This window comes from Fimicolochytrium jonesii (assembly GCF_025526975.1).
Source record: "Fimicolochytrium jonesii strain JEL569 chromosome Unknown EV422scaffold_39, whole genome shotgun sequence".
Classification (NCBI taxonomy): Eukaryota; Fungi; Chytridiomycota; class Chytridiomycetes; order Spizellomycetales; family Powellomycetaceae; genus Fimicolochytrium; species Fimicolochytrium jonesii.
This window is the reverse complement of record NW_026515706.1, coordinates 1-67950: the sequence shown is the minus strand read 5'-3', so window position 1 is coordinate 67950 and position 67950 is coordinate 1. Positions and strand designations below refer to the sequence as shown.

The 67950-nt window shown below is 51.1% G+C and overlaps 8 protein-coding genes and 2 pseudogenes across 10 annotated transcripts in view; 7 read left to right on the top strand and 3 right to left on the bottom strand.

The window, feature by feature from the left end:
• The window catches only part of EV422DRAFT_546526 (tumor suppressor, Mitostatin-domain-containing protein), a 3007-nt gene extending 2501 nt beyond the window's left edge, over window positions 1-506 (bottom strand). The window contains exon 1 of the mRNA XM_053071545.1: window positions 146-506. Within this exon, the coding sequence (XP_052921176.1) occupies window positions 146-421 (276 nt within the window). The 5' untranslated portion in view covers window positions 422-506. The remainder of the gene's footprint in view (window positions 1-145) is intronic.
• Window positions 507-1976: 1470 nt separating this feature from the next.
• EV422DRAFT_298380 (uncharacterized protein) lies at window positions 1977-3605 on the top strand. The gene is made up of 4 exons (XM_053066069.1): window positions 1977-2115; window positions 2192-2219; window positions 2292-2847; window positions 3067-3605. The coding sequence occupies exons 1-4, from the start codon at window positions 2102-2104 to the stop codon at window positions 3552-3554; spliced, it is 1086 nt and encodes a 361-aa protein (XP_052921175.1). The 5' UTR covers window positions 1977-2101; the 3' UTR covers window positions 3555-3605.
• A 332-nt stretch (window positions 3606-3937) lies between these two features.
• Window positions 3938-5181, bottom strand: EV422DRAFT_298374 (uncharacterized protein). Its single transcript, XM_053066068.1, has one exon. It carries the CDS (start codon window positions 4790-4792, stop codon window positions 4220-4222), a length of 573 nt encoding a protein of 190 aa, XP_052921174.1. The 5' UTR covers window positions 4793-5181; the 3' UTR covers window positions 3938-4219.
• Window positions 5030-9439, top strand: EV422DRAFT_546519 (WD40-repeat-containing domain protein). The gene is made up of 12 exons (XM_053071544.1): window positions 5030-5809; window positions 5910-6051; window positions 6184-6249; window positions 6340-6617; window positions 6712-6908; window positions 7000-7221; window positions 7303-7430; window positions 7505-7871; window positions 7973-8073; window positions 8150-8309; window positions 8387-8721; window positions 8809-9439. Exons 1-12 carry the CDS (start codon window positions 5442-5444, stop codon window positions 9229-9231), a joined length of 2787 nt encoding a protein of 928 aa, XP_052921173.1. The 5' UTR covers window positions 5030-5441; the 3' UTR covers window positions 9232-9439.
• A 31397-nt stretch (window positions 9440-40836) lies between these two features.
• On the top strand, window positions 40837-41408 carry EV422DRAFT_501472 (uncharacterized protein; the record flags this gene model as incomplete). Its single annotated transcript, XM_053068194.1, has 2 exons — window positions 40837-40988; window positions 41048-41408. Coding segments are annotated over 2 exons (513 nt in total), but the record flags the coding sequence as incomplete, so codon positions are not given.
• A 59-nt stretch (window positions 41409-41467) lies between these two features.
• On the top strand, window positions 41468-48212 carry EV422DRAFT_546457 (uncharacterized protein). The gene is made up of 28 exons (XM_053071543.1): window positions 41468-41903; window positions 41995-42133; window positions 42193-42342; window positions 42409-42568; window positions 42631-42833; window positions 42897-43012; window positions 43073-43172; window positions 43238-43318; window positions 43381-43521; window positions 43582-43730; window positions 43793-43937; window positions 44005-44145; window positions 44217-44405; window positions 44466-44829; window positions 44893-45065; window positions 45135-45246; window positions 45318-45431; window positions 45516-45673; window positions 45749-45904; window positions 45973-46207; window positions 46265-46363; window positions 46423-46730; window positions 46810-46896; window positions 46969-47034; window positions 47114-47233; window positions 47343-47521; window positions 47614-47713; window positions 47849-48212. The coding sequence occupies exons 1-28, from the start codon at window positions 41857-41859 to the stop codon at window positions 48149-48151; spliced, it is 4335 nt and encodes a 1444-aa protein (XP_052921171.1). The 5' UTR covers window positions 41468-41856; the 3' UTR covers window positions 48152-48212.
• On the bottom strand, window positions 48213-50431 carry EV422DRAFT_546449 (uncharacterized protein). The gene is made up of 3 exons (XM_053071542.1): window positions 50012-50431; window positions 49788-49941; window positions 48213-49695 (listed from the first exon to the last, which is right to left on the bottom strand). The coding sequence occupies exons 1-3, from the start codon at window positions 50340-50342 to the stop codon at window positions 48510-48512; spliced, it is 1671 nt and encodes a 556-aa protein (XP_052921170.1). The 5' UTR covers window positions 50343-50431; the 3' UTR covers window positions 48213-48509.
• Window positions 50432-50589: 158 nt separating this feature from the next.
• On the top strand, window positions 50590-52312 carry EV422DRAFT_546445 (rac gtpase). The gene is made up of 5 exons (XM_053071541.1): window positions 50590-50938; window positions 51279-51298; window positions 51367-51418; window positions 51515-51695; window positions 51867-52312. Exons 1-5 carry the CDS (start codon window positions 50904-50906, stop codon window positions 52155-52157), a joined length of 579 nt encoding a protein of 192 aa, XP_052921169.1. The 5' UTR covers window positions 50590-50903; the 3' UTR covers window positions 52158-52312.
• Window positions 52313-64748: 12436 nt separating this feature from the next.
• Window positions 64749-64817, top strand: EV422DRAFT_t156 (annotated as a pseudogene). The gene has a single exon. The product of its transcript is annotated as a tRNA-OTHER (tRNA).
• A 277-nt stretch (window positions 64818-65094) lies between these two features.
• On the top strand, window positions 65095-65163 carry EV422DRAFT_t157 (annotated as a pseudogene). Its single transcript has one exon. The product of its transcript is annotated as a tRNA-OTHER (tRNA).
• The last annotated feature ends 2787 nt before the right edge of the window (window positions 65164-67950 follow it).

Genomic DNA, 67950 nt, shown 5'->3' with positions numbered 1-67950 from the left:
TTCGCCGATAATCAGGACTGCTCTCTGTCGCTCGCACTTCACCCCGTTCCGTCCTTTCTGAAGCTCGGCACACTGGGCTAGGCCTCGTTTCGTTTCCTCGGCGCCTCGTTCGCCCCCCTCGTTCGCCCCCCACTACACCACATACCTCAAGCCTATCCAACTCGTGCCTCCCAACGACAACGGCCTCCCTATAGCCGACCTGCCCCTGGGGCCCGAGATCGACTTTCATATCATCCGGATGGGGTCTGAGGGTCCTAATATTATCCCTTGTGATGACAGTAATATGGGGACCACCGGTGTTTCTACCCGCCGCATTCCTTCCACGCTGGAGAGATTTGAATGTGGGTAGAGCTGAACGCGGTGGCAGGTGATTTGCTGTGGAGACGGAAACGCCTCCACCTGCATTTGAGTGGTATGGCATTACGGATAAGTGGTGGGGAGTGTGCGTGAAGCGACGACAGGAGGAGGACGCAAGCGGAACACGCGGGATATAGCCGAGAAGGAGGTGGTTGCCCCAAATCGGAGTTTGGTTGTGGCGTCTGCGGCCCTGTCAGTTTCCCTGTCAGTTACGCGAGCAGACGCACCCCTTCGAATCGATACTACTACCCATCGATCCTCCATCACTATCATCTCATGGTCGGCAACGAGACTGCTGAGGATGTGCCTGGACTAACCATCAGGGTGGAACTTCGGCAACCTGCAACCGTCAGCACTTCCCTGGCCTCCAGAGGGGGTAAATCAATCAAAGTCGTCACCAATCTGGAGGCTCCGGAAGCCATGGCCTTCCCATCTCGGGCATATTGGGGGGCTCCTTCCCTCTCTGACGTATGCATTTCATACAGCGGCAGAGGACAGCAGGGCCCTTTGGATATACTGCTTCCTTTGAGAAGCTGGTATTTGAGGTATACATCATGTCTTTACTTCCTGCACCTTCACCCTTCCCTTTGCATTCATTGTGGGTGCATCAACAAAATGTTCTGCCTGGTGTCCGCCCCGTGCAAAGATTGCCTGCGACTATGACTAGGATGTACTCCCTCGGGCTAACGAGCCGGGGTCACTCCTGGTCCAATGGTTGCGTGAAGGGCGCATACATGGGCGGGTGCTTTCACATCAAGGAACCGTCCCCCAACCAACCGAAGAGGCACCAGTATCTAGAGTGTTGAGACACGAGATCTGAGTCTAAGTATGAACCAAAGATAAGCGATGAGGTATCTAATATTTTAATGTCAACTAATGAATGGAGCTCTACTTCTCGGACTATCCCGGCCAACTGATAAATCTAGCTCCCTGACCTCTTCGCCCGCTCAAACCGCTGCGCATAAGCTACCGCACCGGCTACATCGGCGGCAACGGCATCAGACGGGAATATGTCGGCGGCGCGAGATGTACTGTACGAGGGAGTGTACGCCGAGGGCGGCATGATAACAGCAAAGACGAGATCAATTTTCTTTTTCCTGTGAATAAGTCCTGGTTACGTGCTTCTCAACGTGCTTCTCAGTTCATTTGGAATTGAGTAATTTCGTGCTCCGCCCAAAAAGTGTTCCCAACCGCTCCCACAACGGCTGCCACACCGGCGTTTTACAGCTGGGTGTGCGCATGATACCCTGGATATTACAAAATACCCTCTGGGACAGGGCGTGGGGCCCGCTTTTAACAGCTGGGCGACCGGCAACCTCTGTATCCACTTGCAACACGAAAAGCCCAAAGGCTCCCACGCCGGCGTTTGAGCGGGGCGTGGGGCTAGCGTTTCACGGCGGAGCTACCGGCAACCTGAGGAGCTTTCCTGTGCTTATAGCAGGTGGGCGAGTTCAAGTGGGGGGGGGGGAGCTTGCCAACCTGCTGGAGTCCTAGGGGTGTCGGCATAGCCAAGTTTGATGTCGGCATATGGTATCACGTGGGCGAGGGTCCTATTTGATTTTGATTAATAAACGGGAGATTGCAATAAGGCTGGACATGGACATCAGCATGGACTTGGGACTCACATGGGCGCTGGGACAGAATTCGCTGCAGTAAAAGCAACCATAACCCTCTCAGAAACCCCAACTGCACTATCGTCATCAGCCTTGCCCGGTGCTTACTCAGAGTAAGCCTTCACTTCAACATGGCTCGTCAAGGGTAAGTGTGTGTGTTTCGCACCGTCTTCCGATTTTGTCACCCGCTAACGAACGCTCCGACTTTCCCACGCTCACAGTTGGGAGGAGTCAGAGTTTCCCATAGTCGTAAGTGCTCGCTATCCTTTGCTTCTCGTTCTCTCCTCTAGATCGTAGCTCACAAAAGCCTCCCCATCCCAGTGCGAGACATGTCTAGGCCCCAACCCATACGTCCGCATGACGAAGCAGGCCCACGGCAAAGAATGCAAGATCTGTCGTCGCCCTTTCACTATATTCCAGTGGTGCCCCGGAACAGGCATGCGCAACAAAAAGACCGAGGTCTGCCAAACTTGCGCGAAAGTCAAGAACGTCTGTCAAACTTGTGTTCTCGACCTTGAATTCGGGCTTCCCGTCCAAGTCAGAGATACCGTCCTCGAATCACAAGACAGTGTGCCCGATTCAGCCGTCAACAAGGAGTTCTTCATCGCTAGCGTCGAAGGAAAATTAGGCAACGACTCGTTAATCAATTACGCAAAGGCGGACAGTGCTGCGCGAGAGCAGTTGAAACGAATGAGCAGACCCGATCCATATTATAAACGAAACAGGCCACACATTTGCTCGTTCTACGTCAAAGGAGACTGCAAAAGAGGCGATGAGTGCCCTTACCGTCATGAGCTGCCAATCAAAAATGATATGTCGCATCAAAATATCAGAGATCGATACTATGGAAAGAATGATCCCGTTGCTGGGAGAATGTGTACGTATTTGCCTGTGATGGATGGCTGTGTGAGTGAGAGCCGGCGAGGGCGTGTGGAAGGAGGGCGAGCGAAGCGAGCTATGGACCTCGGCTCGCAAATCGAGCGAAGCGACCCATCCGCATCTTCGTTTTTGACCGTTTCATGTTTGCTACTCATCCGGTCGCTTCGGCAATTTCACTGATTTGTTCCATCCCGTTCATACTCTTCTACTCCTCTAGTGAACAGAACAGACAAGGCATCGTCATTGCAAACACCGGAGGACAAGACAATCACCTCCCTTTTTCTGACAGGGGTTGACGAATCGCTGACAGAGCAGGACCTCCAATCGCATTTCTACGCTTTCGGGGAGATCAAATCCGTAGTTCTCATCGCCAAATCCAAAGTAGCTTTCATCAACTATGCCACGCGGGCCGCCGCCGAACTCGCCATATCCAAATCATACAACAACTGCAACATCAAGGGCAAAACCATCCGAGTGCAATGGGGCAAAGCTAGACCACAGGGACCGAGGGGCGATACCCAAAGTTCTGCAACTAGCGATGGCGCGCCGTCGCCGTCTCCACAATCGGGGCAGATCACGGTGGATCAGTTGCTCGCTATGCCCCCTCCGCCACCACCCCCCGGTGCCGCGGCGGCCCGCGCGATGTATCCGTCACAGGACCCGAGCTTGTTGGGGACGGCGACGGGGCGGGAGTTCAGGGCTTAGAACTCTGCGGCACGCTTGGGAATTTCGAGTGGGTGGTTTCAGAAGAAGTAAGGGGTTCGGAGGAGTGTCGGCTATCAACCGGCGCGGACGGCCCATATTGAGTCACGACGGCTCTCTCGAGCAAAACGCCGGTGGTTCTTTCGTCATGTCATATGACAATCTTGTACATGTAGAGTCTATGTGGGAATCGGTTAACCACCACCTTTGCGGCTCAGCGCATAGAGGGTACGAGGGAATGGGTACCAAAACCCCACCAAATGCGTATGGCTTCCTCATAAAGCTCTCAAGGGTATCAGGTACTGATGTGCATCGTCGGCGCATGACGGGTCCCGGAAGATGGGAAGGGGCCAGAGTGGCGATGCAAATGCGGAAAGGACAACAGTGGACTGCGTGCAAGGCTCCTACGTACGGCAAGCGTCCTCCCCTCCCGGACAGTCGGGAGAATAGAAAAGCTACGGGTTCTCCTAATTAATGTGTGGCGGATAATACATGGAGCAGCGCGAACTGAAGTCCCCGCGTTTTGACCATGTTTCTGTGTATTATAGCGAGCATTATTTTTACTTAATTTCTGACATCCGATGAAGTGCTACCATCCTTCTCGTTCTTGTTCCGCATCCACCCCTTTTCCTTAATGTCACAAATGCCAGCCAGTATCCCAATGCCTCCTACCCCTTCCTATCCTCAGCTCCAACCTTCCCCTCAGGCCCAGCATCACCACCAGTAACATTCCCTTTCGAGTTCACAATGGCATTTCTGCTCCCGCTTTTTTTCAAATTCCGCTCGCTGCCTATGCCGTTTGCATTCAGCGCCTGCTTGCTTCCGTCACCAGCAGCGATAGCGTCATGAGTGTTGTTGGTATTGACATTGGAGTTCAGCGCACCGGTGGATCGAGATGTGGCGAGGGCGTTGTTCGAGCCCTTTGGGTTCTGCGAGCTACCACCGCCACTAGCAGAAGGAACAGCGTCGTTCAAAGCATCGACGCTCCGGCCCTTCCCCTTCTGAGTCTGGCCATGTTTGTCAGCGTCGTCAGCGGAGATCAATTTCGTCGCACTGGCAGTCGGAATGGCTCCTGTGCCTGGACCGGGGATGGGGACGGTAGTGTCGGTCGCGGGGACTCCGATGGCGGCAGCGGCGGCGGGAAGCGCCGTGGGATCCGTTTGTTGCATCGGCGCCACGCCGGGAACGGCGACCGGGGACATTGCGTAGGGCTGTTTTTGGTGTGAGGCTCCACAACCCATCTTGTCTAGCGAGGCCGACTAGGAAGATTTCGGTTTGTTGCCGTCGAGTTCGGAGGCTGAGTTCGGTGCGCCGGTTATTCGCAGTTACTGTTGCACCGCACAGAGGAGTTTTAAATTCGCGACTTCTGCTCACTTCACCGAAAGCAGTTCCGTGCGGTGATCGACGGATATAATCCACGAGCGGCGATAGCTAAGATATATGGAGGAGAGTGTATACTTGCTGAAAGCAAGAGTAGTGCAGCCCCGCCTGTCGATTTAGAGCGCTTCAAGTAGCGGAGTTGACTCCCTCCCAAAGTTGTGTAAGCGTGGCGCGCAGGTGGCTTTGCTGCTTACGAGAGGGAGAGCGTCCTTCGCTCCCCGTTTGTTCGCCCGGCCTGCAGAGACCCCAAGTTCGAGACATTCCCGTGAGTACTGGCACATGAACAAGCGGGCCGGGCATATATAACTTTCTATTGCATGAACTCCCAAGAGCTCGACGAGTCGGAGATACAGAAACCCCAGGAGGTCCTGCCCTTGGCTATTTCTTTCTTTTGTCGTGAACGAGGGAAGGCCCTACCGCACCCCACCGCCTGTGCTGCCTTGAGAAACCTTCGAACGGTGGAACGACCCTACCCGGAAATTTCGCCTGCATCACGAAGCCTTTACCGAAATGACCCTCAAGCATGTGAAAACAGGGCGCCCAGGGGCCCCCTCTACATCTGACGCCTCGTCAGAGTCAGAGCAAACACCCGTCACTTCTGCCCCTTCCACCCCGGCTCAAAACACTTCGCAACTCCTCGACCCTATCTCCTCCACGAAAAGCTCACCTCAGAGGAAAAAGAAGGGCAAGCGTGGGAAGCGCCTGTACAAACTGGGTGACGGTGCACTTGCCGCTGCTGCAGCCGCTAAATCCGAGCAGATGAAAGCGGGAGAGGAGGAGGAGCCCACTGGGAAGAAGAGGTGTGGCAACTGGCGGCGGGTGTCATTGGCCGGAGGGGCCTTTGTGGACACGCCGGTCGTCTTTTCCCTGGATACGAGGTGCGGGTTCGAGGAAATTGGAACAGATTTTACATTTGGTGATTTCGACCTTCTCGCGGTCTCTCACATTTTCTCCCGTGTGTGCCGTCTCTTTCTACAGTACGTTCTTTTGCATCACTGGTGCTCGTGTGAAGGTTCACAGCGCAAAGACAGGGTTGGCCTTGCGGACGTTGCAGTCGACGTCCGAGTTACCCAATATTAGGTGCACTGCTGTCAATCTCGATCCGGAAAATGGAGACCAGGTATGATTGTGGTTCGCTTGGGTTAAGATGCAGGGGATAGAAGGGAGTCGGTCACGGCTGGGCGGATGGGCCTTCGCCGTCAACACTGTGCGCGAGCTGATTTGCTTTGGTTTTCTTGTAAACGCCTATTAGATCTACTCTGCTGCGACGGACGGCGTTATTTCCCTTTGGAACTTTCGTAGTGGATCGCTGGTGCAGGTAAGGGGTCAAACACAGAGGTTGCTCGCCTGTTCCATCGCTTACAATGAGTGCCACAATCGAACCATCGCCTTCCCGAATGCATCACAGCAATGGAATACAGGCAGCGCAATCCTCGATATGAAGATTTCACCCGCATCCTCACGACACGCCTTCCTGGTCTGCACGCGCAACAAATTCAACCCGAGCACACCCTCTAGACATGTGCTCGCCCGATACAATTTCAAACAGGGAAAGAAAAGTACGATTCTCCAGTTACACCACGAGTTCATCGACATGGATATGGCCCGTGATGGCAGGTTGCTCTCCATCGCGTCGAGAGATACTGCTTGGGTCGTTAGCTGTGAGGAGCCTCACAACGCAACCAAGTGAGTAACGGGATGCAGTACGCACTGTTTTTGGTATTGTAGACCCAGCGACAGCCGAATCACACATGACTGACGCCACCCATTCTCGTATTAGATGCCCCAGTCCCTCGCAAAGAATCCCTCTGTCATCCGTTGCGATGCATCCGAAAGGCGAGTTCATCGCCGTAGGGGACCTCATGGGGCAGATCACGCTCGTGCATGTGCCGTCCATGCTGTCGGGAGAGCATGTTGCAAGATCCGTCTTGCATTGGCATTCGCATCGTGTCAGTGGAATGGTTTTCACGCCTGATGGTAGGTCGATTCGAGGCTACACGCCTTTCACGCCCGGTATTCTCAACTGACTATATGGTCTCCTTGATCACCCTACTTACTCTTTTCGCAGGCGAGTATCTTCTCTCCGGCGGCAACGAAGCTGTCCTCGTCATCTGGCAGCTAAACACACGCGACAAGCAGTTTCTTCCTCGGCTTGGGTCTGCCATCCGCACCGTCGCCGTGAGCGCCGACCAGTCCGTGTACGCCGTCACGCACACTGACAATTCTATGCGCCTTGTGGAAGCAGCGAATTTGAGGCAGAGATTCTTGCTTGCGGGTTTACCTGTCGTTGGTACGTTTTGCCGGGGGAGCTCCATAACTAGTGCTCAATATGTGAGGACTCATCGTGCAGCGGGATTGCGTTCATTTCCAGATGCGGTGGGAGCGCCGGAAAAGGGGTGGAAGATGACAACCGATGCCAATAACAATGCGGTGGTGTTGTACGGACGGAGCGGCAAACTGCACTTCTATGACGTGGACGGGGACAAGCGTATTCAGGAGGTGAGCTCCGACTTCATTAACCGGAAGGGCAAACCAGCGATGGGAGTGGAATCATTTAGATTGCGCATATCCAGATCGAAATCACACCTTCCAACGCCGCCTTGGCGCTTCGAAAGTCCGAAAGCTCGGCCATTGTCGCCAACGTATCACATGTTGCGCTCACCGCCGATAGCACTTGGATGCTGACCGTCGACGAACGGTCCCGCCCGTCAGTCGCGCTTCCCTTCGAGTCGCGCCTCAAGTTCTGGAAATACGACCCCAATGCAGGAACTTATCTCATCTCCACTCGCGTCGACCGCCCTCACGATGGAGAGGTTACTGCTGCAGCCATGGGGCCGAAAAGCCTTCAGCCCCTTAGAGCAGCGACGGCAGGGCGTGATAGATGCTTCAGAGTCTGGAGGCTGAGCAAGGTTGCGGGCGACGAAGAGGCTAGCGAGGAAGGTGCGTTTATGCCGACTTTCGATGTTCCTTAGCACAATGCGTTGAGCGATGCACTGGTGCGCTTCGGACTCGAACTTATTAGCCGTTCTTGTCATGTGCAGATGCTTGGACCTGCCACTTTTCGGGATCGTACCGCAATATGATGCCGACGAGTGTTTCGTTTTCGAGTGACGGATCGTTGATATCCGTGGCTTTTGAGCAGGTGAGGCCGGCTATCCCCCAAGACTCACAGACATTCCTCTTTTCAACTCGGAACTCATAACCCAATCAAATGTCAGACCATCACGTTGTGGGACTGCGCGGGGAGCATCCTCCAGTCAGTCCTCACGTCCCCGTCCCAGTCCCCTCTCTCGCGGGTGGACTTCCTAGCGGGATCAAGCTACCTCCTCACATCTTCGGACACGCATATTCATGTGTGGAATTTATTGACTGGCACATGTGAGTGTTCCTATGTTACTGTGGCATGCCATCTCTCGTAGCATACCAAACAAACTTTGGGCATTCTTTGTCGGCAGTATGGTGGACCGTTTGCATCAACTCGAGCCACATCGCCATCGACACGCAAGACGCGCGTTTCGCGGTTCTCTTCCACACATCTCCATCTCACGACACCACTACTACTCCATTCGCCTCCCACATCGCCCTCTTTGACGCCGACTCGCCGACGCCGCTCGCTACGTTTTCATCAGCCGCGTCGCCCGGCCCTCGCGCGGCAACGTTCTTGCCTCCAGCCGGTAAGGAGCAGGCCTCCAAAGGAAGACGGGGAAAGTCGAGACTGGTGGTTTTGGATGGGGGAGCCGAATTGGAGCTGTTTGCAGAAGAGGAGATGCGTTTGGGTATGGGTGTCAAGGTATGATTGGGCGTGTTTCTTTTTCGCGAGTAGATACCTTGTGGGATACGAATGTAGAAGACCAAACCTTTTTCGCGTGTTTCTCAGGCGCCGAACATGACCGCCGCGCGTGAAAAGAATCTTGCACCCACCGGGAACGCATGGAGCGCGCTTTACGGCACATCAACGTCCGATCTTCACCAAACCCGCTTGGTCCCCACCTCCATTGTCACGACAACGCCGGACGCCCCTCTATCCACCACAACCCCTTCCCATATCCACCCGCCACCCAGCCGCTTTTTCATGTCCGTCATGGAAGCATTTCTGCCGGTGCGTCGGGAAACGGGCATGGACTCTGACCCAGCTGTGGATATGGAGGAACATCCCTTGGAAAGTACAACGAGGAATGCGAAAGATTGGGTTAAGACGGGTGCATGTGATGGGCCGAACAAACACGGCACAGCGGTGCCGCTGGGACGGACGGAGGAGGTAAAAATAGAGGCGGCGTTCAGGCGGCTCTTGGGGGTTTGAAGGTGAATCGCAAGCGAAGTTCTGGCGTGCAAGGAACATGGCTCAACTTGATTTGGGGCCAAAGCATTCTCACTCGCGGCAAAGTGGTACATAGACGAAGGGGCATTCAGCGTGTTGCTGTTCAAATTAGTTGTAGCGCTGTAGAATGACCATATAATTTTATATCTTGCATTATTCATCATTAAAATTTGCCTGAGTTGGTCTTGGAAGGAAGGATCGTTTATGTGGAGTTTTGGCTGATGTGTGTTCATCTGAGGTAGTATGGACATATGTGGGAGTGTGTGTCGAGCTAGATTCAACTTTTTCGAGTTTACGGGCACGTTTCTGACGATGTTGGATCGTTGAACAAGTTTTGGATGTCAAATAATGCGTATCTTGTCGAGTTGAGCACTTTGGCGCGTTTTGGGTCGAAAATTGGTGATTTTGGGACGATATATTGGAGATAGGGCGTAAGTAGCGACCGTAGGGGGGTTTCAGATGTCTTCAATAAGATTAGCAAAGACGGCTTTAGTGATGATAAAGCTCAGGGCTCATGACCTATGGAAACCTCTGCTGATATAGGTGTATCTTGTTGAAGGTATCATTCTCCCGAGTCACTGGATAGGGTTCCTGTAGTTTATTTCCTCACGTGACTTCACTCCTGCTTACGCCATGCTTCCACATAGCAACTTCTCCCTTTTCTTCCTTCCCCGGACCTCACGGTCCTTTGTTCTGTCTTTCGACAAAGAAGTCAGAGAGTGCGCAGGGTTCACAGTCGGTAACAAAGACTTTTGGCGTACCGACATGTTTCCATACACGATCCAAGCAAACTTGAGCTAATTCGCGTCCAGTGATAGTTTTCTTGATCAATGTTAGGACCACACATCTGGAAAGATAATCGATGCAAACAAGACAAGCATCTAGCTCATCTGCACCGATTGTATGCCATCTTCCTAGTGGGATAGGAAGATGTCAAAGAATCCGTATCGACGGTGACCAGGCTTAAATTGTCAACAGGATTTGCAAGTTCCAATGTATTTGAGAATGTTGGAGTGTGATGTAGGCCAGTAGTATTCCGTAAGAATCCTTGCCAGAGTCTTCTCAATACCAAGATGGCCTCCAGGGGCTAGTTCATCATGGAATTGCCGGAAGATCTTCAGGCAAATATCTTCAGGACATCCTTATGTCCTGACGTCCTTCATGTCATACTATTCCAGTTTCAAATGTATAGCAAAGTTCCCTAGAAATCTTCTCGTGTTGAGGCCTTCTAGAAATTTTGTCAAGGTATCCGAATATGGGCCTTTGTGTAGCGGCTTTCTCCATTCTTGTTCTGAGTCAGTAGTTGAGCTTTGAGGATTGTCTGTCATAGCGTTGGAGGAAGTTTCACTGGCAAGCATGTTGTAATGTGTGTTGGGTTGTCCGGTCTTATTGGAGAACGACGCGTCAGTGAAAGACCTATTGCTGTCTAGGTGGAAGGCCTTCCGACCTGTCAGTGAAAGGCCTTTTGACCTGTCAGTGAAAGGCCTTTCCTAAGCACTTGGGCTTACGCCCTTCACGCTCAGGCATACGCCCTTCACGCTCAGACAGTGTTCTCCAGTGGACCCCGACCACATGGGTACTATAACAGTGCTCGTCGCGAGTTCCTATTCACAGAAAAGTAGTTCTTTTACTACATACCGAATAGCAGCGCCGGCGAACACCCAGTCCGTGTACAATACCTTACAGCAAAGTAGTTATTGTATATGAACATCAGTTATACAACCCGTGTGCAAGGTAGTCCACATCACATGGTAGCACCACTCGTTTGAACAAAACGAGCTTCCTAGTAGTAAACACGTCGGCAACTTCAGCATCTCGAAATTGCGGACGTAGTAATCGTCACAGAACGTCGATACAACCCTTCTAGACGATTCAAATAGCCTTCAGGACGTCCAGGACAACGTTCACCGTAACTCCTGAAGCCCCTAGTGCGCTATAGGCGAAAAGCGCCGACCTTTAGGTTATTTACCTATTGGGACGACTGATACGTCGCAACCATCTCGCTTTTTGACCTGGATGGTTAAAAAAACCTCCGTAACTCAGAGTGAGCCATCCATACCTTACTCTTTCGGGATATCAACATCTGGAGAGTATATATTCAACGGTCGACACGTAGTCGACATAAACGCGTGTTTACTAGTAGCCAACTGGTAACCCGTTCACGGATCGGAAATCTACCCCAGTAATTCGATCCACTTCAAACTCGGAAACCTCGTAGAGCACACTGAGCTTGAAGACTTGTGAAAGTTTCAAGGAGATTCGTCCTACGGATACGGAGATATCAAGAAACGCGCTAAATCGTCGCCACTATAACCTCCGTGTAGCAAAACTATCACAGTTTTGACCGCCCCCCGACCCCCAAAAAGGTTCTTCCCAATCCCGAGAATTATCTTGAATTTACCTGAATGTTTTGGGATTTTTGAATCACTGCAAAACGAGTTATCCATCATCGCCTTCGTCGGTAATTCGATACTTAAGCGAAAACGGATGGATAGGAAAAGTCTTTCAGTTTTGGGACAGAGCTAAGCCGTTAGGGTTCTTCTTGATCCTCTCAAAGGCCTCTTTAAACTGACAGCTTCAGATCCTGTCTAGGACCAACGCAGCCAAAACCCGCCAACATCGGACACGGTGGATTTTGGGGATTTTTCGCTCAAAAAGAGGGAAAATCTATGCCCGAATTTTGGTTATTGCATACAGCATATACCTGATTCGAAACCTAGATGTTTGTGTGTATTTGCTGGAGGTACTGACCTATACAACATCAACGGACTACTTATGTCCGCATTCTGGACGTATTCGTCGTTGGTTGAGGTTATTCGACCTGAAAACGAGATTACACGGGCCAGAAGGTCGTCATGAGTACGTCAACGGTGTGGTGCGGTGGGGAGACAGGTCATATTTCCCCAACCCTACCTGTCTGCGGAACCCTAACTCCCGTGACTCACTAGCTAGTTTATATCCCCAGTCACATGTTGTTGTATTTTTCTACTTGTACATATCCGCGCGAGTCGCGGCGGCTTCCTCTTTTCTTCTTTACCCATAATACATCTATATATTCCTGCCTACCTCAACGGGTAGTACAGTTACCAGGAGTGAGGACACTACTCCTGGGGGTACAGCTGTTATTACTGAGATCGTTGAGGAGCCGGAAACGTCGGTTGACGAACCTCATGTTGAAGTTCGCCTTCCTCTTCCTCCTCGAATGTCGGGGATATCTCATCTTTACTTGTATTTCATATTATATGTCCTTACTTCTACTTGATCCGAGACACGGGCTGGCCACCCGAGCTCTCGATGATACATTACATAAGGCGCCAAGCCTCACTGAAGCCACGCATGCCCCACTGGTAGCCCATATATAAAGCTGTCAGTCGAGCGGCCGCTGCGAAGAGCTTCTTACTTTTTTCTTCACTACAATACACTGCTCTCAGCCCTCTCGGAAGGGCCCAATATCTTCTACGTTTCCTCTGACGTTACATGGTAGCACCACCTACCGTTAGCATCACCAAGACATTCCTCGTCAACGTCGCCCCTCTACCGGATGTCGCCCTTGCACTCGTTCACAAGCAAGAATGGACCATTAAACTCAAGCTATCGTTGCGGCTGTCGCAGCTGCTTTCGCTACTCGGGAGCGTGCTGTTACGCAGGACGTCCAACGAGCCGAGCGTTTCAGACTTCTTATGGACACTCGCAAGAACAAGCTCATTGAATACAATGGCGCCAAAGCTGCCAAAACGATCGAAGAGTTCGTTACGTGTCACCACAACTTTCTCGAGTCTCTCACTGTCCTGGCTGTAGCAGCTGGAACAGACGGTACTGGAGCTGCCAATGCCATACCCTTTACTATGGCAGAGTACGCTCCTACGCTCACTACCTACCTCAAGGGTACTGCTCTCGAGTGGTACAATACAACTTACGCCGCTGGACCTCTCGCAAATTGGGCAGCTTTCGAAACGGCTCTTGTCGCTCACTTTCATCCTCGCAACTTGCGTAATACTATTGAGCTCAAGCTTTCTGGCCTCAAGCTCGGCAGCTCTCTTGAGAAATATGTCAAGGAGTTTCAAGACACCAATAATGAGCTCGAAGCTCGATAACACTCAAGGCACCATTCCCCTTATCAATCAAATTCGATACTTCAAGGCCGGTCTTCTCAAGAATACAGTAATCGGTCATTATCTCGCTGGAGCCGTTACGAACTTCGAAGTCTAGGGCACTACCAATATCAACACCCCTATCACTCTCGATCAAGCTATCACCGCAGCTCATTGTGCTCATGTGGCTCACGGGTTCACTGACGGCAACGAAGCCAATACACCTCGTCCGATTGCCTCGGCATCAAGTGCTCGTGGCGGCCGTGGAGCCAGTCGCGGTTGAGGTAGTCGTGGCGGTGGTCGTGGCGGACGATTTGCCCCTTACACCAATCCTTGAATTACGGAATTCGAGCAAGACTTAGATGATACGACCTTTGGGCTCAATGCCCTTGGCACGTCATACTATCCCCCTGGAGTGAGTCGTCTCACTACAGGTCAAGTTCCCTACCAACGTCAACAGCCCTTTTGTCGACGTGGACAATGGCAAGCTACTCACGTTCCTCGTCAACGTCCAACGACTCCTTGTCCCCTTTGTAACAAAATGGGACATTGGAGAGTTGAATGCTGGTCAAATCCCAAAAATCGACAGCAAGGCTCGCAAACCCAGAACCAACGCGGTGGTTTTCGACAGCGCGGTCGTGGCCCTCAAAGTCCGCAGCGCAGTCACCAACCTGATCAACAACAAGGTTCAGCCAATCAGGTTGATGCTGGGTCACGCAGTACGGAAATTCTCGATGACGCCGTCAACTCTGCAAATACTACGAATACTACTACAAATCAATCTTCGAGTTTTTTCCAGGGTCGATAGAGCCCCTCGGTAGCTCTGCTCGGCCTACAACATACGATCCTACCGATAAACCTGCTTTCAAACCACTGTCTGCTGGACTCTGGGTCTCTCATTGTCGCATCGGAAACAAGTTTGCTCGTGTTCTTTTCAATAGCGGCGCAACCGGGTTATTCCTTGATAAGACATTCGTTGAAAAGCACAAATTTCCCAAGAAACGTATCGAACCAAAGCAGATATGGCTGGCTGACAAAGAATCATACATGATTCTCGACATGGTTGTTTCGGAAAAGTTAGATCTATGGGATCTCGAATCTCAGTCACTTTTCTTAGTTGGACAACTTCCCTGGCTAGTCAGTAATCTGGCTTTCGACGCTATTATTGGAATGCCTTTCTGGCGTTTCTTTAATTACGCTGAACAATTCTCGATGAGTACCTTACCTATCCTTCGCTGGACCAATTACGGCCCTATACCAAACGCACCGCAGTCTGTCACCATCAAGTGCGAAAGAACTTCAAGAGACTGGGAAGACGTCGAATATATCCCGAAACACAACAACCCTTACTTCGATGTTCAACGAGATCCGGTGTATGATAAAAGACCCGTTTGACCTGTTCGGATCATTAAACCTGTGGATATTCGTCCTCTACAAGCCGCACCTCATTATGTATCTCGATTCGCCCAAGCCAATGCCCTTCGCAATCCTCAAGTCATAGAAATGACTTCCAAGCGATTCAACAAGGCTTGGCAACGGAACAAGTTTGAAAAAGACACAGTCTGTTGCCTCGCTCTTAAAGAAATACCGGACGCTCTTCAAGTGCTTAAAGGAAATCCAGGACATCTCAAGGATATCCTAAATAAATACGTTAATACGCTCTTCAAGGAACCGGAAGGTCTACCCCCTGATCGCGGAGAAGATAATTTCAAGATCGAATTCACTGAAGGTGCTGAGCCCGTTTGGCAACCTCTTCGGCACATGAACAAAGAAGAACTCGCTGAACTCAAGAAACAAATCACCTCGATGCTCGAGAAAGGATGGATACAACACTCCTCAAGTCCCTGGGGAGCTAGTGTCGTCCTTTGCGAAAAAGGAAAGATGGCGGATTACGCATCTGTTGGGACTACCGAGGTCTCAACTGCCGTCACCAAGGAAGATCGCACTCCTTTACCCAATATTCGTGAGATGAGGGATCGGAATTCAAGGTTGTAAATGGTTTACGCTTAACGATATTCGAGAAGCATACCATCGTCTTCTTATACGAAAACCAGATCGAGAAAAAACGGCGAATACGAACTCGCTTTAGACATTTCGAGTATTTGGTCATGCCGTTCAGGGCTTACCAACGCACCTGCTGCATTTCAACGTCTTATGAATAAGATCTTCAATAAAGATTACGACGAATTCCTCGCTACCTACCTGGACGACATTTTCAGTTTCTCGAAGACCTTAGCCGAACATCGGGAGCACGTCGATCGTATCCTGAAGAAACTTGAAGAACACGCCCTTTTCATTAAGCCTTCAAAGTGCGTATGGGCTAAAGAAGAAGTCGAATGGTGTGGACATATTGTCGGAAGACATGGTGTTCGCATTGCGCCCTCGAAAATCCAAGCTATCAAGGATTGGGCTACTCCAAAGTCAACAAAAGGAGTTCAAAGCTTTCTCGGGTTCACAAACTACTTCCTCGACTTCGTACAAGGTTATTCGGACATCGCTCTGCCCCTATCAAGTATTCAATCTTCGAAAGTCAAATTTTGATGGGGTCCTGAGCAACAAGAGGCATTTCAAAAGTTGAAAGAAGCGTTGATCAATGCGCCTACGCTAGCAACCATCGACGAAACCAGGTCAATTTACGTCTATACCGACTCATCAGGCTACGCTATCGCTGGCTGGATTGGACAACCTTCTGGCGATGAAACGATCCCTACGAATCTGCCTACTCTCGTCGGACAATGGAAGAAGTTACCTCGGCTCCGGCCTGTGGTCTTCTTGTCTAGAAAGATGACGGACGCAGAAACTCGATATCCTACGCACGAACAGGGGTTATTAGCTCTTGTCAAGATGTTGGTCGCCAATCAACCATATCTCATCGGTCGTTATTTTCGATGTTATAGCGATCACAAGGGACTCGAATTCATCCAAACGCAACCCCATTTGAGCAGAAGACAAGCCAATTGGGTGGAGAAGCTACAAGAGTATGATTTCGACATCCAGTATTTACCTGGACGATGGAATCATATCGCCGACATGCTCTCCCGCAATCCAATCTATGCGCCTCGGTGTGTAGATTGTCAACGACGCCTCGACATGCATACGCAGATCAGCAACATGCTTGTCAATGAACCTTCCTCCAATGCTACGACAGACGATCCACAAAACTCACCTACCTGCTCAGAAGAAGAATGGAAAAAAGCGTTACGCGAAGACCCATATTCGGATTATCTCGATGAAATTTCCCGAAAACCTCAACACGAGAAAACCTCGAAAGAACTTCGTTATACGTTCGAAAAGGGATTGGTATGACACGAAGGACGTCTATACGTTCCTGAAGACATTCGCCCGAAGATTTTACGGAAATTCCATGACAAACTTGCCACCGGAGGACATCTCGGTGTTAAGAAGACTCGCGCGAGAATTCTTACGGACTATTACTGGCCTACCGTACGCTCCGACGTCATCAAATACGTTGGAACTTGCAAATCCTGTCGACAATTCAAACCTGGTCATTGTCGATATGGATTTCTTCGACCTCTTCCTATACCTTTTGGAAGATGGCACACAATCGGATTCGACATTTTCAAAGTAGATGAAACAAACTCTTGTCTCGTCTGCATTGATTACCTTTCTGGACGTGTGGTTCTGACACCGATCAGGACGACAATTACTGGACGCGAACTAGCCCAAGTCTTCCTAGATCATGTTTGGAAACATGTCGGTACGCCAAAAGTCTTCGTTACGGATCGCAAACCTCGCGCACTTTCCGACTTCTTCCTCGCATTCGACATTCTCCTCGGTGTAAAACACGAATTCGCTACGGCTCGTCATCAGCAAACCGACGGCAAAGTTGAGCGAGCCATCCAACCCCTGGAAAGGATTTGGAAGCAATACCTCAACTACGACAAAAACAATTGGAAGAAACTATTGCCTTTAATTGAATTCGCATACAATACCGCTCCGAGGAAGGAATATGAAGGTTTATCGCCATTCGAAGTAGATCTCGGACGCTCTCCAATCCTCCCGGGTTGGAGTCCAACACTCAAAGGACAAGAACTCAAACTTCGAGCTGTAGATCGAAACGAAATCAGACTCTTCAAGGAAGGGCAGGAAGACATCGCCCGTATCGTACGCGAAAACCTTCAGAGATCGCAAGATCAATTCGCACGTCAACACGACAAAGGTCGAACGCCAATCGCATACAAAATTGGCGACCTCATCGATCTGACAAGGAATCAACCTAGAAAGAGACGCTCAAAGAGGACTTCGATACTCAGCTACATGGATCGGACCATTTAAAATCATCGCACTAGGAGCACATTTATCATTTATCATTTATTATCATTTATCACCATCGAAGATCAGCGGCATCTGGCCCGTCTTTCACGTCGATATTTTACGACCACATCGCGAAGAGCAATATCCGCACGTGCAGTTCCACAACCTCCTTCACCAGTCGAAGAACGCGGACAACCAGAATGGGTTGTAGAAGACATCATCAACGAGCGACGTGCCGTACGAAATCTTCTAGTCAAATGGCTGGTTATCCTGACCCTACTTGGGAGCCCGAATCTGCACTTCGCTACACGCCTGCCTACAAACAATGGCGAAAAGCTCACCTACAATCTTTTTGGATACGGAGACGAACAGCATAGAGCATCCCAAAACCCATCACACGCGCGATGCTGCAAGAACCGCTCACTATCAATCACACCGCTGGTAACAGCGACGTAAACTACATCACATCACGCGCGGCGACGCAAGAACCGACCTTACACACACATATTACACACGACGTTGTGGTGGTGGCCGGCAGAAGCGAGGGTCTGTCGAATACGGGTTTACGGTCGGGTGTCGGGAAAAATAAGCTGCCGGTCTCTCAATAGCACAAGAAGAGATCTCAGGCGAGAGCGTCGTCTTGCCACCTTAATATCCAGGTGCTTTGAAAGGAGTCCTTCCTGTAATACGGGGTCGGGAATTACGGGTACGGGTACGAAATACGAAATCGGGAATATCTGCGGGGAGGACTACAAAACAAAACAACGGGGTTATCCAGTCTCACTCTCAGCTCCTCTTACGAGATTCCTGAACTATCAAGTCCTCGGCGACGTCAGCAAAGTACAAGTCGCGACACTCGGGGTCGTCTTGTCTAAGCTCTCCGGGTCTATGAGCGCGCCTTGAAAGTCTATCTGAAACCGAAAGAAGTTGTCGGGAGTAGAGAAGTAGAAAGCTCTGTTGTTGATCGGGATCTGTGTTCTGCGTACACAGATCTGGGTTCTGCGTATCGTACAAAGGTCTGGGGAAAACAGGCGGGTTTTTATATGGATTTTCCTAGGCTACGGGATTTTGTCGAAGTCCAAACTCTCTACTAGTCGTCTCTAGAGGATTTAGCTGCGTCGGGGTCTTTTTCTCCTTTCCTGCGGCGGTCTACATATTTTTTCCTTTTTCCATTCGCAATTCTGGCGCTGATACAGTCTTATCGCTAATCTTTTCTCGGGGTTTTCTGCAACGTTCGGCGTATACGGCCACTGGAAATTGGTTTTCTCGTTTCGCACGTGATTTCTTCAGCGTGTCGGGCATCGTGGGAGCTTCTGGTTGGTTGAGAGTCGGGTCGGGGGTGCTTTCATGTGTGAGATCCTCTCGTACTCCTACATTTTTCGCATGTCAGTTGTATCCGAGGACAAAACGTCGTTGTGAAGCAAGGTTTCGGTGAAGGTAGTTGTATTTGGTAATTGTCGGAGTGTCAGGAACGCGAGCGTCTCGATTTATTGTCGGAAGTTTTGACGGTATTTAGACGTTGTTGTATAAAGGTGATTTCATTCGCTCGTCGAAGATTCTAGGCGTCTAATCGGCGTTGAATCATTCTCGATTTCATGCGCAGTTCGAAGCGCAATACTACAATGTCGGCTTAGGGACGCCTTTGCCTCAAACACACACATCACACAGTGCGTCAACACTATAGAATGAACAAGTGCGTCAACACTATAGAATGAACAAGTGCGTCAACACTTTAAAATGAACATGAGCTCTCCCTTTCTTCACATATCCCTCGTAGTTCACCTCGTATTGATTCGGTGCCCTCCTCAGGATCTGAGGGAGGTGTCGGGGATATCTCATCTTCACTTGTATTTCATATTATATCCCTTTACTTTTACTTGATCCGAGACCCGTGCTGGCCACCCGATCTCTCGGTGATACATCACATAAGGCGCCAAGCCTCACTGAAGCCACGCAAGCCCCACTGGTAGCCCATATATAAAGCTGTCAGTCGAGCGGCCGCTGCGAAGAGCTTCTTACTTTTTTCTTCACTACAATACACTGCTCTCAGCCCTCTCGGAAGGGCCCAATATCGTCTACGTTTCCTCTGACGTTACATGGTAGCACCACCTACCGCTAGCATCACCAAGACATCCCTCGTCAACGTCGCCCCTCTACCGGACGTCGCCCTTACACTCGCGCACAAGCAAGAATGGACACAGACTCAAGCTATCGTTGCGGCTGTCGCAGCTGCTTTCGCTACTCAGCAGTGTGCTAGTACGCAAGACACCCAACGAGCCGAACGTTTCAAACTTCTTATGGACGCTCGCAAGAACAAGCTCGTCGAATACGATGGCGCCAAAGCTGCCAAAAAGATTGAAGAGTTCGTTACGTCTCACCACAACTTTCTTGACTCTCTCACTGTCCCGGCTGTACAAGCTGGATCAGACGGTACTGGTCGTTTCGGAAAAGTTAGATCTATGGGATCTCGAATCTCAGTCGCTTTTCTTAGTTGGACAACTTCCTTGGCTAGTCAGTAATCTGGCTTACGACGCTATTATTGGAATGCCTTTCTGGCGTTTCTTTAATTACGCTGAACAATTCCGTAGACATGTCGCGTTGTTCTCCAATCAGACCGGACACTCCACAATACACCCCCCCCCAGATTCTACGACGCAAACCTGCCCAGCAAGCTCAAGCAGAGTAGAACATGAAGGTGTCCGGGATCGCACCCAGCGCAATCCTTACTGGTCCTTGTCGTCGTCAGTCCAAATAACCCTGGTTGTGCAGCGAATAACCATGGTTATGCAGCAAAATAACTATGGTTCTGCAACTGGACGTCGGAACAGTGTGTCATTCAGGAAAGCTTTCCAGAAGACCGTCGTGGGTAGCGACGCTTGCAATCATTCTACTTCAATGATATTTGCCTTCCACGCTGCCTGCTACCGGCAGCGGGCATCCCAGTTGTGAATGCAACGGGTGTGCTGTATCACACGTTGCCTGATACAAGTTGTCGGGCAATGGATGTACGCATCCATTGAGCCAACGAAGCTCTGTTGTTCAGAGTCAACGCCTATGTTTATCTCCGGGCATACACACCACGGAGTCTCCAGGAGTGATCAGTTCCTGCTTACTCATTACGGACGGCAGCCGTAAACGCATTTACCCTATGCGGATGTCGTTTACCATCAAGGGGTCATGTTAACACTCTCTTTGTGTAGCACGTTGCAATCCCTTTCACAGCTTTTGACTTATGTCCAACGATATCGTGAACGTGAGTTGCTCTGCTCGATCACAGTGATATCCAATGTTTTTTATGGACAGAAGGTCCCATCCGGCTACAGATCATTCATGGCCCTCAGCCTACCGTGCACTCTTGCGTCGCAGAGCCTCAATTCCCTTAGAGCGCTTCCGCTTTCGCTTATCTGTAACGGACTCTACTTCACCATGGACCAAGATGAAGTCGTCTAACGCAGCGCAGTCTTTCACTCGCGTTTCCCATGTTGTCTGCTCAGGTGGGTAACCAACCCACTGAACGAGATACTCAGGTTTTCCATGGACCAACCCACGTCCGATAATCTTATCGACATAGTATTCTTCCTCGCCTTGGACTTGGACGGGCCTTGGGTCAGAGTCCTCTACATCGTCAATGCGCAGCGGATCTGAAGTCGGCTTGTGCCAAGGCTTCAAGATATCTGTGTGGAAGACGGGGTAGAGAGCGCCCATCAAAGCTGGCAGCTCTAACTGGTACGTTTCCGGGTGTGGTCCTTCCTTCTTCACGATGAAGGGTCCCAGCCAGCTCTGTCTAAATTTGAGCGGCTTCTTATTGAAAGCAGGGATTGTTATACCGTCGCTGTTCAACAGGACTTTATCTCCTGGACGAAAGCTCTGTACACGACGTCCACGATCGTGATACTTTGCTTGTTTGTCCTGGGCTTCCCGCAGTTTCTGCTGCACTATGAGTTCAGTGGATCGGTATGCCCCAGCACGCTTCTCCATCTGTTTGATGAGCTCACGTCGTGACTTGTGCAAGAATGGGATCGACATATCGTCCATACGTTGCGACACCTTTGCGTCAACTTGCCAATGCATCGGCGCCTGCGGAGTTCTACCAAAATCAACCTCGAAAGGGCAGTATCCGGTGCTGTTCTGCGTACGGTTGTAGGCAAACTCCAACACCGGCAGTTTGTCAACCCAATCGTCTCCCGTTACATTAAGGTACGGTTTAATCATCTTCTTCAAGATAGAGATACACCGTTCGACCTTTCCGTCCGTCTGTTGGTGTCGTGCCGTGCTCAAGCTCTGCTTAGAGCCCAACAACGATTGAAACGCCTTCCAGAAGTCTGCCAGGTAGCGGGGATCTTGATCTGCGACGATCACAGCTGCAGTACCTGTATGGCGCCATACCTCACGGAAGTAAAGCTGGGCAAACTCCTCGGCAGTTAAGTGGATTTCGCAGGTATAAAGTATGCGCGCCCGGACAGATAGTCGATGAAGACAATAATACTGTCGTAAAACGCATCACTATGCACCTTCCCCCCCCACGACCGTGTTATTGGCATCAAGACAGGATCCATACCCATCGTGTGCCAACGTTGGTCGGGAACTGAGAGCAAACGAAGTAAGCCAACGCGCTTATTGTTTGGCGACTTGCACCTTTGGCAAGACCCACAAGTCTTGATGTACCCTCTCACATCTGCATCCATATTGGGCCAGTGAAACTCACGTAGGAGCTTGCCCAATGTACCTTGTACCCCCGTATGCGAGCCAGATAGCAACAAGTCGTGGTACGCCTGCAATACAGTTCCTCGTAAAGCAGCTGGCACATAGAACTTATCGTGGTACAGTAAACGACCATAGTCATCAATCGAAAAACGGCGATCGAATGTAGACTGTCGGTCCTTCGGCTGTGACAACGCCTCTTTCCGCAAAGCGAAGTACTCATCAGCCTCCAAGGTTCGTATCCAATCCTCAAGCGTAACATTTCCCAAAGGAATACACTCGACGGACATCCCCATGGCCGCAGCGATTTCCTCTTGCTTGTTACACTCGGCGCAGCGAGGAGCGTAATAAGGATTACGACTCAACACACCTGCGACGGTGTTGCAACGACCAGGTTGATATTCAATATCAAATTTGAATTGTTGCAGGAATTCAACCCATCGTGATTGGCGATGGCTCAGGAACGGCTGAGTCTGAAGCCATACCAAACTGGCGTGATCCGTGAACGCGCGAAATGGGCGGTCATTAGTCCGATCTTGCAAGTAATGCCTATTCGCCTTGCAAATGCCAACCAGAGCTAATAGCTCTTGTTCGTGCACGGGGTCACGTGTCTCAGCGGGCTGCATCTTCCGCCCAAAGAAAGCTATTGGCTTTAACGGTGGCCGATTCTCAAATCCCTTCACTGAGGTAGGCAACGGTGATGGGTAATGCTCCGATGGATCCGCTGGGTGGGCGAGCCATCCGCCTATCGCAAAACCCGATGCATCTGTGAACACGTATAAATCTCGCTCTGGGTCGTAAGACGCGAGCGTAGGAGCTGTAAGTATATCCTCCTTCAGCTTAACGAAAGCCGTTTCCTCGACATTGCCCCAGTGCCAAGGCCGTGTGCCCGACTGTAGCTCTGTCAATGGATACGCAATGTATGCATAACGATCAACGTATTGACTCAAATAATTTGTTAACCCTAAGAAAGACTGAACCTCTTTCTGTTTTGTAGGACGTGCAAAGTTTCGCACGGCGTCCAGTTTCGAGGGTGCAATGGCCATCGTATCTTCGCCTAATAGATGACCGCAGAATTCAAGCTCCTTCTGCATCCATTTGCACTTGGATGGCTTAACATAGAGTTTGTGCTCAGCGAGAACAGCCAAAACTCTATCCACATGAGCAATATGCTCCTCGGCCGTTTCCGAGAAGATTAAGATATCATCTAGGTAAGATATGACATATGCATCGTACATCTTCCCCAATATCTTATTGGTTAACCGTTGGAATGTGGCTGGCGCATTTGTCAACCCAAATGGCATAACCAAGTACTCAAAATGACCAAACCGCATCCGAAACGCTGTTTTGTCTCTATCAGCCTTGCGAACCAAGAGGCGGTGATACGCATCTTTGATACCCAACAAAGACTTGAACTTCTTTCCACGTAACCGATCCCGCATCTCCGCAAGATTTGGTAACGGCGTACGATCCTTTATTGTTGCTTTATTCAGCCCACGATAGTCGATGCACAGGCGGAGACTGCCATCCTTTTTCTTAGCGAATAACACTGCCGCACCCCACGGGCTCTGCAGTGTTGAATCCAACCGCGCTCGAGCATGAGGGTGACCTTCTCATTCAGCTCTTTGAGTTCCGCTTCGCTCATATGTTGTAAAGGATTAAAGACTGGTTTCGTACCAGGCTCCAGCTCGATATGGAAGTTATCCTCTCCTCTATCGGGCGGCAACTCTGCATGCTCAACAAACAAACTATCCACGTACATCTCTAACGTTGGATAAAGAAGGTGATCCGATGACACGCCCAAATCCACCTTCTGTCCTGTAGCTTCGCACATCTGAACCTCTGGCTCTGGTTCAGCGCGATTGCGCTCATCTGCGGGGACATAAGCTGGTGACGCATTCACTGCAGCTTCTATGTCCATAGCGTACGCTATGTAACACTTCCCATACACCTTTGAGATTGGCGAGTGAACTTCTGATAAGTTACAACTCCTACACTCGAGTCTTCTCGTTCAGGCATCGCTGCCTGGAATCGTTTAGACTTCTTTCTGATGTCAAAGGACCGCAGATCGGCTGCATTACAGGACGACTGGGATTCCCACTTCCTAGTTACTGGTCTGGCAACTAGGGTGTGTTCAACTTCATCTGCACGGAATCGTAGAACAGGAATCTCATCCTCTACGTGCTCGAAACGAACATCGTCAAGCATATGGATCCATGGCAATCCGAGAATAACATCTACCCGCAGAGGAGCAACCACAAATGGAAGCTGTTCTCTGGAATAGTGTCGTCCATCTCCCCACAACTGTAGATCGCCACAAAATAACTTGTTGGCATTGAATGTATGGCCGTCGTCACCCCAGGCGACATCAATTGGCGTTTTGGGGTTTTAGGTTTCAAAACCATGTTTCGACACCCATCCCTGATGTACCATAAGTGTTGCACATCCTGTATCAATCAGAATGCGACAAAACTTGCCATTCAACTTGCCATGAACCACAAATGCACATCGTGCGATCAACGCATCGGATTGCAGTTGCAGTTCTTCAGGCCTCGGAAAAACGGTTTCAGTCTCGTCTGGCCGGCACTCGCGCGCCCCCGCAGCAGATGTATTGCTACAATCAACAGGTATACCATCAGCGGACTCAGTGCGTATAGCCTCAAGTTCCTCTTCAATGGACACCATTGCACGATGAGACGAATAAACGGTGTCTTTATTAAACGTCTCTACTGAAAACCCTTTTTCTGACCAGCGTCCCAACACCGCTTATCCTTAGCCTCGTCGGACTTCTTATCCTTCTTCTTTTTAGGACAATCTTGCGCACGGTGACCCATCTCGCCACAATCGAAACATTTCATGTGCGAGAGGTCAGGGCGTGCGTAAGGTTTAGCAGCTTCCGCCTTCTTAGCTTTCCCCCCTTCTTGCCCGCAGTACCAGTGGCAGAAGAGACATTAGCACGTTTAGGCGCACTGCTACCAGAAGCAACCGCTTTATCGTTTGCATCGGTTCCCTTATCAGCGAGACAACGTACAGCGAAAGAACTAAGCGCACGATCCATCCGCTGAAGAACTGCCCTTGCGTCTTCTTTTGCTACGCCACGACGACGCGCACTCTGGACACCATCCAGATGCTCCTTATCTATGTGGACAACTTTGTCACCTGCTGCCTTCCCGTACACGTCAAACAAGTGAAAGGTGAACTATGTTCTCAGTTCAACTGTACGGATCTCGGTCCCATCAAGAACTGCCTGGGTCTTGTCTTCAATTACCAGCTCTCGCCGTCAGGGAACCAACTCAAAATCAGCAATGTTACCTATATCGACGGTTTACTCGAACAATTTGGACAACAACACGCTACCCCGGTCTCTACGCCGTGCGCCGTCTCTGCGCGTACCCGACCAGCCTCCGCAAGCCCCCCTTTTCATGGCAAGCTTCTCTACCAGGAAGCAGTGGTAGCCCTCACATGGGCATCCATTACCCAGCGCTGGGATATTTCAACTGCCGTCGGCTTCGTCGCACGTCAAGTCTCAGCTCCTACTAAGCCGACTGGAATGATGTACTTCGCATCATGCGCTACCTTAAAGGTACCCGCACCTTCGAGCTTAGCTACAAGTCCCGTCATTCCGATCGAGCTGGACTTTGCGTCTATACAGACGCATCCTACGCAGACGATGTCAACGACCGCAAATCTATCGCGGGCATCGCCAGCTTCTTCAACGGCCAGCTTATCTACTGGAAAAGCACCAAGCAGAAGTGCGTAGCTCTCAGCTCCATGGAAGCTGAGTACATCGCCGCATCTCTCGGTTACAACGAGGTCATCTGGCTCCGTTCGATCATCGCGGAGGTCTTCGGCAACAAGTACGGCAATATCAAGGAACCCACGCCCCTCCACATCGACAATCAGAGCGCCCGCAAGATTGCCAACTCCACGGCTATTACTCAACGCTCCAAACACATCGACGTACGCTACCACAAGCTACGCGACGGCGTGGCGAAGAAACACATCGTACTCCTCGACACCGCGACGCAGGAACAACTGGCTGATTACTTCACAAAGCCCTTTCCTCCCGAGACACATACGAAATTTATTCAAGCAATTCAAGAAGGACTCATCGCTCGCAATAGACAGTTGGCGACAACTACGTCCGAATGAGACATACGGAACACCCATACCGGGACGGCTTCTGGGCATTACATACGACTTTGGCACCTTAACCCCCCACCGTGATAGTCGCCGCTGCCCCGGCACCGGGGGCTCCACCAGCTCCGGCTCCGCCCCCACCAGGCGGAACCCCTGGACCACCTCCCCCGCCTCCTCGGTCACCGTCTCCATCATCACTCGAAGACGAATCATCCATGTGCTTTCGCAAGTACTGGAGTCGCTTCATCATCTTGTCTCGCTCCCGTCTCTCGACTGCATCACTGCGGCGCTTCGCCTCTTTTATCTTTTCTTTCGATATGCCGCCTTTTGCCTTATATCGCGACTCCGAGACTGCCTTACATTCAAGGTAGTCTGCCTCTTCCATCAATGCCTCAAACGACCCCTTCTTTCGCTTCGATTGATCTAGTTTCGCCTTCGTAAACGCCAGGTGCTTCGCGAGGTTCTCATGGTTATCCTTGCGGTACCTCAACGTCGATACCTCCATTGCCAATCGAAGAGCTTCTCTAACTCGGGCTTTCGACATCGAAGAGTCGCTTGCGGACGCTGCGGACGATGCGCGCGTAGAGCGCATAGTCGGACGTGAGGGTCCCGGAGGAGGTGCAGCTGGAGGGGCTGCGGGCGCTGCCGTCTTACAGGCCGTTTGCTTCTCCTTGCGATCGCCGCTCTTCTTGCCACTCCCGCCGTTCTTGCCTCCGTTCGCCATTGTTTCGCGTATCGTGTGGTAGTCTGGGATACGGTAGTTGAGTATGGGAACGTTGGTCTTACCTCTCTGGGGCAACTGACAGCTGTCTCTTGTTTTATACTCGCGGCGTTTCCCTCTTCTTTCATTTTACTCTTTCATTTCTTTCATTTTTAGTCATAGCTATTCACCCGACGTCCGCCCGCTTTTCGCGTACGGCCGCACCAGTGTACTCATTGTTTGTTTTATCTTTCACTTAGATAGACTCGTGAGTTTGAGTGGGGGTGTTGGAGGTATCATCCTCCCGAGTCCCCGGATAGGGTTCCCATAGTTTATTTCCTCACATGACTCCCCTCCCGCTTACGCCACGCTTCCGCGTACGGGACTTCACTCTTTTCTTCCCTTTCGGACCTCGCGTCCTCTTTACACTTTAGACTTTTCTACACAAGACAATACATACTTCACAGTACAGCATTGCACACTACATAGAGTTCGCTCAGTCCTCTGCTTACTCTGCCGACTACTGCTAAGTGGTTATGAGCCCTGGCTTCGCCCGCAACTAGCGGACGTTCCAGGATAAAGAACTCACGGTCTCCAGTCACCACTCTCTTAGAAAGCACCATGCCACCTAAGGATTCAACAACCCAACCTCAGAAGGGCTACGCAGCTGCAGTGACAGCCGGCAAGCCCTCCGCTCACCACACGCGGTCCCAAGGAGGAGCTCTCCTGGGCCCACTACCTGCGGCTACTAGAGGAGGAGGAAAGAAAGTTCAACAACCCCCTGTTAAGAGTTCTGAATCTATTAATCAGCGCTCTGGCATTGACTCACGTACTCCGCTTAATCAAGGCGTAGCCCGTCATGCCGACTTACGCAGTGAACCAACACCTACCCCGCCTTACAAAATGCCTGGTGAATTTGTGGATGAGAAGAAGAGGAAAGAGGAACTTTCTGCTACTATTGCAGAATGGAAAGACGCAACCACGCCATATGTGGATGCGCCTGAATCACTTGGACATACCGGAACCGAAAACAACCCCTTCCTGATGGACTCCATTCAGGAAGAATCTATGCCTGTCAAGCAGGAAGAGAAGATGCTCCAATTGGAGGATCAAATAGCCAATCTGACTGGATTTGTTACCTCGCTCTTGAATTCGGGCCGAGCGCCACAACAAGGCGGACCTACCGTCCCCTCCGTGAACCCGCTCGCTCAGTCGCCTGTGGATAGCACTCGCTCTCAGTATGACTAGCCCTATCCAGGCAAACCTGCCATATATGACCTCTGTGTCGCCGGCACCCCATGCGCCTCCTCAGCGCGCTATGGCCTACTCCGTCCCATACGCTTATAAAGCCCCGGAACGGCATCCTTACTTTCAACCTCGTTCTCAAAGCCCTCCTTTCGCTGAAATTCCACACGAAAGTGCATCTGTAAGATCTGTTACTCCCATAACTCCCCCTATGGCCGGCAAATCAGCTTCCAAAGTCTTCATCAACACTACCCTTAGACTCGGCACCTACAACGGCGACCCCAATGTTACCAAGCTTCAAGGGTTCCTTGATCACATCGACGTGATTATGAAGTACGAGATGATTTCGCCTTCCGAATGCGTAGACTTCATGGTCAACGCGCTCACTGGACCAGCTCTCCAGTGGTGGAAAAGCCTCCCTCAAAACGAGCGCTTCTCCATAATTTCCTGGCACGATATTCAAGACGTCTATGGACTGCCCCCGCCACTCGGATTACGCTCCGCAATGTTGAGGCGCTTCATTCCCCGGACTCATCTGCCGCAAGTTCCTCACAGACTGCGCGCTCTGAAGCCCAAGTCAATTAACCATCAAGGTTTAACCGAATTCGTCGCCCAGTTCAACCGTTTGGCTGGACAACTCCCCGGGCTCCCGGAATACGTGCTCTGTGCTGACGTCCTTCAAGCCAGTCCCAAGAATCTTAGTACCCTGATCACTGCTCAGGCTCAGTACAACGATAGACTTAGTCCTTCCCAAGAAGCCGCGATTCGCATAGCCGCGCAGCTCAACGAGAAGACCCCGAGTACGCCTCAGTCGGGCGCATCCGCTGCCCACGTTACTTCCACTCTACCTCAGAAGAAGAAGAACAAATCCAAGACTGGCGGCTCCAGAGGCTCCTCCTCTACCCAATCCTCGTCTTCTGACGCAACCAAGAAGCCTCCCCAGTGCAAATGCTGCCAGAGGGACGGCCACAAGTCGGAAAACTGCTTCACTTACAAAGCTGTCAAGGATATCATGGGCAAGAACATGAAAACCAAGCGGGACACACCCGCTGCGGCCTCCATGGCTTATGCTATGCATGTTCAAGTCCAACCAGCCAACCACGACGTCCGCCTCTTCAAGCGAGCTGATTCACAGCGATTTACAAGGTCCATTTCGGATCCACGGCATCAACGGCGAGCGCTACAGTCTCGCGTTCCTCGACGACGGCTCCGATTTTGCCCGTACCTACTCCATCAAGGACAAGGAGGCATCCACTGTTACCGCAAGGTTTATGATCTTTCATAAGTGGCTCAAGAATCAAACTGGCGTCTCCCTCAAGATCCTACGAACGGATAGGGGAGGAGAATACACTGGCGCGCTCACGTCGTACCTACACGACATTGGGATTACCCATGAGTCTACTGTCGCGTATTCTAGTCAACAAAACGGAAAAGCAGAGCGCCTCAATCGGACGTTGCTGGACCGCGTACGCGCCATCTTCGCGGACACTCACCTTCCCCGCAAGCTCTGGCCGTACATCCTGGAGGCTGTCTCTTACCTGCCCAACCTCTACCCGCATTCAGTTGCATCCTCGGACGCCAGATCGCGCTCCGAATTCCTTACCAGTCGCCGCCCGAGCATCGCGCATCTGCGCAAGCTCGGATGTCTCACGTACACTGTCGTTCCACCCAAGGGCCGGGACAAGATGGCAAGTTGTGCTACCAAGACGTACCTAGTGGGCTATGCTCACCAACAAGGCACCAAAGGTTACTATGTCTGGGATCCAGTTCGCAACACTGTTGCCGTCTCATGTGACGTTTGTTTCGACGAATCTACTGGACTCCCTGAGCACCTTTGGCAAGATCCTGCTCTCCCAGATCTTCTAGAAGATGCTCCTACCTCGCATGAGGAGTTCTCTATCAAACACATCCTTTCTGAACGTCAACGCCGCGGCAAGAACGTCCAAAAGGAATACCTCGTCAAGTGGGTTGGTTTTACTACCCCTACCTGGCAACCACGCTCTGATCTCATTGGGACTCAAGCGTTGGATATCTGGGAGTCTCGTCCGGACGCTTTCAACACCCGAACCATTGAAGCCCTCTCAAACGCCTTCAACGCGCATACCGAAGACACGCCTCAATCTGTCACTATGACCTGGCGACAAGCGATGGCCTTACCTCAATCAGCTGACTTCAAGCTCGCAGCTGATAAAGACTTCCAAGCTCTAGTTGAAAACGAGACTTGGGAGCTCATACCCCGTCCGCGCAATCAGCGCGTTCTCGGTAGTACTTGGGTACTTTGTCAAATCTTCAATCCGGACGGTACTTTCAAGAAATTCAAGGGCCGCGGTGTAGTTCAAGGTTTTCGTCAATCCAAGGGTATTGATTATAACGACACCTACGCTCCAACCCTACCCATGTCAGTTCTTCGCCTTTTCCTCTCCATTGCCGTCTCTCTCGGTATGGAAATCCATCAACTCGATGTCCCCAACGCGTTCTTACGCAGCGATATCGAAGGACCCGTCTATGTTGAACAATTTCAAGGCTACGAAGCTCCGCAGAAACCGCGCGCAGACTGGGTATAACTCCTACGCAAGGCTCCATACGGTCTGAAGCAGTCTCCGCTTCTCTGGTACCATACTCTTTGCGAAACCCTCAGTTCTCTCGGCTTTACCCCGTCAAAGAACTGCCCTTGCGTCTTCTATCGCTACGCGACAACGACGCGCACTCTGGACGCCCTCCAGATGCTCCTTATCTTTGTGGACGATTTCATCGCCTGCTGCTTTCCTGTACACGTCAAACAAGTGAAAGGTGAACTATGTTCTCATTTCAACTGTACGGATCTCGGTCCCATCAAGAACTGCCTAGGTCTGGTCTTCGATTACCAGCTCTCGCCGTCAGGGAACCAACTCAAAATCAGCAATGTTACCTATATCGACGGTTTACTCGAACAATTTGGACAACAACACGCTACCCCGGTCTCTACGCCGTGCGCCGTCTCTGCGCGTACCCGACCAGCCTCCGCAAGCCCCCCTTTTCATGGCAAGCTTCTCTACCAGGAAGCAGTGGTAGCCCTCACATGGGCATCCATTACCCAGCGCTGGGATATTTCAACTGCCGTCGGCTTCGTCGCACGTCAAGTCTCAGCTCCTACTAAGCCGACTGGAATGATGTACTTCGCATCATGCGCTACCTTAAAGGTACCCGCACCTTCGAGCTTACCTACAAGTCCCGTCATTCCGATCAAGCTGGACTTTGCGTCTATACAGACGCATCCTACGCAGACGATGTCAACGACCGCAAATCTACCGCGGGCATCGCCAGCTTCTTCAACGGCCAGCTTATCTACTGGAAAAGCACCAAGCAGAAGTGCGTAGCTCTCAGCTCCATGGAAGCTGAGTACATCGCCGCATCTCTCGGTTACAACGAGGTCATCTGGCTCCGCTCGATCATCGCGGAGGTCTTCGGCAACAAGTACGGCAATATCAAGGAACCCACGCCCCTCCACATCGACAATCAGAGCGCCCGCAAGATTGCCAACTCCACGGCTATTACTCAACGCTCCAAACACATCGACGTACGCTACCACAAGCTACGCGACGGCGTGGCGAAGAAACACATCGTACTCCTCGACACCGCGACGCAGGAACAACTGGCTGATTACTCCACAAAGCCCTTTCCTCCCGAGACACATACGAAATTTATTTAAGCAATTCAAGAAGGACTCATCGCTCGCAATAGACAGTTGGCGACAACTACGTCCGGGTGAGACATACGGAACACCCATACCGGGACGGCTTCTGGGCATTACATACGACTTCGGCACCTTAACCCCCCACCGTGATAGTCGCCGCTGCCCCGGCACCGGGGGCTCCACCGGCTCCGGCTCCGCCTCCACCAGGCGGAACCCCTGGACCACCTCCCCCGCCTCCTCGGTCACCGTCTCCATCATCACTCGAAGACGAATCATCCATGTGCTTTCGCAAGTACTGGAGTCGCTTCATCATCTTGTCTCGCTCCCGTCTCTCGACTGCATCACTGCGGCGCTTCGCCTCTTTTATCTTTTCTTTCGATATGCCGCCTTTTGCCTTATATCGCGACTCCGAGACTGCCTTACATTCAAGGTAGTCTGCCTCTTCCATCAATGCCTCAAACGACCCCTTCTTTCGCTTCGATTGATCTAGTTTCGCCTTCGTAAACGCCAGGTGCTTCGCGATGTTCTCATGGTTATCCTTGCGGTACCTCAACGTCGATACCTCCATTGCCAATCGAAGAGCTTCTCTAACTCGGGCTTTCGACATCGAAGAGTCGCTTGCGGACGCTGCGGACGATGCGCGCGTAGAGCGCATAGTCGGACGTGAGGGTCCCGGAGGAGGTGCAGCTGGAGGGGCTGCGGGCGCTGCCGTCTTACGGGCCGTTTGCTTCTCCTTGCGATCGCCGCTCTTCTTGCCACTCCCGCCGTTCTTGCCTCCGTTCGCCATTGTTTCGCGTATCGTGTGGTAGTCTGGGATACGGTAGTTGAGTATGGGAACGTTGGTCTTACCTCTCTGGGGCAACTGACAGCTGTCTCTTGTTTTATACTCGCGGCGTTTCCCTCTTCTTTCATTTTACTCTTTCATTTCTTTCATTTTTAGTCATAGCTATTCACCCGACGTCCGCCCGCTTTTCGCGTACGGCCGCACCAGTGTACTCATTGTTTGTTTTATCTTTCACTTAGATAGACTCGTGAGTTTGAGTGGGGGTGTTGGAGGTATCATCCTCCCGAGTCCCCGGGTAGGGTTCCCGTAGTTTATTTCCTCACGTGACTCCCCTCCCGCTTACGCCACGCTTCCGCGTACGGGACTTCACTCTTTTCTTCCCTTTCGGACCTCGCGTCCTCTTTACACTTTAGACTTTTCTACACAAGACAATACATACTTCACAGTACAGCATTGCACACTACATAGAGCTTGCTCAGTCATCTGCTTCCTCTGCCGACTACTGCTAAGTGTACCCTTCTTCTGAGAGGTAATGGTAGTCGAATCCGCGAGTCCAATAAGGCGGTGGTGGTCTTGAAGAGAAGATGGATCCAGGTCCTCAATATAGGGGGTCATACAATCCGTACAGCCCGAATCCACGTTCACCTTTAAGAGCCGGACGCCTTGGTTGGCTGGGAAGATTTGAACGGGCATGACATGCGCCATGGAGGTAGCAGCGGGTGCGTCCTTCTTGCTTTTCGCGCTCTTGTCTATAAGGTCCTTGTTATGATCTCGAAGACTGAGGCGGAAGCGAGGTAGAGAAGACAAGGCGAGAGCGATGGGCGACAAGAGATTGTATTGCCGAAACAAGAGACAAGGACTAGAACAAGAGACGAGAAGAACTGGTGTTGATCTGCTGGGGAGGAAGGGAATGGAGGAAGAGGGGGCGGCTATTTATAGATAAACAACCCAGCAGACCAAAGACAGCAACAAGAGGGGACTGAGTGAGCGCCAGGTCTGCTCCCTAGCCTAGAGCGAGCGTAGTAGGCGTAGAGAGCAAGCTCCAGCTGCTGGCTGTGGAGAAGTACTGGGGGGGTTGACAAATGGCCGGAGATTGGCTCACAGATGAGCGGGGTAGAGGAGGAGCGGCGAATGGGGGAGTTACGAAATGAGAGGAGAGAGGGGGAGTGGTATTGACATTGGCAATGATATTGGCATTGACATTGACATTGACATTGGCGTTTGACATTGGCGGCTGTCAGTAGGTAAGATTATGGTATGGGCGCGTCGTCCATAACAGTCCTTCACACGCTTGGAGGTAAAGCAATCCTCAGACTTATGCATCCCAAATGGGCAATTTATGCATTTGGGCTTGTTGGTTGCATCAGAAGATGAGGAGGGGGTAGAGGTGGAGCCTCTTGAGATGTCAGTCTTGGATTTTTCGTTCTTCTTCTTGTGTGGTTGAGCGGAAGTAACGTGGGCAGCGGATGCGCCCAACTGAGGCATACTCGGGGTTTTCTTGTTGATCTGCACGGCTATACGGATAGCGGCTTGTTGAGAAAGATGAAGATTATCGTCGTATTGCTCCTGGGCTGTGACCAAGGTACTCAGATTCTTGGGTAGAGCTTGAAGGAAATCGGCACAGAGCACGTATTCCGGGAGCCCAGGGAGTTGTCCAGCCAAAAGGTTGAACTGGACGATGGATTTGGTTAAACCGTGATGGTTAATAGACTTGAGCTTCAATGCGCACAGTCTGTTAGGAACTTGCGGCAAATGAGTGCGGGGAATGAAGCGCCTTAACATTGCGGAGCGTAATTCCAGTCAAGGAGGCAGTCCATAGACGTCTTGAATATCGTGCCAGGAAATAATGGAAGAGCAGCTGTTTTTGGGAAGGCTTTTCCACCACTGGATAGCAGATCCAGTGAGCGCGGTGACAACAAAGTCTAAGCATTTGGAAGGCGAAATCGTCTGATACTTCATAACCACATCGACGTGATCAATGAACACTTGTAGCTTGGCAACGTTGGTTTCACCATTGTAGGTGCCAAGTTTACTGAGTGTACTGTTAACAAAGACCTTGGATGGTGATTTGCCGGCCGTAGGGGACGTTACGGGAGTCACTGGTCTCAGAGGTTCACTTTCCTGAGGAATCTCAACGAAAGCAGGGACTTGAGAAGATGTTTGAATGTATGGCTGCCGTTCCGGAGCTTGATAAGTGTATGGGACGGTGTAAGCCGCAGCACGCTGAGGAGGCACATGGGGTGCCGGTGATAACAAAGTCACATATGACAGATTAGCTGGGATAGGTCTAGCCAAGTAATTAGAACAAGTGCTGAATACTGGCGATTCATAGAGGGGACGGTAGGTCCGCCTTGTTGAGGCGCTCGGTCCTGATCATCTGTGTCTGCAACATGCCGGATCACCTGGATCAATTGCAGTTTTTTCTTCCTTGTAGTCTAGTTTCTGAGAGCGTAATGCCTCATGATGGTACAGAAGTTGTGCGGTGCACGAGGGCACTCCAGAAAACAGCGTTCCAAAATCTGGAATGACTTTACAAGATGTGCTGTAACTCAGCCAGTTCAAAACTTTTTTGAGATATCCTTGCTGATTCTAATAGCCCTGCCAGTTCTGCTGAATCCCTGCGCCAACGGCGCTCACGCGTTGTAGTATTGCGCTTCGAATTGCGCATGAAATATTTTGACGCCGATTATACGCCTAGAATCTTCGACGAGCAAATGAAATCACCTATATATGACAACGTCAAAATACCGTCAAAACTTCCGACAACAAATCGACACACTCACGTTCCCAACACTCCGACAATTACCAAGGACAACCACCTGTACCGAAACCTTCTTCACAACGACGTTTTGTCCTCAGATTCGACTGACATGCGAAAAATGTAGGCGTAGGAGAGGATCTCACACATGAAAGCACCCCCGACCCGACCCTCAACCAACCAGAAGCTCCCACGACGCCCGAAACGCTGAAGAAATCAACTGCGAAACAAGGAAACCAATTTCCGGTGGCCGTATACGCCGAACGTTGCAGAAAACCCCGAGAAAAGATTAGCGATAAGACTGTATCAGCGCCAAAAGTGCAAATGGAAAAAGGAAAAACTATGTAGACCGCCGCAGGAAAAGAGAAAAAGATCCCGACGTAGCTAAATCCTCTAGAGACGATTAGTAGAGAGTTTGGACTTCGACAAAATCCCGTAGCCTAGAAAAATCCATATAAAAACCCGCCTGTTTTCCCCAGACCTTTGTACGATGCGCAGAACACAGATCCCAATCAACAACAGAGCTTTCTACTTCTCTACTCCCGACGACTGCTTTCAGTTTCAGATAGACTTTCAAGGCGCGTTCATAGACCCGGAGAGCTTAGACAAGACGACCCCGAGTGTCGCGACTTGTACTTTGCTGACGTCGCCGAGGACTTGATAGTTCAGGAATCTCGTAAGAGGAGCTGAGAGTGAGACTGGATAACCCCGTTGTTTTGTTTTCTAGTCCTCCCCGCAGATATTCCCGATTTCGTATTTCGTACCCGTACCCGTAATTCCCGACCCCGTATTAGAGGAAGGACTCCTTTCAAAGCACCTGGATATTAAGGTGGCAAGACGACGCTCTCGCCTGAGATCTCTTCTTGTGCTATTGAGAGACCGGCAGCTTATTTTTTCCGACACTCAACCGTAACCCCGTATTCGACAGACCCTCGCTTCTGCCGGCCACCACCACAGCGTTGCCCTTGCCTGTCCAGCGCTCTGCGTCGAAAAAGGGCAGCTCCATTTTTTGTGAAGCTGAAAACGGCGACGACGCGTAGATAGTGTCAGTTGCTGTCAAATTAGGGGTGCCCTTGAGGTGGCAGGCCATCCTCATCACAGTGGTAGATGACATGCTTTTCTGTATCACCTGACAACCGGGGGGAGAGCCTCGTTGTCGGAGTCATTCCTGTCCTCGGAGAATGAGCCGGGAGGGTCCTCGTCTCCTCCCTCCTCAATCTGCTGGTTGCTCTGGGTACTAGCATCACCCCGGCTGTGCTGTTGCTCGTCGGGCGAGCTCTTGGTTCCTTTGTCGTCACTGGGGTTCATCCAAAGGTTTGCAGCTCGTGAGGGGTTGATTGCGAAAGTGCCGGTTTGCACTCGGACAGGGCTGCTGTCCTGGCTCCGGTTGCGTCTGTAATTGGGTCATCGTGCTGCTGAGGCTTGTGGGACCGTTACGGGGTGGTGCTACCTGGTAATGTTACTAGGTATTGTTGCCAATAGCTACCGTTATCTATTCCGTCTTCTCAAAGAATCCTGCCTATTCACTCGCTGGCGGGCCCCGCCCGCCTCCTTCCCTTAGTAAGAATTTCCGCAAAAGCGCAGGGTGGAGCAACTTTGGGAGAAGCGACGCATACAGACATTTGCGGAGTGTCATGCTTGGGCTTCCACCAATATTCCTTATTCGTTCCCAATGCCCTTGGCTCGCTCTTGCACCGGTGCTCAGCTCTGCGCTCACATACGATTTGCGCCCATCCTCTTGGTCCCTTCAGCCTTCTCAAATGCGGCGAGCTCCGCCTGATGTGCGAGTCAGCTCAGCCTGCCAAGCTTACCATCGCGAAAAGTTTTGGAAACCCCCTAAGTCTCCATAAGTAACAGTTTATGCCTACATCCGTCAAGAGAATGCGAAAACGATTAGCGTCACTCAGATCAATACGCACGACAACGTTGCGGATATATTTACCAAATCCCTAGATGAAAACAAACACTGGAAGTTTGTTCACGCTCTAGGATTGCGACGAACAGCTGATGTTGCTTGATAACAACGAGGACGCTGAAAAGCCGATGTTGCCCGATACGAAGATGCGCTCTTTTCCTACTCCCAGGATCCATTTTTTCCTCACGGAGGTTTTTACACCTGGGAGAGGTTTTTACCGAGGCATCCACAACTACAACGGCGAAGCGACAACACATCCCATGCCGGTCGACCTCCCGCAAGCGGCGGTCGTGCTCAGCACTGGAAGCGTCGAGATCAGTGATTGTAAAGTTGATGGCGTAACGAATCGCGAGGCCGGCTCCTACTCCGATCTGGACTCAAGCGATCGTGACTTGAAGAGCAAATCGCGAGTCCGGCTCCTACTCCGATCTAGACTCAAGCGATTGCGGAAGTTGAGAGCGGAACGTTCCATGGGATCATGCAGAGCGACTGCGACGGCGACTGCGGACTGAATTCGATCTGCAGTCTGAGAGGGAGTGTTGTAAACAACCAGTTTCAGCCACAGCTTCCTTTTTATAGTTGCCGTACCCCTTTTCTTCTCTGCAGATAGAGAGCTGGTTGTGTGTGTGCAGACCGTCCGATCGAATGTCTATAAAACAAGTGGTGTGTGTGAAGGGGAATAAAGTAACGAGTTCCACAACAACCCCACGTCCTTTACACGCGTGTAAAGGACAATCCTCACTCTACTCTTCCTCACCTCATCATGGCCCCCCATTACATACCAAACCTCCTTCCCAACCCCCTTCCTTCCCAACGCAATTGTGGGCAGTAAGCATCCCCGTTTTCACCTTCAACCGCTACCAGGTAACAACCGCAATTCCTCCCCGCTCTCCGCAATCATTACCACAGCACTGACGCGAGTTCTTTGACACACAGGCATCACGGCAATCACCTGCAACACCTGTCTCGGCACAGCACAGCCAACATGTCATCACACCAGGCGCTCCACGGGCACCTGTGGTGTGGCATCTTTACTGGAGCAACCACGCCACGGCGGAAGAGGAGGAAGGTTGCTCCGGTTACCCCGCGATTGCCCATACGTCTGCCAGCCACACCATGGCAACCCCCACGATTCGAGCTCCCGCCCTCTGTCCATCGCCACTTGCCCCAAGCAATTGCAGACATGGTTGGCGAGAGCTCCAGCGATGAAGACGGGCAACAGCAGCAGCAGCGAGGGCTTTCACCCGTGGACAGGGGTCTGCAGCGTCCGTTGAACCTCCCCGCGCCCATCCCTTTCCGTTTTCCCAGCACACCGGGTGGACCCCTGTTGTATGAACCCCCGCCACCACCACCCGCTCAACGACCCCGGCAGACACATGCATGCACCAAGGTTTCGCTTCACCGAATCCATAATCAAAATCAAATTCAAAGGGAGCGCCTGACAACATTCATCGGCAATGTTCACGTCCTTGCGCGCCACACCACCTTCTTTCTCAAGTACTATCTTGGTGAGTTTTTGAGGTACACTGTATGTTTCCCATAATATTTCCCATAACAATGTCCTGACTACTACGTCCGCCCGCCACAGCTGATCATCCTCTACACGATTTCCCGGACATCACCGACAAGCACATCAGTGTGATGTTTGAGCTGCTCAACAATCCAGGCTACAATGGCAATCCGGTCATTGTGCAAGGGTTGCGTCCACGGGTTCAAGACTACTGTGATGTTCACGGATTCGCCCCCATCCGCATGCAAAATTGCCAACAGACCGCAGCAAACACGGCTAAGAGCATCCTCACAAACCTCAAAGTTAAGGTACAAGAGCATTTCATGCAAATGTTTCTGCACTACATCAACGAAAGGATTGGTTTGAAGCAAGTCGTACTGCATCTCCGCAGAGCCAGAGCCAACCGAGCGCAGCGGAGACAGTATTATCAGCGGGTCCGTCAATTTACAAAATTTGCGACGTTTGAAGAGTTTCCAACCGAAGAAGAGTTTGCGCGCCTCACACGACTTGAGCGGACCGTCCTCGACGAGCTATGGGCTCTGTTTCCTCCCCACGATGAGCCGCTTGCGTACAGCCTTGCGGTGGACGCAATGCCATATTTAGGTGAGTTAGTATATTTCCGGCCCCCCCCCCGCTTCCTCTTTTGTCTAATCATGGTCCGCACCTGCCTCGCCTCATCACAGGCGCCTATTGTGAGCTCTCACGGCTCTATGAGCGCCGTGGAATGCGCCTGTTTTCCGCTATCCCGCTGCGCAAATCTCGAATCCAGTCATCTGTTTGGATCGACACGCTGATCCTAGGCACTCATATCCTGGGCTTGAGCCGAAGTTGCATGGGGAAATTCACCGATGAACGCAAGCGGGAGCTGTGGGGGCAGTTTATCAACGTGAATGTATGTCTCTATCCCTCTGCGCTTATTTCACTCACCTCACCTCGCTGAATGATGGATTGCAGGACAAGGTCTTCAAGGATCGAAAGAAGCTTGGTCTCAAATTTGATGGGTCAATCAGCACAAACGGGTATTCCGCTACCATCCACTTCAAGAAGCCAGGGCTCAAGTATGGGCATCAGGCCCGGAAGCGCAGCAAGGCCCAAATGCAGGAAGAAGTCAAGCAGCTGTATTTTGAGCACCACATTGCGGAACTACGGGAGGCTCCAAACATCGTCTGCATTGATCCGGGCAAGCGTGACCTCCTATTCTGTGGAGACAACAAGAAGGAGCGGCCATTTCGGTAAGTTTCAGTTGATTACTACTGCCCTGCTGTCCCCGCTACCCCCCCCCCCCCCCCGTCTCCGCCCGCCAGCCTCCCGTCTCCGCCCGCCAGCCCCCCGTCTCCGTCTCCATCTCCGTCTCCATCTCCGTCTCCGTCTCCATCCCCGTCTCCGCCCCCCAGCCCCCCGTCTCCGCCCCCCAGCCCCCCGTCGCCGCTGCCGCTCCCACCGCCCCTATCCCCACCATCCCCATTGCGGCGACATTCCGTTGCAGCGTCCTCACAATGCACCACCCCATATCAGATACACATCCAATCAACGGGCGGTCGAGAAAAAGTCTCGGTACTTTCGAAGAGACATGACAGAGCGGAAGATCAATGCCGGCGTTGCTGAGATGGAATCACATATTCCGTCGCACAAGAGCATGAACATCGAGGCGTTCTCAGCGTTCATTGTGGATCACTTACATGCGGGTATGATGTTCTACTTCTTTGATTTTCAAATTTGGTCATACATGGGCTGACATCCATATCCCAGATCCCGCCCTGGATGAGTTTTACCAGGTGAGATTCACGTAGCTCGCAGATTCAAGGCGTTCTCACTGCGGCAAAAGTCTGAGAGCAAGCTCATCAAAAACATGCGACGCCTGTATGGAAAGCATTTTTCGGTCATCTTGGGTGATTGGAGCGATGCTGGGAAAACGATGCGCTTTCAGGAGTCATCAAAGACCAAGGGGTGAGTGACCATCATTGTTTTTTATGTACTATAATATGCTAATTCATCATGGAAATCAGATTCCGCACACTCTTTGCAAGAAACAGCATCCCATGCTACTTGCTAGATGAGTATCGAACGCCCTCCGTGTGCCCAGACTCCCATGGCCGTGTGAAGAAAAACATCCGACGTCGGCTATCTTCTCGGCCATGGCAAGCTAGAAAGGGAAGAATGGAATTTGTCCATGGATTGGTGGGTTGCCCGAACCCCGAATGTATCAACCAAGACTGGACGCCATTTGAGATTCCTGGAAGACGACCACTACGGATGAAAGTGCACAATCGGGACGTCCTAAGCACCAAGAATTTCCTCTCGATTGTGCGTTCGGTGGTGTTTGGCGATGGCCGCAGACCAGACGCATTCTCCCGTAACCGTAGGTAGTGTAGATTTCACCCCATCCCATTTTCCGTGGTGGTTATCTGCCATCCACATCATTGTACCTCTGCCTGAGGCGTCGCCGATGATGGCAACTTGTAAGTAACAGTATGCCAGCGGAACGCGACTCGCTGACAGGATTTTCAATCAGAGTTTCCATGTTGCTGTGCATACAGCGAGAAAGGCAAACATACAGTAAATACAGCACATATCCAGAGCTTCGCTGTGCGTCTCCCAGCAAGCATTCAGGACGTTCCCTTGTATGTACAGTATATAGGGCTCGCAACTGCAGAGTATATATACTTTTCGGGCTCACCTGGGAGACTTGGTCGATATCCATAGCCTAGCGGCTCTGCACAGGCGTAGTCTGCAAGGACTTGGTCGAGTGGTTTTCGGCAATTGGTTGACATAGTTTGGCGATTCACCCTGGACCTAGTTTGTTTTGACGGTCCCCATGGTTGTTGCAAAGAGGCCCGTCGTTGACGACGCCCCAAAGGCTATGTACGTACAGTTGTATTGTAACCCATCGACGAAAGAGTCTCTACCCCTGGTGTCGTTCGCCTCAATTTACGTAACCTACCCCGATCTGCAGTAAGAAAATCGACTTCGGAGTCTTCTCGACTCAGGATGCGAAAAAGTTGTCGGTGCTGGAGCTATATCAACGTGATCTTTACGATGTGACACAACCGAATCGACCTTCGGTTAAGTTTGGTGTCCTGGATGACCGGCTAGTAGGTTTCACTGTTCAGAGTTCACCATGTGGGCCTCCCTGAACGACGCAATCCTGTAGGGGGTGACGAACAAGGAAAAGCAATGCGAAACATGTGGCGAGAAGCAGCAGGAGTGTGTGGGACACTTTGGCGTCGTCCGTCTTGCGGTGCCTGTATTCCATATTGGTTACTTCAAGCTCATGCTCCAGGTGTTGCAAATGACGTGCAAGGTGGGTGTTGAAACGGGGGAGCTGCTGCTGGTTGCGAGTCGCGCTAACCGCCCGCTCCATTTTCAGACTTGTAGTCGAGTTCTCCTCGAAGAACCCCAGCGGCGTTCATTTTTGCGGCGACTACGAAACCCGAATCTGGATGGAGTGCAGCGAAAGGAGATACTCAAGTCTGTTCTCACTCTTGGCAAAAAGTGTGGAATTTGTCCATCATGCAGGGCGATCAATGGTACCGGAGCCTCGTTTGGCGATCGGGAGTCCTGTGGCGGGCGCTGAGATATTTTGGAATAGGCACGGTGAAGAAAGTTGGAGCACTCAAAGTGATCCACGAGAAATTTCGGCGGAAAGCGAAGACTGATGAAGAAAATGAATTTCGGAGAAGTTTCGACAATGCGGTCAAACTGGATTCCTTCATCCAAGGTTATGTCTCCCGAGCACAGGATGATCTTACGCCTCTTGCCGTATTACGCCTGTTTGAGAACATCAACAATGAGGTGCGACAGGACAAACATCGCTCGAGGCATATTACAGTTGCTTATGAAGGCTACTCCCTGCAGGATTGTGAGCTTATGGGACTGGACCCCATAAGAGGGAGGCCGGAACTTTTCCTATGGACCGCACTTCCCGTCCCGCCTGTCTGTATTCGACCGTCAATCGGACAAGAGAACTCGAGGTTCGGTTACCTTGCCATTCGGCAAGCTGACTTTTGGCGATACTAACGGTCTCGAAATAGCACCGAGGATGATTTGACTGTCCTCCTCTCGGAAATCATCGAAATCAATACCAAGATAAAAAGTCTGATCGAGAGTGGTCAGAAAACGGAATCCCTAGTGGTTAGTAGTGCTTATGTCGGAAGCAGTACGCGGGCAGCCTTCACCGAAACCCCTTTTCGGCATAGGAATACTGGGATTACCTGCAGCTTCAGTGTGCTATGTACGTCACAAGCGATCTGCCTGGAATTCCATCTCATCTGCAAGGGGTTAGTTCGCGCACATCCATCGATTTGATTTCTTGAGCCTATAATCCATACCCCTCGAACAGAATTTGCCGAAGATCAAGAAAGGCTTTTGCCAACGCCTCAAAGGCAAACACGGCCGGTTTCGCGGAAATCTGTCCGGGAAAAGAGTGGATTTCTCGGGGAGAACTGTCATATCGCCTGACCCAAACTTGCGGATTGACCAGGTTCGTTGCGGTTCTCGTTGAGTTACATAGAAGGTCTTCCGATTCACATTGAATTCGCAGGTTGCTGTGCCACAGCGGGTAGCGACAGTGCTGACCTACCCAGAACGTGTCACGCCTCATAACATCGACAGATTACGGCGGAACGTGGCGAACGGCATCGACAACTATCCCGGCGCAACATACGTCACCAAAAGCAAGACCGATAAAAGGTGACTGCAAAAGGAATCGTGGAGCGATCATCCCCACCTGACTTCCTTCTGCGCTATCAAAGGTTCTTGAAGAGTCCATCTGTTCGGCAGCGCCTCGCACAAGAGCTTCAAGTCGGCGATCTTGTCGAACGCCATTTACAAGATAACGACATTGTGCTTTTCAACCGACAGCCGTCGTTGCATAAGCTCAGTATTTTATCCCACTACGTACGTACCAACTATCCATGTGATTACACTGCTGCACCCGGTCAATACCAAGTTCCCGCCCATCTAGGTGAAAGTTCGCCCCTGGAGAACATTCCGTTTCAACGAGTGTGTCTGCACGCCATATAACGCCGATTTTGATGGAGACGAGATGAATCTTCACGTACCGCAAACGGAGGAGGCGAGAGCCGAAGCGATCGAATTAATGGGGGTAAGATACCTTCGTGTCTGGCCTGCCCTTTCGTAGCAATCAATGCGCTAATCCATATGGGTCCTCATTAGGTGAAAAATAATCTGGTTACCCCGCGAAACGGGGAGCCCCTCATTGCCGCCACCCAAGACTTCATCACGGCCTCCTATCTCTTGTCCAAAAAGGACATCTTTTACGACCGGGCGCAATTCACTCACATCTGCACGTACATGACCGACTCTCTGACGCCTGTCGATCTCCCACCACCAGCTATCTGGAAGGTATGTTCCCTGATTGAACGTAATCTCCACAACCATTAACCCTCGTTCCGCTGCCGACAGCCGATCAAGTTGTGGACTGGCAAGCAGGTCTTCAACATCCTACTACGCCATAATCAGAAATCGCCGAATCTGGTGAACCTCACAACGAAGTGCCGAACATTCGATAAAGATCAAGTCGATCGCCATGGAGTGAAGTTCAGTGCGAAAAAAACCTTAGCGGGACACAAGATCGACAGTACATTTTGTCCCAACGACGGGTGGCTCTTAATTCACAACAGCGAGCTTTTGTGTGGCGTAATCGACAAGGCTATTATCGGGGATGGGAATAAGAACTCTATGTTCTATACGGTGATGAGGGACTTTGGCGCTGTCAGTGCGGCCGAAAGCATGAACAGGATCGCCAAACTTTCTGCACGTTGGCTAGGTAAGAGCGAGCGAAGTGCTGCAGAATTAGAGTCGATCTGATGAACTCATCCACGGAGTTCAGCCAATCAGGGGTTTTCTATCGGTATCGATGACGTGCAGCCCGATGCACAGTTACGGAAGGAAAAAGAACTCACCGTCGAGAAGGGATATGCCGACTGTGACGACACTATTCAAATGTCTAAAGCTGGAAGACTGCCGAACCAGCCAGGATCTGACCAAGAACAGACTCTAGAGGTGATTGTGGGGAACGATGTCACCACCCGCGGATCCGGCTGCTGACTCACTTCTCGGCGGCGGCTACAGAATAAGCTCTCGGGGATTCTCAGTAAAATTCGTGACGATGTTGGTCAAGCCTGTTTCCGGGAGTTAAACAAATACAACGCCCCCCTTATCATGTCCCTGTGTGGATCGAAAGGTGAGCCGCCGTACTCGAATTTCAGCTAGCCGTGAAAGTTAGTCGACAATGCCCACTGATGCTATTTCTAGGGTCCAAGATCAACGTCTCACAGATGGTGGCTTGTGTCGGACAACAAATCATCTCCGGAAAGCGTATTCCGAACGGTTTCGTGGATCGCTCACTGCCGCATTTTCCGAAAAATGGTTTGTCGCATTAGAGGGCGCAGAAAGCAGCCATGCAGGCAGAAAGCAACCAGTCTGGTGCTAAAGCGATGCTTATCTCCGTAGCCAAGACACCTGCTGCCAAAGGTTTTGTGCGGAATAGTTTCTACACCGGCTTGTCTCCATCCGAATTTTTTTTCCACGCCGTGTCTGGTCGTGAAGGTTTGGTCGATACTGCAGTCAAGACTGCTGAAACGGGTTACATGCAGAGGCGTCTGATGAAGGTGAGGGCGAACAGCTCACATTGTGGGTGGGCTTGGTACGCAGGCTCACAAATTTCCATTTTGGACTTGCTGCAGGCACTTGAGGATCTGGTGTCCCACTACGATATGTCAGTGCGCGATTCTACGGGTGGCTTAGTCCAATTTACGTACGGCGACGACGGGCTGGATCCAGCCAGCATTGAGGGCGGTGATCTTCCCGTTGATTTTCAGAGAAATCTGCGGCATGCCCAAGTAAGTTGCTCCGGTCCTTGGGTGGGACGTTCTCAATCAGCCTTCGGACCGGCCAACCCGTCATGTAGTCCGTTGTAGGACAGGGTGGTACTCGCTTACTACCGTGCCAAATTCTTCAATACGTCCACACTTCCATTTCAAGTCCCCAATTCAAGAAGACGTGTGCTGAACCATTTCGGCTCGCTTTGGCTGAATTCTTAACATCCGTGGTCAATGGACTTGTAGCAGTCCGAGAGGCCCGTGGTTTACCGCCAATGGTCGATCCAAGTGCGATGACATCATACTCCCTCACCCCTGAAGAAGGTAGGCGAGGACCCTTTCGAGGAGGTTTGCGGTATTCTTCTGACCGTTTCGCTCCAGAGGACAGGATGGGATTGAAAATGAAACTGACAAAAGGTCAACTTGATATGTTCTTCGGAATTTGCATTAAGAAGTACCGACGGGCCATGACGGAACCAGGTAACGTCCCGGGTCATACCGCATTATGCGTATCGCTTCACCAACTCATATCTGTGTAGGAACCGCTGTCGGCGCTGTAGGGGCGCAGAGTATTGGAGAACCGGGCACCCAGATGACGTTGAAGACTTTCCACTTTGCTGGAGTTGCTTCTATGAACGTCACACTAGGTGTGCCTCGCATCAAAGAAATCATCAACGCTTCGAAAAATCTCGCCACGCCCATCATCACTGCTAGCCTTGTTACCAAAGCGGGGTCATACGACTGCGGCGGCAACGCGTCGCAAGAACAAGTTCGGCAGGCTCGTCTAGCTTGCGAAGCCGCCGCTCGAGTCGTTAAAGGAAGGATTGAAAAGACCACTTTGGGTGACGTGAGTGATCTGTTGCTCTTCTAGGATGCGACTGAGCCCGTACTGAAATCTGTATCGTGCGTCTCCCTCGTGCGTGCAGATTACGGAATATGTACAGGAGGTTGTTAGCCCCCAAGAGTGCGCACTGCGAATTCAATTGGATTACGACGCTATCAAGAAGTTACAGGTGCGGTTGGCTTCCATACTCATCCCACCAATGCGGCTGTGCTTCTAAAAGTTTCGCCGTCATCAAATGCAGCTCGAGGTGGATAGCGTAACTATTCGCTGGTCGATTGCGGTCTCGAAGTTGAAGGTTGCACAGGAGGTATGCACTTTATCTACTTATGGTTTCCATCATGAGGGAGGGCGCCTCAATGGTTGTACCTGTGGATCTGGCTCTGCAGAATATTCGTATTGAATCCGCGGACTGCATTCGCGTCATCTTGGATTCGAAAGCCACTGCCGCAGGGGCTCATCAAGCGCTGCAGCATCTCAAACGCGCTTTGCCAAAGGTGATAATTAAGGTAAAGCTGAACTTGATGCACCTCAAAGAAATGTGGGCTCTGAGGCTAGGAACTTCTGAACGATTCCCTCTGCTCGTCGTCGCCTTGCTGAAGAATCTTCGTCTTTTAGGGTTTACCGAGCGTAACTCGAGCGGTTATCAATGACGAGGAAGGAAAGAAAATGTTCAACCTGCTTGTTGAGGGCTACGGCCTCCGAGAGGTTATGGGAACTGAAGGAATCCATGGCATTGAAACAAAGTGCAATGCGACTCTGGAAGTGAACAAAACTTTGGGGATCGAGGCAGCTCGGTAAGATGTTCCTTCAGTTGCTGTTTCTTCGAAGGGAATACAAGCTACCAGCATCCTATTTCCTATTGTCTCATGAATGTCCTTCCATGTAGTCTGACCATCATCAACGAGATCATGTATACTATGAAGTCCCATGGGATGACTATTGACAATCGTCACGTAATGTTATTGGCCGACCTCATGACGTTCAAAGTAGGTGCCAAAACCTATGGGAGAGATTCCGCTATCAAACGCGCATCTATCTCGATGCTTTGACAGTTGCCGACAGCGGGGAATATAGTCGTGCAAATCATTCACTCATCACCCTTTGAACCTTTCATGATATAGGGTGAAGTTCTGGGTATCACGCGATTCGGAATCTCCAAGATGCGCGACAGCGTGCTCATGCTGGCCTCGTTCGAGAAAACCACCGATCACCTGTTCGAAGCAGCGTTCTATGGGAAGCACGACACCGTCGACGGTGTTTCGGAATGCATCATTATGGGCGTACCAATGGGAATTGGGACTGGTCTCTTCAAGCTATTACGAAGAGTTGATGATGTGGATGCTTGGAATACCATGAGCAACGGTGCTGCTCATCGTTTGGTTGGAGCACACAAGAGAGAGCCCATGTTTGAAAAGCTGGTGTGAACGGCGCCGTTGAGTAGAGGTTTCGCGTAGTTTGCACCAATGAATTCACATAATTTAAGCATATCATTATTGACTTAACAGTCTTTAGGAGAAGATGTGCGTCTCGAATGATTATGTGTCCGCTATATGAAATGTGGATAGTTGTCTGAGCAAAAGAGATGCCTACATGGTTCTCCGATGATGAATAATGAGAGAGGCTGATTCTGTCAAATCCAAAAAGATTGAACTCGAATGAACAAAGAAAACCGCAATGATCGTGGGTATCCATTTTCCTGGTATGAAGGCATATTGCTTTTATCCTGGTGTCGTGTGTGGTTGCATACTCCTCGCAATTCTGTAATATGATTGGGTTTACCAATCACGCAATCAGCAGGTGATTACAAGGATAGAAAAACGCTTGAAAAGGACATGAAAAAATAGAAGGTCTTGTTGCGCACCTGAGGGGAACCTCGGACAACCTGCTCTTGATAGCCGAGCCATCCTTCCTGTTTCCCAATCCCAGAGAACGCCGAGGGGCGCTGGCGGGCCTCGGGCTCGATGCCACAGGCAACCGACTGCCGCCTCGACTGAATTTCTGCGCTCGCACCAACGAGACCAAGTGTTCATCATCACCGCCTTTCCGTTTGACCATTGGAGGAGAATCTGACGTAAGGAGGTGGGACGCAAGACGGGCGATCAGAGGAGATGGGGTGGCGTCTACGTGTTTGCCAGGGGACGGCCGTGGGAGTCCCGAACGACTCCTTGGCGTGGAAGGCGACTGAGATGCTGGGTCACAGCTGCTTCGGATCATATCTAGAGATGGGGTGGAATGGTCGTCCTTGGAGGTAGCATGGTACGCTGTTTGGGTTTGTTGTAATCGAACATGCTTCATCTCGTTCGTGTACTCCTCGACTGCAGGAGGCACTGTAATGCTAATGTCGATATTGTATTCGACAGCAGGCCGTGGCCGTTCACCTGGTTCCATGCCCTCGCTCATTTGGCTACGCCCCACCTTTTCCGTTCGTGAACTTGCAATCACGCGCTTTGCCGGTGACGAAGTCTTGGTGACATTCGTTGGTCTCGCTGATGGCGACGCGGAATGTAACGCTGCGGTGGTCGGTCGCAAAGAGCGCGGCTTACCGGTAGTCGCAATGGTGCGAGTTGACTTTACTGCTTTCGACGGTGACGCAACAGACGCTGTGAAACGAAAAACGGGATCTTCATAGCACGTCCTTGCAGACATCAGTGCTGGCGAATACCGCATAAAATCTGTGTCTGAATCGAGGTTTGCCGCTGACAATTCTCCCGCTATATGCCTTGAACTGGGCGTGTTCGCGCTTCTCTCTATGTCAACATTCGTCGAAGATGGGACGCTTCCGATAGTGCGAGCTGTAATCCCCAAACCATCCGCTGTTATGTGCAATCCCGAGTGCCTCTCGACTTTTGGCTGCGGTGAGAGTGTCATGGTTTCGTTCATGCCTATGAGCGAAATCTTTCGATGGCTCGCTAATCGATTCGACGCGTTGGGAGTGGGTGGCTCAAGGGCAGCTATATTCGTATGCGTACTATGGAGTGGCAAATTGTTGGTCGAAATCGAAGTAACGCTCCTCGCGATGAACCAGCGAGAATCTATCACGCTGAATGGACCATCCCCTACCTGGAATTGCTTGGCGGCAATAAAGCCCCCGCGTCCACAGTGGGAGTTGAAGGCGATGGATAATGAGAAGACGGAGAGATAGATGATGAGGCGTCGGTAATCATGCGATCCGGACCATCCAAAAGCCAAGACTCATCTTCCACGGTGAGGTCACCTGCATAGTCATGAGTCATGAGCAGGAATGAAGTCGTCTCTCGAAGCGTGATTTTGAGAGCAAGACATACCTTTTCGTCTCTCCCTTGCTAAGATGTCCTCAAAAGTCAGACTCTGCCGTCGTTGCCTGGCCAGAGAAAAGGTGGGCACGAAGGGACGAGAAGCAGGCAGTGCATTGCTCACAACTGCAAAACGCTGATAACGACTGGCGAACTGAGCGTTGTGCACGTCGGACGAGGGAGGCGATGAGAAAAGAGGTCGAGACTGAAACAACAGCGAGTGCCGCGTCGGCGCCCCGAAGCCCTCTGATGAGGATGCGCCCAAGGACAAGCTGCCGAATCCCGCTGTCAGGTCGTGCATAAGCTGGACCGAATGGTCCTCGGAATCGCCGCGGGACGCCATGTCGCGATGCTGAGGAGCAAGGCAGCTGTATCCAATCTCCCTTCTACTTACATGCCCATCCGTAATGGTGGTGGTTGAGAACAGGTCCGTCACACTCAACGCGTGGAAAGGTGTCAATAATACACACAGTACAGGACGCGTGCTGTCGGCGAATGATGCGCCTCCGACAAGCCACCCACGCCACACGCGCACTCATCATTAGGCGAAAGCGGCGGCTCTCATCATCATCACGCATCCATCTGGGCGGTTTAGAACACACTCACGGCGGCGGCAACTCACTCAGCACCCACCCACAATCTTATTATTCCCCCCCGGCGGCTCAGCACACCAACGACACCCTATACTGCGACACGTCCCATATCGCCCCTCCTACGTACCCTCGCTGCACCTGTTTAGACCGCACCGTCGGGCGTTGTTCGGCTCCCAGGGAATTGGCGTCTGTTTACCACACACGCTCAACGTAAATCGCGACCGGCGCAGAACCGTCTGGAACTCCGCTTGGCGCAACCACATCTACGCCGAGAAAATCCTTAGACAGACCTTTACACACAACGATTAGTGATGCAGGCTATCAAGTGTGTCGTCGTTGGCGACGGGTACGTTCTGACGTTGCTGTGAGAGAGCGGTCAAATGCTCCTGATTTGGACAGAAGGGGGCAACGGGATTTTCCCACGGACATGTGGTGAAGCTGGGATGCGGAACGCAGCTTTGCCTTGCATACGCTTTCATTGGCTCGATGAAGGCTCCTTGGCTACTTGCGCTGGTTTCTTTACGCTCCCTGGCACCGGAAGCTATAATTTCCCTTGGCGTGCACATTCGCTAGGTCATTCAATGAGTGCAATCCATGACGCCGCAAATTTTCGCAGAGGGCATAGCTGACAACATACCTTCGTCTCTCACCCTCCAATTCCCCAATTGCTTTCCTAACCTATGCAGTGCGGTCGGAAAAACATGCTGTGAGTCTTTTGAGCATATCTATCAAAACTTCCGATCTATACTAATGCTGTTCCTTCACTGATTGCAGTACTCATTAGCTACACAACAAATGCTTTCCCTGGAGAATATATCCCCACTGTGTATGTACTTCACATTAGGGATTGCCGTGCGAGCATGTTTTGTATTTCCTTGGCGACTAATGGATTCGCTTCACCTTTCTGCCTTCCAACTATAAGCTTTGACAATTACTCGGCAAATGTTATGGTCGATGGGAAACCCATTAACCTCGGACTGTGGGATACTGCTGGACAGGAAGATTACGATAGACTGCGGCCTCTGTCGTACCCGCAAACGGACGTTTTCTTGATTTGCTTTTCGCTTGTGAGCCCTCCGTCATTTGAGAACGTCCGAACAAAGGTATGCCTCAACATCCAACTTACGTTTTGAGCTACGGTTGGGGTACGACTGCAACGTGGAACGAGTACTATATGCCCGTTTTTGCATTATACGGCAAGGGATACAAGATTGCAGTATTTCGGCTGATCATTTTCTTCCCTTCTTTTACAACTGCGCCCCGGACAACAACAGTGGTACCCCGAAATCAGCCATCATGCGCCAAACACCCCCATCATTCTCGTTGGCACTAAACTCGATTTACGTGAAGACCGGGAGACGATTGAGAAATTGCGAGAAAAGCGCATGGCCCCCATCACGTACCCTCAAGGTCTTCAGATGGCCAAGGAGGTCTCGGCCGTCAAATACCTCGAGTGTTCCGCCCTTACCCAGAAGGGTCTCAAAAACGTTTTTGATGAAGCGATCCGTGCGGTCCTATGCCCTGTAGTTCCTTCGAAGAGGGCCAAAAAGTGCAGTATTTTGTAGAATGATTTATAACGGTTTCCTGTGATGTTCAGAATTACAATTCTTACGCAACTTCAGTGGTAATTTCCATTCGGAGGCGATGGTGGCGTGAGAGCATCAGCTTAGAATACTCGATTGAAGACAGAGAGGTCTACATAACATTCTTCAGGCAATGCGAAAAACTAGCCTGAAGAGCTGAAACGTCATTGCGATTGAGGGATCTGAGGTCCAACATAGGCATTACAGGAATTGGCACGTATGGGGAGCCTTTCAGCTTGACATCAATCACTTCGCAGCGCATATAATCCCACTGCGAAATAACCAATGTCACATCAGTCTCCACATGGCCTTCCACACCTCGGCGCTCGTCCCGCGACCCTCTCCCAGCCACATAAACGTTTGTGAGTTCCTCAAAGTCCACTCCGCTATCTCCAGATACTCGGTCTTACGGAAAATAGGAGCATCGACTACCTCGAAATATACCCTAAGGATGTCGTCAGCGATTGGTGGCAGATGCTCTCGAACAGTAACGAGCTCCCCACCGATCTCGCAGCATTCACTAAGAAGTTCCTACCCGGCGAGCTTCCAGGATACAATCGATGCCAGGCTCAAGGCGCTAGCCTACACGAATAGTCTGGCCACCTACATCGCTAACTACAATACGCTCCTTTCTCAAACTGCAACAGTGGACGCGAAAGAGGTGCTCACCCCCAGACAGCAGAGGGAGTACTTCTGCGGTGGCGTCAAGACCAATACAGTTGGCAAGATTGTGGCGAACTACGTATTGTAGCAGATTGCCCACGCTGATAGCGAGTGTAATGTCAAAGGACGCTTGATCGACAATGGGCCCTTCCGAGAGGGTTGAAGATACGATGTATTGAGGAGTGAAGAAAGAGGGAAGAAGTCTTTCGCAGCGCCGCACGACGGACAGCTTTATACAGTACCCGTGGCAAAGGTCTCGTATCATACTCGACCCGGTACTTCCCGCGGTGCGTGAAGCCGGGCACTTCTTTGCAAGAAGTGCCGGACAGTCCAACGCAAAGGACAGTCCAACGCACTTTCTTTGGGAACTGCCAAAATGACACCCACCGCAAGGCTGGCGGCTTCGCCGCCTCCAGAACAGCCTCTACCCGCTGACCATTTACTTCTTTGCAACGCAATTGCGAGCAGCCCTGTACAGTACATTTTGCCGACCACCACCCGGTAACAACCACATTCGTTCACCCTTCTCAGCTTCATTACCACAGCACTGACACGAGTTTTTTGACACACAGCTATCACAGCAATCACTGCACTGCAACACCTGAAGAGCCTCGCAGTGCATCATGGCTTCATTCTGGCCCCCTGCCCACCTCCTGCCTCCTTCACCCACTAAGGAGCCATATGAGAGCGTTGAACGACGCCTTGTGGCTTGTCTGAACCATTATGCCAGCCTCGACGAGATAGACAGACCGACGCTGAAAGATGTTTCCCAAACCTGTGAGCTCCCTTATTACCGTTTGCGAGGCCGAAACCACGGACGCTGTAGTAGTGCGCTTCGAACTGCGCATGAAATCGATAATATTTCGACGCCGATTATACGCCTAGAATCTTCGACGAGCGAATGAAATCACCTTTATACGACAACATCAAAATACCGTCAAAACTTCCGACAACAAATCGACACACTCACGTTCCCAACACTCCGACAATTACCAAATACAACCACCTGTACCGAAACCTTGCTTCACAACGACGTTTTGTCCTCGGATTCGACTGACATGCGAAAAATGTAGGCGTAGGAGAGGATCTCACACATGAAAGCACCCCCGACCCGACCCTCAACCAACCAGAAGCTCCCACGACGCCCGAAACGCTACAGAAATCAACTGCGAAACAAGGAAACCAATTTCCGGTGGCCGTATACGCCGAACGTTGCAGAAAACCCCGAGAAAAGATTAGCGATAAGACTGTATCAGCGCCAAAAGTGCAAATGGAAAAAGGAAAAACTATGTAGACCGCCGCAGGAAAAGAGAAAAAGATCCCGACGTAGCTAAATCCTCTAGAGACGATTAGTAGAGAATTTGGACTTCGACAAAATCCCGTAGCCTAGAAAAATCCATATAAAAACCCGCCTGTTTTCCCCAGACCTTTGTACGATACGCAAAACCCTGACCAACAACAGAGCTTTCTACTTCTCTACTCCAGACGACTTCTTTCAGTTTCAGATAGACTTTCAAGGTGCGCTCACAGACCCGGAGAGCATAGACAAGACGACCCTGAGTGTCTGTTGGAGGTATCATCCCCCCGAGTCCCCGCTTAGGGTTCCCGTAGTTTACTTCCTCACGTGACTCCCCTCCCGCTTACGCCACGCTTCCGCGTACGGGACTTCACTCTTTTCTTCCCCTTCGAACCTCGCGTCCTCCTTACGCTTTAGACTTTTCTATACAAGACAATACATACTTCACGGTACAGCATTGCACACTACATAGAGTTCGCTCAGTCATCTGCTCACTCTGCCGACTACTGCTAAGGGGTTATGAGCCCTGGCTTCGCCCGCAACTAGCGGACGTTCCAGGATAAAGCACTCACGGTCTCCAGTCACCACTCTCTCAGAAAGCACCATGCCACCTAAGGATTCAACAACCCAACCTCAGAAGGGCTACGCAGCTGCAGTGACAGCCGGCAAGCCCTCCCCTCACCACACGCGGTCCCAAGGAGGAGCTCTCCTGGGCCCACTACCTGCGGCTACTAGAGGAGGAGGAAAGAAAGTTCAACAACCCCCTGTTAAGAGTTCTGAATCTATTAATCAGCGCTCTGGCATTGACTCACGTACTCCGCTTAATCAAGGCGTAGCCCGTCATGCCGACTTACGCAGTGAACCAACACCTACCCCGCCTTACAAAATGCCTGGTGAATTTGTGGATGAGAAGAAGAGGAAAGAGGAACTTTCTGCTACTATTGCAGAATGGAAAGACGCAACCACGCCATATGTGGATGCGCCTGAATCACTTGGACATACCGGAACCGAAAACAACCCCTTCCTGATGGACTCCATTCAGGAAGAATCTATGCCTGTCAAGCAGGAAGAGAAGATGCTCCAATTGGAGGATCAAATAGCCAATCTGACTGGATTTGTTACCTCGCTCTTGAATTCGGGCCGAGCGCCACAACAAGGCGGACCTACCGTCCCCTCCGTGAACCCGCTCGCTCAGTCGCCAGTGAACAGCACTCGTTCTCATTATTCGACTAGCCCTATCCGGGCAAATGTGCCATATATGACCTCTGCGTCGCCGGCACCCCATGCGCCTCCTCAGCGCGCTATGGCCTACTCCGTCCCATACGCTTATAAAGCCCCGGAACGGCATCCTTACTTTCAAACTCGTTCTCAAAGCCCTCCTTTCGCTGAAATTCCACACGAAAGTGCATCTGTGAGATCTGTTACTCCCATAACACCCCCTACGGCCGGCAAATCAGCTTCCAAAGTCTTCATCAACACCACCCTTAGTAAACTCGGCACCTACAACGGCGACCCCAATGTTACCAAGCTTCAAGGGTTCCTTGATCACATCTTGATCACACATGAAGTACAAGATGATTTCGCCTTCGAATGCGTAGACTTTGTCGTCAATGCGCTCACTGGACCAGCTCTCCAGTGGTGGAAAAGCCTTCCTGAAAACGAGCGCTTCTCCATAATTTCCTGGCACGATATTCAAGACGTCTATGGACTGCCCCCGCCACTCGGATTACGCTCCGCGATGTTGAGGCGCTTCATTCCCCGGACTCATCTGCCGCAAGTTCCTCACAGACTGCGCGCTCTGAAGCCCAAGTCAATTAACCATCAAGGTTTAACCGAATTCGTCGCCCAGTTCAACCGTTTGGCTGGACAACTCCCCGGGCTCCCGGAATACGTGCTCTGTGCTGACGTCCTTCAAGCCAGTCCCAAGAATCTTAGTACCCTGATCACTGCTCAGGCTCAGTACAACGATAGACTTAGTCCTTCCCAAGAAGCCGCGATTCGCATAGCCGCGCAGCTCAACGAGAAGACCCCGAGTACGCCTCAGTCGGGCGCATCCGCTGCCCACGTTACTTCCACTCTACCTCAGAAGAAGAAGAACAAATCCAAGACTGGCGGCTCCAGAGGCTCCTCCTCTACCCAATCCTCGTCTTCTGACGCAACCAAGAAGCCTCCCCAGTGCAAATGCTGCCAGAGGGATGGCCATAAGTCGGAAAACTGCTTCACTTACAAAGCTGTCAAGGATATCATGGACAAGAACATGAAAACCAAGCAGGACGCACACGCTGCGGCCTCCATGGCTTATGCTATGCATGTTCAAGTCCAACCAGCCAACCACGACGTCCGCCTCTTCAAGGCGAACGTGGATTCCGGTTGTACGGATCATATGACCCCCTATATTGAGGATCTAGATCCATCTTCTCTCCAAGACCATCAACGCCTTACTGGACTCGCGGATCGACTACCATTACCTCTCAAAAGAAGGGTACCGTACTTACCCAACCTACGTCCGGCAGCGAAGTCCTCGCTCTTTGCATCGTTCTATTGGTTCCCAGTCTTGCCCAGCCGCTTATATCTGTTGCTAAATGCACTGATAACGGCGTTACCGTCTCCTTTCACCCCACCGACGTCGTCACGTTCAACACCGACCGACACTTACTCGCGCTGGGAATGCGCAAAGGTGACGCGTACTATTTAGAAGGAGGGGTTACTACCCACAAGCCCAACGCCCAGGCACTGGTCGCTTCCATAACCCCCCAACTTCTGCATCAACGTCTTGAACACCCTGGAAACCATATTCTCCCGGTTATGCCTAAGATAGTAGAGGATTGGCCTTCAGTGGGGGCTACGCCGGAATTCGGCGCACGCTGCGATCCATGCGCTCCCGGCAAAGCTACCCGCCTTACCTTCCCTGAATCGACATCCCCACCACACAAACCCGGCGAGCTGATTCACAGCGATTTACAAGGTCCATTTCGGATCCAAGGCATCAACGGAGAGCGCTACAGTCTCGCGTTCCTAGACGACGGCTCCGACTTCGCCCGTACCTACTCCATCAAGGACAAGGAGGCATCCACTATTACCGCAAGATTTATGATCTTTCATAAGTGGCTCAAGAATCAAACTGGCGCGTCCCTCAAGATCCTACGTACGGATAGGGGAGGAGAATACACTGGCACGCTCACGTCGTACCTACACGACAATGGGATTACCCATGAGTCTACTGTCGCGTATTCTAGTCAACAAAACGGAAAAGCAGAGCGCCTCAATCGGACGTTGCTGGACCGCGTACGCGCCATCTTCGCGGACACTCACCTTCCCCGCAAGCTCTGGCCGTACATCCTGGAGGCTGTCTCTTACCTGCCCAACCTCTACCCGCATTCAGTTGCATCCTCGGACGCCAGATCGCGCTCCGAATTCCTTACCAGTCGCCGCCCGAGCATCGCGCATCTGCGCAAGCTCGGATGTCTCACGTACACTGTCGTTCCACCCAAGGGCCGGGACAAGATGGCAAATCGTGCTACCCAGATTTACCTAGTGGGCTATGCTCACCAACAAGGCACCAAAGGTTACTAGGTCTGGGATCCAGTTTGCGACAGTGTCGCCGTCTCACGTGACGTTCGTTTCGACGAATCTACTGGACTCCCCGAGCACCTTCGTCAAGATCCTGCTCTCCTAGATCTTCTAGAAGATGCTCCCACCTCGCAAGAGGAGTTCCCTATCGAACACATCCTTTCTGAACGTCGACGCCGCGGCAAGCACGTCCAAAAGGAATACCTTGTCAAGTGGGTTGGTTTTACTACCCCTACCTGGCAACCACGCTCTGATCTCATTGAGACTGAAGCGTTGGATATCTGGGAGTCTTGTCCAGACGCTTTCAACGCCCGAACCATTGAAGCCCTCTCGAACGCCTTCAACGCGCGTACCAAAGACACGCCTCAATCCGTCACTATGACCTGGCGACAAGCGATGGCCTCCCCTCAATCAGCTGACTTCAAGCTTGCAGCTGATAAAGACTTCCAAGCTCTAGTTGATAAGGGGACTTGGGAGCTTGTACCACGTCCGCGAAATCAGCGCGTACTCGGTAGTACTTGGGTACTTCGTCAAATCTTCACTCCGGACGGTAATTTCAAGAAATTCAAGGGCGGCCGAGTCATACAAGGCTTTCAACAAATGAAAGGTATTGGTTATAACGACACCTACGCTCCAACCCTACCCATGTCAGTTTTTTACCTTTTCCTCTCCAGTGCCATCTCTCTTGGTATGGAAATCCATCAACTTGACGTCCCCAATGCTTTCTTACGCAGGAATATCAACAGACCCGTATATGTTGAACAATTTCAAGGCTACGAAGATCCGCAGAAACCGCACGCAGACCGGGTATACCTCCTACGCAAGGCTCTATACGGTCTGAAGCAGTCTCCACTTCCCTGGCACCGTACCCTTCGCGAAACCCTAGAGTTCTCTTGGCTTTACTCCGTTAAAGAACTGCCCTTGCGTCTTCTATCGCTACGCGACAACGACGCGCACTCTGGACGCTCTCCAGATGCTCCTTATCTTTGTGGACGATTTCATCGCCTGCTGCTTTCCCGTACACGTCAAGCAAGTGAAAGGTGAGCTATGTTCTCATTTCAACTGTACGGATCTCGGTCCCATGAAGAACTGCCTGGGTCTCGTCTTCTATTACCAGCTCTCGCCGTCAGGGAACCAACTCAAAATCAGCAATGTTACCTATATCGACGGTTTACTCGAACGATTTGGACAACAAAACGCTACCCCGGTCTCTACGCCGTGCGCCGCCTCTGCGCGTACCCGACCAGCGTCCGCAAGCCCCCCTTTTCCTAACAAGCTTCTCTACCAGGAAGCAGTGGGAGCCCTCACGTGGGCATCCATTACCTGGCGCTGGGATATTTCAACTGCCCTTGGCTTCCTCGCACGTCAGGTCTGAGCTCCTACCCAAGCCGACTGGAATGATGTACTTCGCACCATGCGCTACCTGAAAGGTACCCGCACCTTCGAGCTTACCTACAAGTCCGGTCATTCAGATCAAGCTGGACTTCGCGTCTATACAGATGCATCCTATGCAGATGATGTCAACGACCGCAAATCTACCGCGGGCATCGCCAGCTTCTTCAACGGCCAGCTTATCTACTGGAAAAGCACCAAGCAGAAGTGCGTAGCTCTCAGCTCCACGGAAGCTGAGTATATCGCCGCAGCCCTCGGTTACAACAAGGTCCTCTGGCTCCCCTCGATCATCGCGGAGGTCTTCGGCGACGAATACGGCAACATCAAGGACCTCACGCCACTCCACATCGACAATCAGAGCGCCCGCGAGATTGCCAACTCCACGGCTATTACTCAACGCTCCAAACACATCGACGTACGCTACCACAAGCTACGCAACAGCGTGGCAAAGAAAGACGTTGTACTCCTCGACACCGCGAGGAGGGCACCGAATAAATAAGAGGTGAACTACGAGGGATATGTGAAAAAAGGGAGAGCTTAAAGGCGTCCCTAAGCCGACGTTGTGTGTGATTTGTGTGTGTAAGGTCGTTTCTTGCGTCGCCGCGCGTGATGTGATGTAGTTTACGTCGCTATGGTCACCGGTGTGATTGATAATGAGCGGTTCTTGCAGCGTCGCGCATGTGATGTGATATGAGATGCTCTATGCTGTTCGTCTCCGTATCCACAAAGATTGTGGGTGAGCTTTTCGCCATTGTTTGTAGGCAGGCGTGTAGCGAAGTGCGGATTCGGGTTCCCAAGTAGGGTCAGGATAACCGAGCCATTTGACTAGAAGATTTCGTACGGCGCATCGCTTCTCGATGATATTTTCTACAACCCATTCAGGTTGTCCGCGTTCTTCGATTGGTGGAGGAGGTTGTGGAACTGCACGTTGCGGATATTGCTCTTCGCGATGTGGTCGTAAAATATCGACGTGAAAGACAGGCCAGATGCCGCTGATCTTTGATGGTGATAAATCGAGTTTGTAGGTATCAGGATGTGCTCCCAGTGCGATGATTTTGAATGGTCCGATCCACTTAGCTGAGTATCGAAGTCCTCTTCGTGCGTCTACTTCTAGGTTGATTCCTTGTCGGTTCAGATCGACGAGGTCGCCAATTTTGTATGCGATAGGCGTTCGACCTTTGTCGTGTTGACGTGCGAATTGATCTTGCGATCTCTGAAGGTTTTCGCGTACGATACGGGCGATGTCTTCCTGCCCTTTCTTGAAGAGTTTGATTTCGTTTCGATGTACAGCTCGAAGTTTGAGTTCTTGTCCTTCGAGTGTTGGATTCCAACCCGGGAGGATTGGAGAGCGTCCAAGATCTACTTCGAATGGCGATAAACCTTCATATTCCTCCCTCGGAGCAGTGTTGTATGCGAATTCGATTAAAGGCAATAGTTTCTTCCAATTGCTTTTGTCGTAGTTGAGGTATTGCTTCCAAATCCTTTTTAGGGTTTGGATGGCTCGCTCAACTTTGCCGTCAGTTTGCTGATGATGAGCCATAGCAAATTCGTGTTTTACACTGAGGAGCATATCGAATGCGAGGAAGAAGTTGGAGAGTGCGCGTGGTTTGCAATCCGTAACGAAGACTTTTGGCGTACCGACATGTTTCCAAACATGATCTAGGAAGACTTGGGCTAGTTTGCGTCCAGTGATTGTCTTCTTGATCGGTGTCAGAATCACGCATCCGGAAAGATAATCAATACAGACAAGACAAGAGTTTGTTTCATCTCCTTCGAAAATGTCGAATCCGATCGTGTGCCATCTTCCAAAGGGGATAGGAAGAGGTCGAAGAAATCCATATCGACAATGACCAGGTTTGAATTGTCGACAGGATTTGCAAGTTCCAACGTATTTGATGACGTCGGAGCGTACGGTAGGCCAGTAATAGTCCGTAAGAATTCTCGCGCGAGTCTTCTTAACACCGAGATGTCCTCCGGTGGCAAGTTTGTCATGGAATTTCCGTAAAATCTTTGGGAGAATGTCTTCAGGAACGTATAGACGTCCTTCGTGTCATACCAATCCCTTTTCGAACGTATAACGAAGTTCTTTCGAGGTTTTCTCGTGTTGAGGTTTTCGGGAAATTTCATCGAGATAATCCGAATATGGGTCTTCGCGTAACGCTTTTTTCCATTCTTCTTCTGAGCAGGTAGGTGAGTTTTGTGGATCGTCTGTCGTAGCATTGGAGGAAGGTTCATTGACAAGCATGTTGCTGATCTGCGTATGCATGTCGAGGCGTCGTTGACAATCTACACACCGAGGCGCATAGATTGGATTGCGGGAGAGCATGTCGGCGATATGATTCCATCGTCCAGGTAAATACTGGATGTCGAAATCATACTCTTGTAGCTTCTCCACCCAATTGGCTTGTCTTCTGCTCAAATGGGGTTGCGTTTGGATGAATTCGAGTCCCTTGTGATCGCTATAACATCGAAAATAACGACCGATGAGATATGGTCGATTGGCGACCAACATCTTGACAAGAGGTAAAAGCTCCTGTCCGTGCGTAGGATATCGAGTTTTTGCGTCCTTCATCTTTCTAGAAAAGAAGACCACAGGCCGGAGCCGAGGTAACTTCTTCCATTGTTCGACGAGAGTAGGCAGATTTGTAGGGATCGTTTCATCGCCAGAAGGTTGTCCAATCCAGCCAGCAATAGCGTAGCCTGATGAGTCGGTATAGACGTAAATTGGCTTGGTTTTGTCGATGGTTGCTAGCGTAGGCGCATTGATCAACGCTTCTTTCAACTTGTGAAATGCCTCTTGTTGCTCAGGACCCCATCGAAATTTGACTTTCAAAGATTGAATACTTGATAGGGGCAGAGCGATGTCCGAATAACCTTGTACAAAGTCGAGGAAGTAGTTCGTAAACCCGAGAAAGCTTTGAACTCCTTTTGTTGACTTTGGAGTAGCCCAATCCTTGATAGCTTGGATTTTCGAGGGCACGATGCGAACACCATGTCTTCCGACAATATGTCCACACCTTTCGAGTTCTTCTTTAGCCCATACGCACTTTGAAGGCTTGATGAAAAGGGCATGTTCTTCAAGTTTCTTCAGGATATGATCGACGTGTTCCCAATGTTCGGCTAAGGTCTTCGAGAAAATGAAAATGTCGTCCAGGTAGGTAGCGAGGAATTCGTCGTAGTCTTTATGGAAGATCTTATTCATAAGACGTTGAAATGCAGCAGGTGCGTTGGTAAGCCCGAGCGGCATGACCAAATACTCGAAATGTCTGAAGCAAGTTCGTATTGCCGTTTTTTCTCGATCTTGTTTTCGTATAAGAAGACGATGGTATGCTTCTCGAATATCGATAAGCGTAAACCATTTACAACCTTGAATCCGATCCCTCATCTCACGAATATTGGGTAAAGGAGTGCGATCTTTCTTGGTGACGGCGTTGGGCCCTCGGTAGTCCCAACAGATGCGTAATCCGCCATCTTTCTTTTTCGCAAAGACGACACTAGCTCCCCAGGGACTTGAGGAGTGTTGTATCCATCCTTTTTCGAGCATTGAGGTGATTTGTTTATTTGTTTCTTGAGTTCATTGAGTTCTTCTTTGTTCATGTGCCGAAGAGGTTGCCAAACGGGTTCAGGACCTTCAGTGAGTTCGATCTTGAAATTATCTTCTCCGCGATCAGGGGGTAGACCTTCCGGTTCCTTGAAGAGCGTATTGACGTATTTATTTAGGATTTCCTTGAGATGTCCAGGATTTCCTTTAAGCTCTTGAGGAGCGTCCGGTATTTCATTAAGAGCGAGGCAACAGACCGTGTCTTTTTCAAACTTGTTCCGTCGCGAAGCCTTATTGAATCGCTTGGAAGTCATTTCTATGACTTGAGGATTGCGAAGGGCATTGGCTTGAGCGAATCGAGATATATAATGATGTGCGGCTTGCAGAGGACGAGTATCCACAGGTTTAATGATCCGAACGGGTCGAACGGGTCTTTTGTCGTAGACCGGATCTCGTTGTTCATCGAAGTAAGGGTTGTTGTGTTTCGGGGTGTATTCGACGTCTTCCCAGTTTCTTGAAGTTCTTTCGCACTTGATGGTGACAGAATGCGGTGCGTTTGGTATAGGGCCGTAATTGGTCCAGCAAAGGATAGGTAAGGTACTCATCGAAAATTGTTCAGCGTAATCAAAGAAACGCCAGAAAGGCATTCCAATAATAGCGTCATAAGCCAGATTACTGACTAGCCAGGGAAGTTGTCCAACTAAGAAAAGCGACTGAGATTTGAGATCCCATAGATCTAACTTTCCGAAACGACCGTGTTGAGAATCATACATGATTCCTTGTCGGCCAGCCATATCTGCTTCGGTTCGATACGTTTCTTGGGAAATTTGTGCTTTTCGATGAATGTCTTGTCAAGGAATAACCCAGTTGCGCCGCTATCGAAAAGAACACGAGCAAATGTGTTTCCGATGCGACAATGAGAGACCCAGAGTCCAGCAAACAGTGGTTCAAAGGCATGTTTATCGGTAGGATCGTATGTTGTAGGCAGAGCAGAGTTACCGAGGGGCTCTATCGACCTTGGAAAAAACTCGAAGATTGATTTGTAGTAGTATTCGTAGTATTCGCAGAGTTGACGGCGTCATCGAGAATTTCCGTAATGCGTGACCCAGCATCAACCTAATTGGCTGAACCTTGTTGTTGATTAGGTCGCCAGCTGCGCTGCGGAGTTTGAGCGCCACGACCGCGCTGTTGAAAACCACCGCGTCAGTTCTGGGTTTGCGAGCTTTGCTGTCGATTTTCAGGATTTGACCAGCGTTCAACTCTCCAATGTCCCATTTTGTTACGAAGGGGACAAGCAGTCGTTGGACGTTGATGAGGAACGTGAGTAGCTTGCCATTGTCCACGTTGACCAAAGGGCTGTTGACGTTGAGAGGGAACTTGACCTGTAGTGAGACGACTCACTCCAGGGGCATAGTATGACGTACCGAGGGCATTGAGCCCAAAGGTCATATCATCTAAGTCTTGCTCGAATTCCGTAATTCAAGGATTGGTGTAAGGGGCAAATCGTCCGCCACGACCACCGCCACGACTACCTTGGCCGCGACTGGCTCCACGGCCGCCACGAGCACTTGTTGCCGAGGCAATCGGACGAGGTGTATTGGCTTGGTGGCCGTCAGTGAACCCGTGAGCCACATGAGCACGACGAGCTGCAGTGATAGCTTGATCGGGAGTGATAGGGGTGTTGATATCGGTAGTGCTTGAGACTTCGAAGTTCGTAACGCCTTCAGCGAGTGATGACCGATTACCGTATTCTTGAGAGGACCGGCCTTGAAGTATCGAATTTGATCGATAAGAGGAATGGTACCTTGAGTGTTATCGAGATGATGAGCAGCTTCTAGCTCATTATTGCTGTCTTGAAACTCCTTGATGTATTTCTCAAGAGAGTCACCGAGCTTGAGACCGGAGAGCTTGAGCTCAATAGTATTACGCAAGTTGCGAGGATAAAAGTGAGCGACAAGAGCCGTTTCAAAAGCTGTCCAACTTGCGGGAGCACCGGCGGCGTAAGTCGTATTGTACCACTCGAGAGCAGTACCCTTGAGGTAGGTAGTGAGCGTAGGGGCATACCCTGCCATAGTAAAGGGTATGGCATTTGTAACGGGAACACACACATTTTGGCTTACTGGTTAAGACACCTGGCTTTCACCCAGGTGGCGTGGGTTCGATTCCTACCTTCCCCAAACATTTTTCTCTTCTTTCTGTGACTGTACCACCTCTCCGGGGCGTTCCGAGCGATCGGGACGATTCCCTTGACATGGTAGCACCACAAGTCCTTCTCGGGACCATACATATACTGCAATACCAACGACCCGGTCCTAGGTACCCCACAGCGGACCAGAGACCCGAGCTGGTACTCCAACTGAAATAAGACCGATCACTGGTCCATAATACCAATACACTGGTACATATATCCGAGAGGCTGGTACAGTCGGGGGGAGGTGTAACGGGAACACACACATTTTGGCTTAGTGGTTAAGACACCTGGCTCTCACTCAGGTGGCGTGGGTTCGATTCCTACCTTCCCCAAACATTTTTCTCTTCTTTCTGTGACTGTACCACCTCTCCGGGGCGTTCCGAGCGATCGGGACAATTCCCTTGACAGCGTTGGCAGCTGCAGTACCGTCTGATCCAGCTTGTACAGCCGGGACAGTGAGAGACTTGAGAAAGTTGTGGTGAGACGTAACGAATTCTTCGATCTTTTTGGCAGCTTTGGCGCCATCGTATTTGACGAGCTTGTTCTTCGAGATGTCCATAAGAAGTTTGAAACGTTTGGCTCGTTGGGTGTCTTGCGTAACAGCATGCTGCTGAGTAGCAAAAGCAGCTGCGACAGCCGCAACGATAGCTCGAGTCTGTGCGTCCATTCTTGCTTGTGCACAAGTGTAGGGGCGACGTCCGGTAGAGGGGCGATGTTGACGAGGAATGTCTTGGTGATGTTAGCTGTAGGTGGTGCTACCATGTAACATCAGAGGAAATGTAGACGATATTGGGCCCTTCTGAGAGGGCTGAGAGCAGTGTATTGTAGTGAAGACAAAAGTAAGAAGCTCTTCGCAGCGGCCGCTCAACTGACAGCTTTATATATGCGCTGCCAGTGAGGCTTGCGTGGCTTCAGTGAGGCTTGGCGCCTTATGTAATGTATCATGAGAGCTTGGGTGGCCAGCCCGGGTCTCGGATCAAGTAGAAGTAAAGAGAGATAATATGAAATACACATGAAGATGAGATATTACCGACAGGCGGGGCTGCTGGCCTCACCGTCTGACGGGCCGTTTGCTTCTTCTTGCCGTCGCCGCTCTTCTTGCCACTCCCGCTGTTCTTGCCTCCGTTCGCCATCGTTTTGCATATCGTGTGGGAGTCTGGGATACGGTAGTTGAGTATGGGAACGTTGGTCTTACCTCTCTGGGGCGACTGACAGCTGTCTCTTGTTTTATACTCGCGGCGTTTCCCTCTTCTTTCATTTTACTCTTTCATTTCTTTCATTTTTAGTCATAGCTATTCACCCGACGTCCGCTTTTCGCGTATGGCCGCACCATTGTACTCATTCTTTAGATTTATCTTTCACTTAGATAGCCTCGTGAGTTTGAGTGGGGGTATTGGAGGTATCATCCTCCCGAGTCCCCGGTTAGGGTTCCCGTAGTTTTTTTCCTCACGTGACTCCCCTCCCGCTTACGTCACGCTTCCGCGTACGGGACATCACTCTTTTCTTCCCTTTCGGACCTCGCATCCTCTTCACACTTTAGACTTTTCTACACAAGACAATACATACTATACAGTACAACATCTCACACAACATAGAGTTCGCTCAGTCATCTGCTTCCTCTGCCAACTACTGCTAAGTATCGCCGCCTTGCAAAACCAAAACGCCAACTTGCAGGCCAACCTGGCGCAAGCCCAAGCCGACGCCCAAGCTGCCCAGACCATCGCCGCCCAGGTTCAAGCCGATGCATACACCCGACCCCAAGTCACCAACCCTGCTCCTGGGGCTGTAGAGCCAAAGATCAGCCAGCCCGAGAAGTTTGATGGTTCCCGCAGCACATACCGTGGGTGGTTGAACAACATCCGGTTGATGTTTGCCCTCCAGCCCGACCGTTCTCCTAGCAACATCATCAAGATCCAAACGATTGGCACCTACCTCACCGGCACTGCGCAAGCCTGGATGGCGCCCCTAGTTGAACGCCGAGATCACAGCCTTCAGAACTTCGATGATTTTATCAGTCAGATGCAGTCTGTCTTTGAGGACAGCGACAGGGTCCGCACCTCGGGAAACAAGCTCCAGAACCTTTGCCAAACCCGTGCAGCCACCAAGTATGTCACTGAGTTCCGCCAGCTACAATGCGACGTCTACTGGAACGACCAGGCCCTGGTTGCTACCTTCCGCCGTGGCCTCAAAGAAGACGTTAAAGACCTGATGCTCACGATGCCCCCTGCTACAACCATTGATACAGTGATGGAGCAGGCAATCCAGTGCGATAACCGACTGTTTGAGCGCCGCCTGGAACGAAACAGAACCCGTCAGACCTTCCCAGTTCCCCATACCTCGTTTACGACTACCACCACCGTCCACCACAGCGAGCCCATGCAGATTGACGCCGCTCGTCCCCGCGGCCCTCTGAGCCCCTAGGAACGCCAACGCCGCATTTCCAAAAACCTATGCCTCTACTGCGGTGGCGCGGGGCACATTGCAAAGGCCTGCCCAGCCAAAAACAAGACCACCACCCGTGCCGCCAACGTCAACATCAAAGAAACCTCCACGGAACAGGGTTTTCCCAAGGTCCAGCCGCAGTAAAGCCCCAGCGACTGGACAACACACACTCCTCTGCGCCTCCTAACCTCGCAGCTCCTGCAACGGAAGAGGCCACACCCCCGGTTCCCGACTCCGTTATAGCCAACACAACCCTCCTAGCCGCCGCCCATGTCGAAAACTCCGAAATGCACCCACGCACCCCGCTTGCGCTGGGTCCCGTCAAACCCTTCAACTACCCCGTTACCATCATGGTATCCTCCAGCCGCGCCCCGATACCTACCTCAGCCATGATCGACAACGGGCCCCTGTCCTGCTTCATCGACAGAGACTTTGCCTGCAAACACCGCATCCCCCTAGTCCTGCATCAGCGTCCCCTGACGATCGAACTCGTTGAGGGTCAACCCAGCTCTACTGGGCCAATCACCCATCACACCCAACCAGTAGGCATGTGGGTCGACGACCACTTCGAAGAACTCGTCTTCCATGTCACCAACATCACCCCATGCTCCAATCCTCCTTGGTCTCCCCTGGCTCCGCCTCCACGACATAACCTTGACTTCAAGAACCTTTCGGTCGG

Coding starts and splice junctions, on each gene's coding strand:
- EV422DRAFT_546449 (XM_053071542.1), bottom strand. CDS start 50,342: ATGGCGTCCCGCGGCGATTCCGAGGACCATTCGGTCCAGCTTATGCAC. Junction 49,942..50,011: donor AGCAAGGGAGAGACGAAAAG/GTATGTCTTGCT, acceptor ATGACTATGCAG/GTGACCTCACCGTGGAAGAT. Junction 49,696..49,787: donor TTGCCGCCAAGCAATTCCAG/GTAGGGGATGGT, acceptor GCCACTCCATAG/TACGCATACGAATATAGCTG.
- EV422DRAFT_546519 (XM_053071544.1), top strand. CDS start 5,442: ATGACCCTCAAGCATGTGAAAACAGGGCGCCCAGGGGCCCCCTCTACA. Junction 7,431..7,504: donor GGGACAAGCGTATTCAGGAG/GTGAGCTCCGAC, acceptor GCGCATATCCAG/ATCGAAATCACACCTTCCAA. Junction 7,872..7,972: donor CGAAGAGGCTAGCGAGGAAG/GTGCGTTTATGC, acceptor TGTCATGTGCAG/ATGCTTGGACCTGCCACTTT.
- EV422DRAFT_298374 (XM_053066068.1), bottom strand. CDS start 4,792: ATGGGTTGTGGAGCCTCACACCAAAAACAGCCCTACGCAATGTCCCCG.
- EV422DRAFT_546445 (XM_053071541.1), top strand. CDS start 50,904: ATGCAGGCTATCAAGTGTGTCGTCGTTGGCGACGG. Junction 50,939..51,278: donor TGTGTCGTCGTTGGCGACGG/GTACGTTCTGAC, acceptor TAACCTATGCAG/TGCGGTCGGAAAAACATGCT. Junction 51,696..51,866: donor TTGAGAACGTCCGAACAAAG/GTATGCCTCAAC, acceptor GGACAACAACAG/TGGTACCCCGAAATCAGCCA.
- EV422DRAFT_298380 (XM_053066069.1), top strand. Junction 2,220..2,291: donor AGTCAGAGTTTCCCATAGTC/GTAAGTGCTCGC, acceptor TCCCCATCCCAG/TGCGAGACATGTCTAGGCCC. Junction 2,848..3,066: donor TCCCGTTGCTGGGAGAATGT/GTACGTATTTGC, acceptor CTACTCCTCTAG/TGAACAGAACAGACAAGGCA.
- EV422DRAFT_546457 (XM_053071543.1), top strand. CDS start 41,857: ATGGTTGTTGCAAAGAGGCCCGTCGTTGACGACGCCCCAAAGGCTAT. Junction 43,319..43,380: donor TTCCATCTCATCTGCAAGGG/GTTAGTTCGCGC, acceptor CCCCTCGAACAG/AATTTGCCGAAGATCAAGAA. Junction 45,674..45,748: donor TGCAGAGGCGTCTGATGAAG/GTGAGGGCGAAC, acceptor GACTTGCTGCAG/GCACTTGAGGATCTGGTGTC.